The following is a 72,089-nucleotide window of genomic DNA, read 5'->3' on the forward strand; positions in this document are numbered from 1 at the left end:
AAGAGGTCCTTGGTTTTAATAAAGACTTAATAGATGCTTCAGTGTAGGGGAATCTAGGGTGAGGAGGTGTGAGTGGGTGGGTGGGTGGGTTGAGGAACACCCTCATATAAGCAGGGAGACAGAGGATGGGATTGGAGATTTCAAAGAGAGGGCAAAACCAGGAAAGTGGATAACATTTGAAATGTACATAAAGAAAATATCCATTTAAAAAAAGAGGCAATTTAAGTAATAATAATGGAACATGAACTTTCATATGTTGAAGAACAAAAGATAAATTTGTAATGACACACTGTAATAATCTGACTCAACTTTCCTCATGTTTCTGCTTCACAAATTTGATCTCCAGAAATAGCATAAAGAACACCTAAGGAGGTCACTGTGGCTGTCAGTGAGAACATTATAATATACAAGTAGAATTCAAATCCATCAGGGATAGCTGGCACATGTATATGTAAAACAAAGCCAATATAAAGCAAAACTGCTTTACCTGTAAAACACAGTTAATAAGGCAATGGCGTCCTATGAGTACCCCCGTTTCCGTATTCTTAGTGTAACTCACGGTCAACTCTCTGAGGAGCCCAGCACACAGTGATTCTGATATGCTTCAGAACAAACCTTCTAAGTGGACAAGACAAAATTCCCTTTCTTCTTTGACTGCTAAAAAATTACTAAAGTTGAGTGTGTCTAAAATTTCTGTCTGTCTTACATATTTTAGAGTCAACCTTTTGCCAGCTATTCAATGAGAGAAGATAATTCTTCCATATGAGAAAATTGACTTCTTAGTCACAGGGCAATCAGGTACTTCTAGGATGCTGTAGATAACTATACTCTGCATTAAAAACTGTTTCCACAGTAAAAAGAATTGGAACTCTAAGAATAATTCTTGTTCTGTTAGAATTAATTAGAGAAATCATCTTGATAGTACTTCAGATATCTCTAATTGCTTTACTTCTGTTGCTGCCTCACAAAGCTATCTCACAATGTTTTCCCAAATTAGAAGTTGTATATTTTACAATGTCACTCACCCTGCTGAATTCAACAAGTAGAATATCCATCATACTTTTCCATCTTAGACACATTTTACATGTTTATGACCCAAACATTCAATGCACTGACAGTCTGAAATTGATCAAAACATTAGACACTGACTATGAAAGAAATCCAAGTTTTATAGAAATTATTTTTGTTTTATTCCAAAATAGTAATGAGCTGAGCATAAAAGTACTTGCCTATATCCACAAAAAAATGCAAAAGGAAAAAAAAGGAAGATTACTGGAGATTTGATTCTCGTGTGTTCTGTACCAGGATTTCCTGTTTCAAAAACAAACAGACAACAGATGAATAGGGAGATAATAACAGAGATTACAGAGGATACATTAAATAGCAAAGCAGAAAAAAAAACAGCTACTCAAATAGCTAACATGTGTCTAAAACTAAGATTCATTAAGTACAGAAAAATATTAGGTTAATAGTTTAAAAAATAGAACACTGATGCCTGTTTTGAAAACCTTTGAAGTCTCTTGTACTTGATGCACACCACTACATAATAAAGGATGTCTTCAGAAATCATGTTCTGAGGTAAAATACCCAGGATCCAAAGGAACTTAAAGTTTCAATCTTCTTACCTAAAAAGAAAATATTGTTATCATTTGATATTCTAGCTCAAACAACAGGTTTTAGAGACTATTTAGATGACTTGAATGAAGTATAAAGCAAACCTTAAAATCTATCAATTATTAACCATAATGCAATCAAATGGTAACTTCAAGGAATAATCGTAATGGCATTAAAAGAATAAAATAAAACTCAGTGTTGTATCCAAACATATAAATTCTAGACTACACCAAAAGTTTTTTTGTTATTGTCATAGAACTGTCACTCAATTCAATTTAGTAATTATATTTTCTTCACAAATTCTATGTTGTTGAACATATGAAAAATATTGATGGTTGAACTTTTGACTGGAAAACACCTGTCTTCATCAAGACATTTTCAAGAACACTAACAGAATTAGTTTAGAAGAAACCTTAGTTAGACATAAGTAACAAGATGTAAACATTCTGTTTTATACCATCTGTGTTGCTTTCTTCACTGGATGTAGCAGTATATGCACATGAATCTCTTCTCATAGTCAATTTTATAGCACTTTATTTAATCTAAAATTGTAAAATTCTCTACTATAAACTATTTAATAATTTTGCCCTTTTGTTGATAGCAGTGGAGTTAATAAATTAGTAAAAAAGCAGTTTTCTCATTTTAATCAAAAATAATCAAAATTATAAATATGTCTTTTCCTTAAATTTCATAAGGTACATCTTGCTATATAACTATTTTATGAAATACAATGATCTTATGGTGAATATTGATTATTGATTATGTATATACAGTGTTGCTGTAATGTTATATTTGGACAACCCAGTTCTAATACCTGGAAACCACCCACCATATCATCAGGAGTCAGAGACCTGACCACTAGATTTAACTCTGTACAGAGTATTAAAAAAAGTGCAAAGCAAAAAATAAAAATATTGCTGTCAAAAAATGAATGATTTTTTATCATTGAGTACATATCATCTGTAGTGCCTGAACCATAGTCAATTTAATATTACCAAAATTCTGTGTTCTTCTTTCTCTTTTACAATAAAGCCACTCACTCTTTAAGGTAACATCCAGTCAGACCAAGTATTAATTTACCCTGGAAGGTAGTGAAAAATGGACAGCAGTCCTCAGTCAGAATAACCTAAACATATTAAGAATCACCACGTCTACAAGAATCTGTCGTTTCTTCGCCTCGCTTTACTCTGTTCTGACATCTAGCAATGAAAGGAGCTATGATTTGGAACGCATTAAGCTCTTTGTATTCCAGTAGCATAATATAAGAGAAAGCCTCTGTGTCTATGCAAAGGCCTTGAAACGCTATGCATATGATTGATGAAAGTTCTCATTGTTGAACCGTTGGAGCTAAGCAGTTTACAGGAGCAGGATTGACAGTGACTAACACAATATGGAAAACTCATTTGCTACCATATCATGAGACATTTACAGAGTACCCTATTCAATTCTTGTAGACAAATACACTTTGAATCCTAAGACTTTTTGATTTAAGAGAATAATATTAGTTTATAAGCATAATAGCTGAATCAGTGGAAGGACATGCAAGTAAATTATACTTTTTTTTCTTGTGAAGCATTTGAGTTTTTCATATGAAATTGAACAAATATAGTTTGCTTAACATTTGTAGTTAGCACAAAATAAGGTATGTTATTATTACATTTTCATATGTATCTATCAATGTACTTTCCCATCTCTACCCCTCCACTTACCTTTCCCTCATCCTACCCAATAGCTTTTGTTCTCTTCCCCAAATTTTCAATTTAAGCTATGTTTAAATTTCTTACAGAATCTGTTTTGGCTGAAAACACTCAATATACTAGATTTGGAAATAATAATCATAATATAGACTGATGACAATAATTTCAATATTCAATACCAATAAATATTTTATTATACTGTAAACATTTTGTTTCTCTTGTGTTTGTGATGTATGGGGCAAAGAGAGCATACACAACATGGTATACATGTGGAATTTAGCAGACAAATTCTCCCAGCTTTTCATGGGTTCTGTGACTTCGATTTATGTCATCACGTTGTGTGGCAAGTGCTTTACCCATTTAACCATCTTACCATCAAATAATTATGTTACTGTTATGTCTAAAATATCAGCTATGTGGATTAAAATGGTTAGGATAACTAGTGACTCTGAAGAATACATATTTTTGAGGCTGACTGAAAATGTTGAGATTTATAGGAAAAGAAATTCCACAACATGAAAAAATCATAAGTATAGAAAATGTAAAATTTAGACATCAGGTCAAGAAGGATAACTAGTCCCAAAGAAGCAAAAACAATCTTATCTTCTTAAAAACATGAGATATTTCTCATCATATGTCATTTGATGGTGGTGAAATATATATGTTGATGCCTTAATTAGGTTTTTACTGCTGTGATCAGACACCATGACCAACTCAAGTCTTATGAAGGACATTTAATTGGGGCTGACTTACAGATTGAGAGGTTCAGTCCATTATCTTCATGGTGGGAGCATGGCAGCTTCTAGGCAGGCATAGTACAGGCAGAGCTAAGAGTTCTATATCTTCTTCTTAAGTCGGTAGTAGAAGACTGACTTCCAGGCAGCTAGGAAGAAAGTCTTAAAGCCTACATCCACAGTAACACATCTACTCCAACAAGGCCACACCTACTCCATCAGGGCCACATCTTTTAATAGTGCCAATCCCTGGGCCAAACATATACAAAACATAACAATTGACATTTACTTTTCTCTACAACCACCATTACCTTAATCTCATTACATAAAGAAATGAATAATGTGAAGCAAGATGGCAAAGACTTAACTATAAAAATTATGTTCCCCATCCAAGATACAATTTTCAAAACACAAGAAAATCAAGGAAAGGGAAGACCAATGGGTGGATACTTCATTCCTCCTTAGAATAGGGAACAAAATACACATGAAAGGAGTTACAGAGACAAAGTTTGGAGCTAAGATGAAAGGATGGACTATCCAGAGACTACCCACCCAGGGATCCATCCCATAATCAGCCACCAAACCCAGACACTATTGCATATGCCAGAAAGATTTTGCTGAAGGGACCCTGTTATAGCTGTCTCGTATGAGGCAATGCCAGTGCCTGGTAAATACGGATGCTCACAGTCATCTATTGTATGGAACGCAGGGCCCCCAATGGAGAAGCTAGAGAAAGCACACAAGGAGCTGAAGGGGTCTGCAACCCTATAGGTGGAACAACATTATGAACTAACCAGTACCCCGGAGCTCTTGTCTCTAGCTGCATATGTAGCAGAAGATGGCCTAGTTGGCCATCACAGGGAAGGGAGGCCATTTGGTGTTGCAAACTTTATATGCCCCAGTACAGGGGATGCCAGGGCCAAGAAGTGGGAGTAGGGGGTTAGGGGATCAGGGTATGGGGAGGGTATAGGGAACTTTTGGGATAGCATTTGAAATGTATATAAAGAAAAAAATGGGGCTCAGAACTGAACAAGGAATTCTCACCTGAGGAATACCGAATGGCAGAGAAGCACCTGAAAAAATGTTCAACATCCTTAATCATCAGGGAAATGCAAATCAAAACAACCCTGAGATTCCACCTCACACCAGTCAGAATGGCTAAGATCAAAAATTCAGGTGACAGCAGATGCTGGCGTGGATGTGGAGAAAGAGGAACACTCCTCCATTGTTGGTGGGATTGCAGGCTTGTACAACCACTCTGGAAATCAGTCTGGCGGTTCCTCAGGAAATTGGACATAGTACTACCGGAGGATCCAGCAATACCTCTCCTGGGCATATATCCAGAAGATGCCCCAACTGGTAAGAAGGACACATGCTCCACTATGTTCATAGCAGCCTTATTTATAATAGCCAGACGCTGGAAAGAACCCAGATGCCCCTCAACAGAGGAATGGATACAGAAAATGTGGTACATCTACACAATGGAGTACTACTCAGCTATTAAAAAGAATGAATTTATGAAATTCCTAGCCAAATGGATGGACCTGGAGGGCATCATCCTGAGTGAGGTAACACATTCACAAAGGAACTCACACAATATGTACTCACTGATAAGTGGATATTAGCCCAAAACCTAGGATACCCAAGATATAAGATACAATTTCCTAAACACATGAAACTCAAGAAAAATGAAGACTGAAGTGTGGACACTATGCCCCTCCTTAGAAGTGGGAACAAAACACCCTTGGAAGGAGTTACAGAGACAAAGTTTGGAGCTGAGATGAAAGGATGGTCCATGTAGAGACTTCCATATCCAGGGATCCACCCCATAATCAGCATCCAAACGCTGACACCATTGCATATACTAGCAAGATTTTATCGAAAGGACCCAGATGTAGCTGTCTCTTGTGAGACTATGCCGGGGCCTAGCAAACACAGAAGTGGATGCTCACAGTCAGCTAATGGATGGATCACAGGGCTCCCAATGGAGGAGCTAGAGAAAGTACCCAAGGAGCTAAAGGGATCTGCAACCCTATAGGCGGAACAACATTATGAACTAACCAGTACCCCGGAGCTCTTGACTCTAGCTGCATATATATCAAAAGATGGCATAGTTGGCCATCACTGGAAAGAGAGGCCCATTGGACTTGCAAACTTTATATGCTCCAGTACAGGGGAACGCCAGGGCCAAAAAGGGGGAGTGGGTGGGTAGGGGATTGGAGGTGGGTGGGTATGGGGGACTTTTGGGATAGCATTGGAAATGTAAATGAGCTAAATACCTAATAAAAATGCAAAAAAAAGAAAATATCTACTAAAAAATAAATTTAAAAAATTGTTCCTGTAATTAGCATTTGACTGAAGAATGAGTAAATTTTTATCAAAAACGTGCTAAAAATCTATCTTATTGAAATGTAAGCTAAGTAGATAGCAGGGAGGCATCCGCTGAATGACCTCGTGAAAGTGGAAACAGTGCTAAAATATTTACAGTGCTTGAGAATGTAATACTTCTACTAGTTTTTAAGACTGTAAAATATGCAATTCCTAATTTAAACTTTACTTAGATTTTAATACATGTATATGACTCATCAGAAGCAACAATGTGCATGTGTAGCACTGCCCTCTTATAAACTTGAACAGTAGAGATTTTGATGATAGCATGAATTTCTAACTGTTCTATTTAGAATTTCTATATGGTATAACCAAATGTGTAAGCCTAGGTTTTTCTGAATGTGTCCAATTCTGAAAATAACAGCTCTGAGCCTTAATTTTTTATGAATAAAACCTAGGTAATAGTCTTTGGCTTGTTCCCACTAGCTCATAAATCAATTATCACCTTTAAACTAGTCTAATTTTTCCCAAGTGTCTGGTTATCTTCTCCTCAGAGTTTAGGGTGAATCTCCTGTGATATTAAGTATGTGCTTCCTCTAGCTGTGTCAAGATGTTCTAGACATCATCTGTGGTAACTTTGTCTGAATCCACCTGCTGTTCTGTATCCTCTGCTTCCACTCACTCAGGGGATTTGGATGCTGTTACACACTGGCATGGAAGAATGAAGCAGAGTCTGGATGGCTATTGTCTGGAGGTGGTGTTCAGGAGGAGGCCTTCTCTGAGGCTCTGAGTATCACAAGTTGTTTAAACAAAAGCCTGCTCTGATGATCTCCAGTGAAACAGGTTTCTTAGATGATCTTAGCATGTATGTATACATTTATTCAGGGAGAGCATATATTCATACACTTTATACAGGACGGCCTGAGGCAAGCCCTGCTGGTAGAGGCTACCATTTTGCAACCAGTTCAGAAGAGTTATCTAGTCACAGTAGATTGTGACCATAATTAGCATGGTCTCCCTTAAATTCTCCACCTCCGACTTTCACCCAGACTCCAAATCTCTCTACTGGAACTCCCTTCTTTTAATTTCTGCCTTTTTCTAATAAGCCATAAGCTTTTTATTGACAGGTGATGCTTCTACATAGTATACAAGAATTCTTTCTACAGTTTCTCTTTTTAATCCAATAAAAGCTTCTTTCTCTAACATCACTACACCATTTACTATAATAACAACTATAAAATTATCAGGTTAGGTTTACCTTCCCACTATCTAGTCCATACAAATTTGGCAACCTTGGAGTAAGTGTTCTACTATTTATCTTAGCCAAACTAAAATCCTGACTGGAACAATCTGAGAGGTTTGACCAGTTTGTTTTGAAGCTGTTCTGGAATCAAAGCTTTATTAAGCAGCTATTGAGGTAGTCTCAAGTTGGGTGAAGCAGGACACTGAAATAAATATGTCTCAGAATCTCAGTATCTTTCTCAGCATCCTCAAGGTGAATCTTTTTATAGTTATTTTATTCACTTGTAACTATAATATAAACTTTCACAGGAATTATAGATTTCTGCATTAATAGATGTATGGAATGATCTATGTACAAAATAAGCTAAAGAGGATTCATTCTGTCTATTTGAGCAGGTAAGGCATCTAACTTTCTTTGTAAGTTAGTTTGGATTATATAACCAAACTCTCATATTAGTTGCTATCCATGTCATTTAGAAGGTTAGCGTGCCAAGTGATGATGATTATGTAACCAACAAGATGCATTGGCTATGTCTAGTGTCTTGGCCAGTTTCAGAACTTTTCCCATGTAGAGGGTTCAGCAATTAATTGTGCCTGTTTTGTTCTTGGTATTATCCTTCATGGGCACAGCCTAGGACTTCAGGGTGTCTCTTTGGCAAATCTGACTTTTATTAATTTGAATGAAATCCACTGCTTTTTCTCAGCTGTGAAAACAAATACAAAACCTCTTTTACAAAGAAACACATTGCCTTTCACCATTATGAAGTGAGGGCATCCTTAATATAAACAGGCTAATTTAATTCAGTTGATTTTTTTCATAATCCAATGTCTCTCAACAACTGTATTTTTTTATACATTAGCATTCAAAAATTTAAAGTTAAAATAAGCACTATGTAATCTGTCTCTGGGGGTCTTTGTTAACCATTTTTGTTTGTTAACCATCTCTTTTAAAGAACAATTAGATCTCTCTACTACTGCTTGTCCTGAAGGATTGTGTGATATACCTGTAATATATTTTATACTATAATATACAAATTTTTCCTCATTTTACTATAGTCATATGCTGGAACGTTGCCTGTCTTAATTTGTACAGATACTCCTGTAACTGTCACAACTTCTAATAAATTTGTAATTACACAGCCAGCCTTTTCCAAAGTTAAAGCATTAGTCCATTGAAATCTTCAATATATATCGATGGTATTGTATACATATTTTAATTATACAAATTCTGCAAAATGAAGCATCCATTTGTCAACTTCCATGTCTTTGGATATATTTCGGGTTACTCCCTACAGGTAATAGTTTTGCTTATACAAGGTACAGGTAGGACCATTCCTTATAACCTTTTTGTCTTCTTGACAACTGATAAAAAACACTTCAAACTGTTGCTGTCAACATGGTATTTTTTAAGAGATCCTGAAGCTTTTAGCACATTTCCTATTAATAGTTGAACAACTTCAACATTATTTGGTGCTTTAAAGCATGGTAGATTCCATATGAGATCTGATATACATTATATATAATAGATGGTTTCTATTTATGATTACTTACTGTAGTTAAATAAAGCATGAAGTTAATTCTAAGTTGTTCTGAATCAGTTCAGTAGTTTTTGTATGCAAGGTAACACTTTCTTCATAAGAGAGTCTATAATCTATATTAAGAGATTCTGGAAAATTGAATAATATCAAAAGAATGGCATGTGTCTCTGATTTTTTTAACCGAATTATTAAAGCTCTCAGTCACCTTACTACATTTTCTGTCTTGTAACCAGTCTTTCCTGACTTATTCACATCAATTTAGCATATAGGGCTTCTGAATTTGGTAACCCTTTTAATATATCAGGGAGAATCCATAGAGTAAATTTTTATAAATTTAAGTCACTTACTTTTGGGTTATTTGTTGTTATGTTGTGCAAAAAAATGTACTGCAACCTTTTTGCCAATGCTCATTTTCTACCAATAATGTCATATTTTTTGCATTAGTAAAAGATACTATAATTTCCTCTGTTTCTACTCCTGATAATTAATAAAATTTCTTTCTTTTCCTTCTTCAAAATAAATTCAGAAAGTTTTTCTACATAGGTCTTCTTCTTTTTTTTTTTTCTTTGTTTGTGTGCTAAAAATGTTTATACTAAACTATAATCTTATCTCTTCCTGAGAATTCTTTTGGGAGAATAAATAAAATACATAAGAAGTAAATTACAAGCCAGTTTTGGATTCAAACATCCAAATGTGTATTTTGCAGTTTATTTTCTACTAGAGCCAATTCCTTTTCTTGGGTTGTTTTAACTTGGAAAATTTAGTTATTTACATTTTTTTGATTATTTTATTTGTTTATATTTCAGATGTTGTCCCCCTTCCTGATTTTCCCTCTGCAAGCCCCTCTATCACATCCCCAATCCCTCTGCCTTTGGAAGATTTATTAAAGGTCTTTGCTACCTTGTAGAATTTGAAATAAACTGCTTAGCTCTTCAGTAATTAATCCAATTATAGATCTTAGTCAATTAATATCTCCAACAATTTTTGAAAATCATTAATACTTCTTTATTGATTTTTCCTGATTTGTACCTTTTATATTTGAAATTTTTATAGGCCTATCATATATATTAGATAATTAATAGAATAGCCTCCTTGTATTTTTTCAAGAGCAAATTGTAATTGCCAGCAAGTCAAAATTCTATTTACTTCAACTGTTTTGTTTTATTGTTCTTGTTGTTTTTGTTTTCTTGCCTAACATATTTTTAACTGAATAAGTAAATAAGGTATCATTCATATAGTGGTTATTATGCACTGAGAAAACTGCTCACAAATTATTTCTTTTTTATGATTTTAGTAATTTTTTCCATTTTTTATTAGGTATTTAGCTCATTTACATTTCCAATGCTATACCAAAAGTCCCCCATACCCACGCCACCCCCACTCCCCTACCCACCCACTCCCCCTTTTTGGCCCTGGCATTCCCCTGTACTGGGGCATATAAAGTTTGCAAATCCAATGGGCCTCTCTTTCAAGTGATGGCCTATTAGGCCATCTTTTGATACATATGCAGCTAGAGACAAGAGCTCCAGGGTACTGGTTAGTTCATATTGTTGTTTCACCTATAGAGTTGCAGTTCCCTTTAGTTCCTTGGGTGCTTTCTCTAGTTCCTCCATTGGGGGCCCTGTGGTCCATTCAATAGCTGACTATGAGCATCCACTTCTGTGTTTGCTAGGCTCTGGCATAGTCTCACAAGAGACAGCTATATCTGGGTCCTTTCAGCAAAATCTTGCTAGTGTATGCAATGGTGTCAGCGTTTGGAAGCTGATAACGGGATGAACCTCTGGATATGGCAATCACTAGATGATCCATCCTTTCGTCACACTTCCAAATTTTGTCTCTGTAACTCCTTCCATGGATGTTTTGTTTCCTATTCTAAGAAGGGGCAAAGTGTCCACACTTTGGTCTTCGTTCTCTTGAGTTTAATGTGTTTAGCAAATTGTATCTTATATCTTATGTATCCTAAGTTTCTGGGCTAATATCCACTTATCAGTGAGTACATATTGTGAGAGTTCCTTTGTGATTGGGTTACCTCACTCAGGATGATGCCCTCCAGGTCCATCCATTTGCCTAGGAATTTCATAAATTCATTCTTTTTAATAGCTGAGTAGTACTCCATTGTGTAAATGTACCACATTTTCTGTATCCATTCCTCTGTTGAGGGGCATCTGGGTTCTTTCCAGATGCTGGCTATTATAAATAAGGCTGCTATGAACATAGTGGAGCATGTGTCCTTCTTACACATTGGACCGTGTTCTAGATATATGCCCAGGAGAGGTATTGCAGGATCCTCCAGTAGTACTATGTCCAGTTTTCTGAGGAAACGCCAGACTGATTTCCAGAGTGGTTGTACAAGCTTGCAATCCCACCAACAATAGAGGAGTGTTCCTCTTTCTCCACATTCTCGCCAGCATCTGCTGTCACCTGAATTTTTCATCTTAGCCATTCTGACTAGTGTGTGGTGGAATTTCAGGGTTGTTTTGATTTGCATTTCCCTGATGATTAAGGATGTTGAACATTTTTTCAGGTGCTTCTCTGCCATTTGGTATTCTTCGGGCGAGAAATCTTTGTTCAGGTCTGAGCCCCATTTTTAATGGGGTTATTTGATTTTATTTTTGATATTATGGAGTCTACCTTCTTGAGTTCTTTATATATACTGGATATTAGTCCCTTATCCGATTTGGGATAGGTAAAGATCCTTTCCCAATCTGTTGGTGGTCTTTTTGTCTTATTGACGGTGTCTTTTGCCTTGCAGAAGCTTTGCAATTTTATGAGGTCCCATTTATCGATTCTCGATCTTACAGCACAAGCCATTGCTGTTCTGATGCAAAAATCCTCAATAAAGTTCTTGCTAACCGAATCCAAGAACACATCAAAACAATCATCAATCCTGACCAAGTAGGTTTCATCCCAGGGATGCAGGGATGGTTCAATATATGGAAATCCATCAACGTAATCCAGTATATAAACAAACTCAAAGACAAAAACCACATGATCATCTTGCTAGATGCTGAGAAAGCATTTGACAAAATCCAACACCCATTCATGATAAAAATCTTGGAAAGATCAGGAATTCAAGGCCCATACCTAAACATGATAAAAGCAATCTACAGCAAACCAGTAGCCAGCATCAAAGTAAATGGTGAGAAGCTTGAAGCAATCCCACTAAAATCAGGGACTAGACAAGTCTGTCCACTCTCTCCCTACCTATTCAACATTGTACTTGAAGTCCTAGACAGAGCAATTAGACAACAAGAGATCAAGGGGATACAAATTGGAAAGGAAGAAGTCAAAATATCACTTTTTGCAGATGATATGATAGTATATATATGTGACCCTAAAAATTCCACCAGAGAACTCCTAAGTCTGATAAACAGCTTCAGTGAAGTAGCTGGATATAAAATTAACTCAAACAAGTCAATGGCCTTTCTCTACACAAAGGACAAACAGGCTGAGAAAAAAATTAGGGAAACAACACCCTTCTCAATAGCCACAAATAATATAAAGTACCTAGGCATGACTCTAACTAAGGAAGTGAAAGATCTATATGACAAGAACTTCATGTCTCTGAAAAAAGAAATTAAAGAAGCTCTCAGAAGATGGAAAGATCTTCCATGCTCATGGATTGGCAGGATCAACATTGTAAAAATGGCTATCTTGCCAAAAGCAATCTATAGATTCAATGCAATCCCCATTAGAATTCCAACTCAATTCTTCAACGAATTAGAAAGGGCAATCGGCAAATTCATCTGGAATAACAAAAAACCTAGGATAGCAAAAACTCTTCTCAAGGATAAAAGAACCCCTGGTGGAATCACCATGCCCGACCTAAAGCTGTACTACAGAGCAATTGTGATAAAAACTGCATGGTACTGGTATAGCGACAGACAAGTAGACCAATGTAACAGAATTGAAGACCCAGAGATGAACCCACACACCTATGGTCACTTGATCTTCTACAAGGGAGCTAAAACCATCCAGTGGAAAAAAGACAGCATTTTCAACAACTGGGTGTTATCATGTAGAAGATTGTGAATTGATCCATTACTATCTCCTTGTACTAAGGTCAAATCTATGTGGATTAAGGAACTTCACATAAAACCAGAGACACTAAAACTTATAGAGGAGGAAGTAGGGAAAAGCCTCGAAGATATGGGTACAGGGGAAAAATTACAAATTATTTCTAATGGCTATTGTACAAAATACTGGCATAAGTTACAGCTGTGCATTGCGGCAAGACCCTCCAATGGCATCTCTTTGTTGTACTATTTTATTGTATCTCTGTATTGTATTATATTAAAAGAGTGTATTGAGAAAGCAAGCCTTTTCCTATCAAGCTCATGTAACAGGGTTGTGAAAAAGTAATATTTTAAATCAGTCACTTGTTAACAAAGATAGCAAAGAAGACAATGGTATTCCAAGCTGTTTGAAGTCCATTGGCTGAATCACTTGATTAATTATTCTCAAACTGTTAATTTCCTGTATTTGCCATCTTTCTTTTTAATGAAAAATACAGGAGAATTCCAAAGACTGGTGGACTCTTCTATATGTTGAGCTTCCAAATGCTCTGGGACTAGCTGCAGTGCCTGTAACTTTTCTTTTGACATTGGTCATTGTTCTACCTAAACAGGTAAAACAGGTTGCCCTACTTTACTAGTAGGACAGGTGGTAATCTACCAGCTGTGGGCCTACCATATAAAGTTGAAGAGTCAGCCTTTACTATATCCTGCTTATGGAAGCTTAATCAGAGAAGATCTAATCTGTAATTGGGTCTAATAACATTTTTCTCTATATTAGGAACATTCCATCTTCTATAACCTGTCTTTAAAACTGGAGGAATGCTAATCTTTTCCACTCTTGCAACAAACCTCTTCCACACAGAACCTTGGCTGTATTAGGCTCAGATGGCATTAATTTTCCTGTATGGCCTTCCTGTCCCAGACATTTAATCTATTTAAACATTTGTTTTTTACCTGAGACAATATCCTAAATCCTAGAAATTTTTTTGTAAAGACACTCTGCCTGGCCTGAGCATGATAATGAGGCTTTGGGACTATAACCAATCAGATGTGAGACATGCAAATGAGGTATGATAATGAGGCTCTGTGAGGTACAGAGAGAGAGAGAGAGAGAGAGAGAGAGAGAGAGAGAGAGAAAGAGAGTAGCCAATCAGATGAGGAACATGCAAATGAGGCTTAGTGCATAACCAATCCGGGTGTGAGACACGACTCTCCTAGGCCTATATAAGCAGCACCAGTTCTAGGCTCAGGGTCTCTTCGCCTCTGCAATCAAGCTCTCCAAATAAACGTGTGCAGAAGGATCCTGTTGCAGCATCGTTACTGCTGGCCAGTCCGGCGCGCACAAGATGAATTCTAATGATTAATATCACTGCATGGTAATACATTTTAACAGAGAAATTATTTTCCTTTAAATTTGTAACTCCTTAAGAAATTCACTTTTTAATTTTCAAATTAAATATTTCTTTCTATGAGTTTTATGCCCAGTTTCATTTCTCTTTTATTGTTTTCAAAATTAATACCTTACTTTTGCAGATATTTGGGGGCTTTTCAGTTCCACTGCAGCACTGGAAAATGTTTTTTCTTCCCTTCTGAGTGTTTGCAGACTCCACAGGCTAGCCCATGTTTATGGCTGCTAGCTCTGCCCCCTTGGTATGGACAAGCAAGCTGCCTTGGCCAGTTTTTAGGCTGGTGATCCTATCACCTTTTCACAGGGTAACATGACCCACAAGGATGGGTCTGAAATGGTACTGGCTATTTCTTGGTCATTCCCTCAGCCTCTACTCCATCTTTGTACATGCATTTCTTGTAGACATGACAAATTTTGGGTGGAAAGATTTGTGGGTGGGTTAGTGTCCTTATCCCTCCACTAGGGGTCCTGACTGAGTACAGTAGGTGGCCATTTCAGGTTCAATATCTGCACTGCTTTGAGTGCCAGCTAAAGCCAAGCCCATATACTCCTGGAAGACCCTGTCCCCACCAGCTATTCATTATCCTGGCCTTTCGGACCTCTCTTCTGTATCCACCCACACCTGAACCTGAACCCTGCCCACCATTCCCCTCTTCATCCCCCCCCTTTCAGTTCCCTCCATGTATCTGCCTCCTATAACTATTTGAAGTAGACAGATTCTAGACAAATCTAGACATACCTCTACTGAGTATGAATACAGAAAGTATAGTTCATTTACACAATGGAATATTATTTAGCCATTAAAATCAAGGACTGGACATCATGATTCTTGTAGCCTAGTGGATGGAACTAGAAAATATCATCCTGAATAAGGTAACCCAGACCCCAAAGGACATGAATGGTATGTACTCACTAATAAGTGGATATTAGCCATGAAGTACAGGATAGCCACACTACACTCCACAGACCCAACGAAGCTAAACAAAAAGGAAGGTCCAAGCAAAGAAGCTTGAATCTCAGAAGTGGGAATGAAATAATCTGAGGGAACTGAACCTGGGAAGTGCACTAAAGCACCAGCTGAAGAGACACTGCTGTGTATCTCCCCAAGCTGAGTTATTCCATAGGCCACCATTTTATCTCTTAAGCGGTTTAGCCTCCTGCTTGGCTAGAAAACTATATCTCTATCTTGGAAATGCTTGCCTGTGGTGTCATGCCTTGGGCCTCTGGTCCCTAATCTACCAGTACAACAGGCTGCTCACAGGCCTCCTCCACTCTTCCCAGCAGCCTGCCATCCTTAGCTCCTTCGAGTAGGTGTGTAACAGGCCTCTGATTTGCAGTAGCCCTCTCCATGATTTCTTGCTCCCACCCTCTACTGACTCTTGTGGCTAGCCAGAGTTTAGCTGCTCTGTGCACAGAGCAGTCTGTCCTTACCACAGGGCAGATTGCTAAACAATTCTTCCCTGTGGTCTCTCAGGCTCTAAGCCTGGATTCTCAGAGCTAGTTTGTTGAGCATTAAGTATAGTCTCAGAGTTTTCAACTTATGGCAGCTAGTTACCTAAATAATTACTGCAACTTAGTTATTTATGAATGGGTAGGCCATAAGCTTTGCCTCTTTCCCTCTAGCTTGTACTCAATTATCAAGTTTAAACTAATTAAAGTTCTGCTGATTATCCCTCCTCAGTTTTATAAGTTTGTTGCCTAAGAGTCTGGTGTGAATCTCCTGACTATGACTGTCTCCTCAAGTTTCAGTCTCTCTATTGGAATTCCCACCTATTACTTCCTATATTTTTCCATCAGCTTTTCATTGATGCATGATTTTTCTACACAATACACAAGATTCTCTCTCTGAAAAATAGCATTAGTTGAACATTTATGTTGACCAATTATAAGTATTATCTTTTTTTCCACATTTTCTCACATACTCTGTCCCTATAGCTCATTATGTTGCCATAGATGTTTGTTTATATTGTGTGGCTCTTGATTTCACTTTGGAGCATATTGTCTTTCTAGAAAAATAACCCGTTTCATCTAGATTTTTCAGTTTTGCTGAGTATAAGTTTTGTAGTAGGCTCTGATGAATTGTGATTTTCTTCAGTTGCTGCTGTTATATCACCCTTTTCATCTCTGATTTTGTTGATTTGGATACTGTCTATGTGCCTTTTAATTAGTTTGGCTAAGGGGTTGTCTATCTTGTTGATTTTTGTCAAAGAACCAGCTCTTGGTTGACTCCTTGTCTTGTTCTCTTTCTTTCTTATTGGTCTATTTCAGCCTTGAGTTTGACTATTGCCTGCCGTCTACTATTTGTGTGTGTGTTTCTTTTTTGTTGTTGTTCTAGAGCTTTCAGGTATGTTATTAATTAACTAGTAGAAGATCTTTTCTAGTTTCTTTGTGAAGGCAGTTAGTGGATGAATTTTCCTCTTACCACTGCTTTCATTGTGTCCCATAAGCTTTGGTACACCATACCTTCATTTTCATTGAATTCTAGAAAGTTGTTAATTTCTTTCTTTCTTTCCTCTCTGACCATGTTATTATTTAGTAGAGACTTGTACAGTTTTCATGAGTATGTGGTCTTCTGTGTGGCATCCTACCATAGCACCAGACATCAATCTTGTTAGGTCTAGAGGATTCAGGAACCTGGGCAATTCTCAAAACTGAGAAATGTAGGCATTTAAATCTACTCTGACCAACCTCCTGTCCTGGAGCACATGGCAATGACACACCTTTGAAAGAACAGTGACAATCAGTCACATAGGTATACCACATGACGTTGTTCTACATACAGTGGAGACATCCTCAATATCTCAGAAAGAGCCAATAGAAAGAACGTGCCTCTAGATCCTACCCTACTTCCAAATGATTATAAGGCCCTACCCAAAGGAATCAAGTTGCATGAGTTACTTCACCAAAGATCATCTGAGGGCATCTGTCATTGACTTGTAACACTCCAGCAAAGAGTTTTCTCTCCATAAGCTTTCATAGGCGAACCTCTGCTCAGCGCAGCACACTATGCAGCTCCCTTCTCTGCAGCTCCTGCTCTAGCTCCTTGTTGCCTGCTGAGACTCTCCCCATCTTACGAACTCTAGGTCCTGCAGCCTGGTTTGCTCTAGTTTACCCTTGAATAGCTATAAGTCTTTGTTCCTTCTAGCCATGACTGAGCCATGTGAGACCACTGTCTCCTTCCAGCAGAGCTAAGAGTTCCTGCCCTGTATGCAGACCTATGAGGACCTCCAGGTTTTTTGTTGTTTTTGTTGTGATTGAAATCTAGCCTTAGTCTGTGGTCATAGGACAGAATGCATGGGATTATTTCAATCTTCTTTTATCTGTTGAGGATTGGTTTGTGTATGATTATTTGGTCAATTTTGGAGAAGGATCCATGAGGTGCTAAGAAGAAGGTATTTTGTTTTGTTTTGTTTTAGTGTTAAATGTTCTATAAGTATCTGTTAAATCAATTTGATTCATTCGTTTCAGTGTCTCTATTTAGTTTCTGTTTTAATAGAGTGTCCACTGGTGGGAATTGGGTGTGGAGGTCTCCCACTATTGCTCTTTGAGGTTCAATGTGATTTTCGAATTTTAGTAGAGTTTCTTTTATGAATGTGGGTGCCCTTGCATTTGGGGCATAGATGTTCAAAAGTTAGACTTCATCTTGGTGGGCTTTTCCTTTGATTTTGTCATAGAATATCTTTGTTTCTCCATTTATAGTGATTGAGTATTTTGTGGGGTATAGTCTGGGCTGGTATCTGTGATCTCTTAGCTCTGTATGTCATCTTTCTAATATCATCTGGCTTTTAGAATTTCTGTGAAGAAGGCAGGTATAATTTTGATAGGTCTGTTTTTACATGTTACTTGGACTTTTCCCTTACAGCTTTTACTATCCTTTCTTTGTTCTTTATATCTAGGGTTTTGATTACTATGTGGCAAGAGGATTTTTTTTTCTAGTCATACCTATTTGGTTTTCTGTAGGCTTTTTGTCCATTTATGGTCATCTCTATCTTGGGTTAGGGAAGTTTTCTTCTATGATTTTGTTTCTGGCCCTTTGAACTAGAAAAATCTTCACCTTCTTCCATTCCTATTATTCTTAGGTTTGTTATTTCCATCGTGTCCCCAAATTCCTGGATGTCTTGGTTTAGGAACTTTTTACATTTTGCACATTCTTCGAATGTTGTGTCAATATTTTCTATCCTCTCTTCTATACCTGATATTCTTCTCCCTTCTGTCTATTGTATTTTATTGGTGAGGGTTGCAGCTGTAGCTTCTATTCTCTTACCTAGGTTTTCCATTTTCAAGGTTGCAGTCATTTGTGATTTTTTTTATCATTTCTATTTCAAATTTTAGATCTTTGCCTGTTTTTTTTTTTTTCATTTCCTTTACCTGTTTAATCGTATTTCCTGTACCGCTAGCATTTAAGGGATTTATTTGTTTCTACTTTAAGAGCCTGCTTACCTGTTTCCCTGTATTTGTTTAAGAGAGTTATTTATATCATCCTTAAATGCCTCTATCATCTTCATGAGATTGGATTTTAATTCAAAATCTTCTTCAGGTGTGCTATGGTATCTAGGGTTTGATGTGTTAGGAGAACTAGGTTCTTATGGTATGAAACTACATTAGATTTTACTGCTTATGTTCTTGCACTTGCCCTTGCTTCCTGGCTATATCTTGTGTTTACAGGTCTGGGTGTCTCACATTTGAGCTGATCTCCTTGGAGCTGGGTAGAGATGTGTGGCCTGAGCCAATGCAGCCCTCCTGGGAGGCAGGCAGTGTGGTTTCTGCTTAGAGACGCTCCCTCTCTCTCTAGTAGAAGAGGTTTTCTGTGGCTCTGGTTATGTCAGATGTCATGGGAGACGAGGACGGGGGTATGAAGTCTGAGGGCAGAATACTCTGCCAGGGCTGCAGATGGAGGTGCAGATTGGAAGGGTGTTGGGCTACAGCACACCAAGAGAGATTCTGTGTCTATTGGGCTGTGTGTGGGGGGGCGTCCAGGCTGGCATGGATAGTGAGATGGGGGTCTCAATTGTGTCACTGGTGTCAGCAGACCTCCTGGGAGTCAGGCAGGCTGTAGAGTATGGGGCATGCTCACAGATCTGCCATGGTTACAGATGGAGTTGCAGAATAGAAGGCCTAATTATATATCTTATGCCACTGATTAAAATCTCCTACACCAGACATGAGTTGTAATTTGTTGGGTTCTTGTCACAGAGGTCTCAAATACTCTTTCAAATACTCAAATAGACAAATGCTCAAAAAAAAAAAAAAAACCTCACATACTATTGTCAAGGCTACTTGTCACCTTATACAACTTAAGAGTGAGTCTCCATTGGTGAAGAAACAAAGCACTTGAGAAAATAGAGCTGGTACCCAAAATGGAAGTTTGACCTCTATAGACTAGCATGACTTCAGGGGGAAAAAAGTAGTCATTGATATCACTCTGAAAACTGCCACAGTATCCTATCTTCATGATATACAGGTACAATAGCCACAAACATGTTAAAGAAATAAACGACTACATTTTTGCCCCACTCACATGAGAAGAAACTCATAGCCAATACTACTCACATGGTCTGTAATGTGAGAAAAGGAAGGTCAAAGATCCTTGGGGTAAACATGTTCCTGTAATTCTATGAAAGGAATAGAACAATAGACTAAACCCAAATGGCATATTGCTATACACATAGAGCAGAACATAGTTCAACACTCCTAAGTAAAGCTTCTTCTTGATGTACATAATGATTAGCACAGAAGCTAAAACCTAGAAAAAAAGCAAAGAGTCAGAAACGTTAGCTCAGTGAGCCCTACTTGGGATGTTCAGGGCAGAGTTCATCTATAATAGTAGATTGTTATCAGAAAATAGACTCTATGGTTTTTTGCTTGCTTTAAGCATTTTCTTTGGTTTTGTTTTTATTGGGTTTGTTTAATTATTTTTGTGATGGTTGCTTTTGTAGTGCAACTGAGAGGATAGGAGAGATTTAATGTGAAGTCTGGTAAGTAGGGATTTGGTTGGGGTCTAAGGAATGTGAACCAACATATATTGTATAAAAGTTTTAAATAAATGCCAAATTAAAATACTACTTATCAACACAGTAGAAGTTTGTCATTTTAGTTCCCTATCATTTCATAATATTGTGATTACTCTACCTAATGCCCTGTAGTTATGTTTTATCTATGATCTACCTATCAATTTCTGTGTCTGTGTCTGTATCTGTGCCTGTGCCTGTGCCTGTGCCTGTGCCTGTGTCTGTGTCTGTGTCTTTCTCTGTATCTCTCTATGTATGTGTGTGTGTGTGTGTGTGTGTGTGTGTGTGTGTGTGTATGTGTTTATTTATTCAAATCTTCCTGAACCTAGTATGACAACATCAACCATCCTATTCTCAGCATTTTATTCCATCTGTATGCACAAGTCACTGGTTATGCTTTAGCTTCTAACTGTTCTTCTGGACTTATGGGCTGACAAAAAATAAATGGGTTCACCATGGTATGTATATATATATATATATATATATATATATATATATATATATATATATATATAATTTTAGTGTAACACCATTCATGTATAGTTGATTCTCAACAACATAGTATTAGTTGTGTCTTTTTTTTCTTTTAGCAAAGGCTTGAAATTTTACAAATAACCTGAATGAAATGCACCTAGTCCAGTGTTTTAGATGTAGAAACAGCTTTTATTCAAAACTTTGTATATAAAAAATGTGTAATATTTGAAAATGATTTCTAAATCCTTTGGCTATGAACTAATAGAGCCCATCTAATTAAGGTTTTAGTTAAATGTATAATGATTATAAAATATTAATTTAAAATTAATCCTCTTCTCAAGGTTAATAGTGCAAATTTATTTTTAAATGGAAATGTTCAAAGAAATTGCTCAGAGCAACAATATTCATAATCATAATGCAGGCTAGTTATTTTACAGAATGTGGTTAAGCTACATTTTTTTATTTTATATCCTTCTCAAAATGTCTTAGATTTCAGAGACTATATCTTGTTAATCCTTCTGGCCTTTTAATTAAATTAAAATAACAGAGATTTAAACAAATCAAAACTACTGGTCTTGTTATAATTACAAAATGCACAGTATTTTGCAACACTATTTTCCTCTTGACAACTTTTTAATCCTACAATATTCTCTACTAACGTCCAAAATAAAGAAAAAAGAAAAAAAGAAAAAGAAAAGAAGCAAGAAAGGAAAGAAATGAGTAAAGAGATGGATATCTATACAAACAAAATAACCCAGTAGAATGCTGTTTATTGCTTCTTTGCCTGCTCCTTGCAGCTTTCATAGCTGGCTTCTTATAGAAACCAGGACCAACAGCCCAGAGCTGATAACATCCATAATAGTTTGGACCCTCCCCCTTCAAGTACTAAGTTTTTAAAAAATGCCCTACAAGCTTACCTACAGACTAATCCCATGGAGACATTATTTTTTAATTGTAGTTACATGCTCTCAGATGATCTTAGCTTCTGTAAAGTAGACAGAAAACTATCCAACATACTTACTCTCATCATCAGCTCTATAGATTTCTGCCTGTTGTGGTGTCTAGTTGTTCTCTGTCAACCATCTCAGGGGATTGAGTAGATACTGATTGAAAACCCTGAGACATTCCTTTCTGTGGATCACTGGAACTCCCACTCCAACCGTTCCAGCCCATACTCATTCTTAAGTGTCAGTTCCTAATATCTAGAAACACATTCTACCAGGACACTTGGTGGCCACAATTTTCAGAATTCCACAAAATTTTCTGACCTTCTTATAAATAGAAAACATCCCTCTAATAAACAAAGTGTGAAGTTGAAATCAAAGAACAAAATTCCTATCTAAAAAAGACAGGACCTGATGATACCACCTAGAATTTCAATAATCCCAAATGCAGATGTCTATATATCAGCATAAAATCATAATCAATGAGACATTAGACATTATATTAACTGGATCCCAGCAGCCCTACTATTATAGCCCCCCCCCAAAAAAAAAAAAACATGGCTGAAGAAAATACAAGAACCATACTATGAATTAATAAACACCTTTATGAATAAAGTAAATGCCCTTATAAGAAAAAAAGCTCTTAAAGAAATCTGAGATAAGAAACATTTCATTAAAATGAATAAAGCAATTCATTAACTGAAAGTGGAAATTAAATCAATAAAGAAATCCCAAACTGATAAAAATCTGGAAATGAAAAATGTAGAAACTTAAACAGGAACCAAACAGGAAACTTTTCCCAACAGAATACAAGAGATAAAAGGCATACTCTCAGGCAAGAAGGCACCATAAGGGGGAAAAATGGGTCTTTGGTCAAAGAAATGTTACATCTAAAATCCTCCGTTCATAAAACATCAAGAAAATATGAGAAATTGTGAAAAGACCAATTTTAAGAATAATCAGGATAGAAAACAGAAAAAAGACCCAAGTAAAAGGCTAATATATATTTTTTTTTAAATCATATCCTCTGGTCAACATTTGCACTCAGGAGCTGAGGCTGTTCCACAGCCCTCTGTGCACAGGTCCTGCCAGGAAAGAGCTGTTTTCCCAAGAGTGTTCTCACTCCCTGGCTCAGAGGTGAGATAGCCACTTTCTCGACAATAACTGTTCAGGGCAGGACCAGCAAGGACACAGGGCACAGGAACAGTGGAGCGTCCAGGATGGGATCCTTCTAGTCAACATCTAACCCAGAGTGCTGTTCCACAGCACTTTGAACACAACTTTCACCAAGAGAGAGAATTCCCAGGAGTGCTGACATAGGCTTACATACCCACAGGAGGGACAAGCTCCAGCCAGAGAAAGGCCATCTAACACCAGAGATAACCAGATGGCGAAAGGCAAGTGCAAAACACTTACCAACAGAAACAAGGCTACTTGGCATCATCAGAACCCAGTTCTCCCCATCATAGCAAGTCCCAGATACCCCAACAAACCAGAAAAACAACATTTGGATCATGATGCTGATAAAGGACTTTAAGAAGAACATAAATAGCTTCCTTAAAGAAATATAGGAAAACATAGGTAAACAGGTAGAAGAGCTTATAGAGGAAATAGAAAAATTCCTTAAAGAATTAGAGGAAAACTCAAACAAATAGGTGAAGGAATTGAACAAAATCATCCAGGATCTAAAAATGAAAGTAGAAACAATGAAGAAATCTCAGAATGAGACAACTCTGGAGAGAGAAAACCTAAGAAAGAGATCAAGAGTCATAGATGCTACATTATCAACAGAGTGCAAGAAATAAAATAGAGAAACTTAGGTGCAGAAGACCATAGAAAACATTGACACAACAGTCAAAGAAAATGCAAAATGCAAAAAGATCCTAACACAAAGCATCCAAGAAATCCAGGAAAAAAAGAGAAGACCAAATGTAAGGATAATAGGTATAAAAGAGAGTGAAGATTACCACCTTACAGGGCCAGTAAATATCTTCAAAAAAATTATAGAAGAAAACTTCCCTAACCTAAAGAAAGAGATGCCCATGAACATATAAGAAGCCCACAGAACAACAAATAGATTGGATCAGAAAAGAAATTCATCCCATCATATAATAATCAAAACACCAAATGCACAAAACAAAGAAAGGATATTAAAAGTAGTAAGGGAAAAAGGTCAACTAACATATAAAGGCAGACCTATGAGAATTCCACCAGACTTTTCTCCAGAAACTATGAAAGCCAGAAGATCCTGGGCAGACGTCATACAGACTCTAAGAGAACACAAATGCCAGCCCAGGCTAGTATACCAAGGAAAACCCTCAATAACTATAGATGGAGAAAGAAAGATATTCCATTAAAAAAAAAAAATACACAATATCTCTTCGTAAGTCCAGCCCATCAAAGGATACTAAATGGAAAACTTTAACACAAGGATGGAAACTACACCCTAGAAAAGAAAGAAAATAATCTTCCTTAATCCAACCAAAAAGAAGATAGCCATCTACACATAATTCCACCTCTAATGAAAAACAAAACAAAACAAAACAGGTGGCAACTGTCATTTTTCCTTAATACTTCTTAATATCAATGTGCTCATTTCCCCAATAAAAAGACATAGACTAACAGGCTGGATATGTAAGCAGGACCCAGCATTTTACTGCATACAGGAAGCCTACCTCAGTGACAAAGACAGACACTACCTCAGAGCAAAAGGCTAGAAAGCAATTCTCCAAGCAAATGATAACAACAAACAAGCTGGAGTAGCCATTCTAATAGTGAATAAAATCCACTTTCAACTTAAAGTTATCAAAAAAGATAGGGAAGGACACTTCATACTAGTCAAAGGAAAAATCAACCAAGAACTTCCAATTCTGAACATCTATGTGCCTAATTCAAGGTCACCTACATTCATAGAAGAAACTTTACTAAAATTCAAAGCACACATTGAACCTCACACAATAATAATGGGAGACTTCAACACCTCACTCTCATCAAAGGACAGAACCTGGAAACAGAAACTAAACAGAGACACAGTGAAACTAACAGAAGTTAAGAAACAAATGAATTTAACAGATATCTATATAACATTTTATCCTAAAACAAAAGAACATACCTTCTTCTCGGCACCTCATTGTACCTTCTCCAAAAATGACCATATGAATGGTCACAAAACAGGCCTCAACAGATACAAGAAGATTGGAATAATCACATGCATCCTATTAGATCACCACATTCTAAAGCTGATCTTCAATAACATTATCAATAGAAAGTCCACATACACATGGAAGCTGAGTAACACTCTACTCAATAACTGGTCAAGGAAGAAGCAAAGAAAGAAATTAAAGACATTTTAGAGTTTAATAAAAATGAAGCCACAACATACCCAAATTGATGGGACACAATGAAAATAGTCCAAGAGGAAAACGCATACCTCTGAGTGCCTCGAAAAAGAAACTAGAAATGAAGAAATATAGTTCTTTAGCTTGGCTAATGTGTGTATCAAAGATGTTTGCAGAGCTTCTCCATCCCCCCAACCCCTGATGCTTGAAGAATGTTTCCTTTCCCTGCCAATGTAAGCAAGTCCAAGACCATCCAGCCCCTTCCCCATCTAGCAGTCATGATGACCACAGCTGCTAGGACAAGATTTGCTGTCCTCAGAAATTAGCATAACAAAAATAACAGTCCTTGGGAACCCTGCCTAGGTTTGAAATCTGAGATAAACCACAAACTGCCTCAACCTTTCTGACAGAGTTTTCTGGCACATCAATAGCTGACCACTAAAATTAAACATATACTGTTGCTTTGCTAGCAAATAATAATATAGCTGTGTAACTCCCCTTCAAAAGAGTATAAAAAAGCTGTGCTTTTGACAATCAGGGTTGACTCTCCCTGCAAGGCTGAGCAACTCCACATGCATCGGAACAATAAACCACTTGTCATTGCAGTGATCTGTCACCAAGTTGTGTTTTTGGGGGTCACACTCTGGATACTAGAGCCCCTAGGGTCCACCACAGAGAGTATATACTAGCAGATTGACCACACACCTGAAAGCTCTAGAACAAAGAGAAGCAAATAAAGGAAATAATCAAACTCAGGACTGAAATCAACAAAGTAGAAACCAAAAGAACTATAGAAAGAATCAACCAAATCAGGATCTGGTTTTTTGAGAAAGTCAACAGGGTTGATAAACCCTTAGCCAGACTAACCAGAGGGCACAGAGACAGTATCCAAAGTAACAAAATCAGAAATAAAAATGGAGACATAACAACAGAAACTGGGGAAATAAAAACAAAAACAAAAACAAAAACAAAACTAAAAAACAACAACAACAACAACAACAAAAACCCAAAAATCAAAAACAGATCCTACTACAAAAACCTATATTCAACAAAACTGAAAAATCTAGAGGAAATGGAAAATTATCTAGACACAGAACAGGTATCAAAGTAAAATCATGATAAGATAAACCATCTAAACAGAGCCCTATCCCCTAATGAATTAGAAACAGTCATTAATAGTCTCCCAACCAAAAAAAAAAAAAAAAAAAAAAAAGCCCAGGACCAGATGGGTTTAGTGCAGAGTTCTATCAGACCTACAAAGATGACCTGGTATCAATACTCCTCAAGCAATTCCACAAAATAGAAACAGAAGTAGCCCAATTTGTTCTATGAAGCCACAATTTCTCTGATACCTAAACCACACAAAGACCCAAAAAAGATAGAGAACTTCAGACCAATTTCCTTTATGAATATCATTGCAAAAATATTCAATAAAATTCTCCCAAATGTAGTATAAGAACACAACAAATAATCATCCATCATGATCAAGTAGACTTAATCGCAAGGATGGTTCAATATATGGAAATTAATCAATATAATCCACTACATAAACAAACTCAAAGAAAAAAAAAACCTACATGATCATTCCACTAGATGCTGAGAAGGCATTTGACAAAATCCAAAACCACTTCATCATAAAAGTCTTGGAAAGTTCAGGAGTACAAGGCCCATACCTAAACAGTAAAAGCAATATAGAGCAAACCAGTAGCCAGCATCACACTAAATTGAGTGAAACTGAAAGCAATCTCACTAAAACCAGGGACTAGACAAAGCTGCTCACTCTCTCCCTATTTCTGTAATATATAATTTGAAGTCCTAGCCAGAGCAATTAGAAAACAAAAGGAGGTCAAAGGGATACAAATTAGAAAGTAGTCAAAATATCACTATTTGCAAATATGATTGTATACTTAAGTGACAGCAAAAATTCAAAGACAGAATTCCCAAGCCTGATAAAAAAAAACTTCAGCAAAGTGGCTGGATATAAATTTAACTAAAACAAATAAGTGTCCTACCTCTACTCCAAGGATAAATAGGCTGAGAAAGAAATTAGGGAAACATCACCCTTCCCAATAGTCACTAATAATATAAAATACCTTGATGTGACTCTGACTAATCAAGTGAAATATTTGTTTGACAAGAACTTCACGTCTCTGAAGAAAGATATTGAAGATCTCAGAAGATGGAAAGGTCTCCATGCTCATGGATTGGCAGGATTAATATAGTAAAAATGGCCAAAAATGGCCATCTTGCCATAAGCAATCTACAGATTCAATGCAATCCCTATCAAATTCCAACTCAATTCTTTATGTAGTTAGAAAGAGGAATTTGCAAATACATCTGGAATAACAAAAAAAAAAAAAAACCTAGGATAGCGAAAATTATTATCAACAATAAAAGAACTCCAGGCAGAATTACCACCCTGTCCGATTTGGGATAGGTAAAGATCCTTTCCCAATCTGTTGGTGGCCCTTTTGTCTTATTGACAGTGTCTTTTGCTTTGCAGAAGCTTTGCAATTTTATGAGGTCCCATTTATCGATTCTTGATCTTACAGCACAAGCCATTGCTGTTTTTTCAGGAATTTTTCCCCTGTACCCATATCTTCGAGGCTTTTCCCTTCTTTCTCCTCTATAAGTTTCAGTGTCTCTGGTTTTATGTGGAGTTCCTTAATCCACTTAGATTTGACCTTAGTACAAGGAGATAGAAATGGATCGATTCGCATTCTTCTACATGATAACCACCAGTTGTGCCAGCACCATCCAATATATATAAAGAACTCAAGAAGGTGGACTCCAGAAAATCAAATAACCCCATTAAAAAATGGGGCTCAGAACTGAACAAAGAATTCTCACCTGAGGAATACCGAATGGCAGAGAAACACCTGAAAAAATGTTCAACATCCTTAATCATCAGGGAAATGCAAATCAAAACAACACTGAGATTCCACTTCACTCCAGTCAGAATGGCTAAGATCAAAAACTCAGGTGACAGCAGATGTTGGCGAGGATGTGGAGAAAGGGGAACACTCCTCCATTGTTGGTGGGATTGCAAGCTTGTACAACCACTCTGGAAATCAGTCTGGCGGTTCCTCAGAAAATTGGACATGGTACTACTGGAGGATCAAGCAATACCTCTCCTGGGCATATATCCAGAAGATGTCCCAACCGGTAAGAAGAACACATGCTCCACTATGTTCATAACAGCCTTGTTTATAATAGCCAGAAGCTGGAAAGAACCCAGATGCCCCTCAACAGAGGAATGGATACAGAAAATGTGGTACATTTACACAATGGAATACTACTCAGCTATTAAAAAGAATGAATTTATGAAATTCCTAGGCAAATGGATGGACCTGGAGGGTATCATCCTGAGTGAAGTAACCCAATCACAAAGGAACTCGCACAATATGTACTCATTGATAAGTGGATAATAGCCCAGAAACTTAGGATACCCAAGATATAAGATACAACTTGCCAAACGCATGAAATTCAAGAAGAACGAAGACCAAAGTGTGGACACTTTACCCTTTCTTAGAAATGGAAACAAAACACCCATAGAAGGAGTTACAGAGACAAAATTTGGAGCTGTGACGAAAGGATGGACCATCTAGTGACTGCCATATGCAGGGATCCATCCCATAATCAGCTTCCAAATACTGACACCATTGCATACACTAGCAAGATTTCGCTGAAAGGACCCAGTTATAGCTCTCTCTTGTGAGACTATGCCGGGGCCTAGCAAACACAGAAGTGGATGATCACAGTCAGCTATTGGATGGGTCACACGGCCCCTAATGGAGGAGCTAGAGAAATTACCCAAGGAGCTATAGGGAACTGCAACCCTATAGGTGGAACAACATTATGAACTAACCAGTACCCGGGAGCTCTTGTCTTTAGCTACATATGTATCAAAAGATGGCCTAGTCGGCCATCACTGCAAAGAGAGGCCCATTGGACTTGTAAACTTTATATGCCCCAGTACAGGGGAACGCCAGGGCCAAAAAGGGGGAGTGGGTGGGTAGGGGATTGGGGGGGTGGGTATGGGGGACCTTTGGGATAGCATTGAAAATGTAAATGAGGAAAATACCTAATTAAAAAAAAAAGAATTACCACCCTGACGTCAAGCCCTACTACAAAGCAATTGTGATAAAACTGCATGGTACTGGTACAGGGATAGGAAGGCAGATCAGTGGAATAGAATTGAAGACCCAGAAATGAACACACAGACTCTGGTCACTTGATCTTTGATAAAGTAGCTAAAACTACCCAGTGGAAAAAGGACAGCATTTTCAACCAATTGTATAGGTTCAACTGGCAGTTAGCATGTAGAAGAATGCAAATCAGTCCATTCATATATCCTTGTACAAAGCTGAAATCTAAGTGGATCAAGGACCTCCACATAAAATCAGACACACAGAAACTAATAGAAAATAAAGTGTGGAAGACTCTCAAGCACATGGGCACAGAGGAATATTCCTGAACAGACCATCAATAGTTCATGCTCTAATATCATGAAGTGACAAATATGACCTTACAATATTGCAAAGGTTCTGTAAGGCGAAGGACACTGTCAATAGGACAAAACGGCAACCAAGAGATTGGGAAGAGATATTTACCAATGCTACATCCGATAGAGGGGTAATATCCAATATATATATAACCTAAGAAGTTAGAATTCAGTAAAACAAATAACCCTATTAAAATGGGATACAGAGCCAAAGGATTCTCAACTGAAGACTACTGAATGGCTGAGTAGCACCTAAAAACTGTTCAACAACCATAATCATCAGGGAAAGCCAAATCAAAACCTGAGATTCCACCTCATACCAGTCAGAATGGCTAAGATCAAAAACTCAGGTGACAGCAGATGCTGGTGACTATGTGGAAAAAGAGGAACACTCCTCCATTGTTGGTGGGATTGCAAGCTGATACAACCACTCTGGAAATCAGTTTGGCGGTTCCTCAGAAAATTAGACATAGTGCTACTGGAGGATCCAGCGATACCACTCCTGGGCATTAACCCAGTGATGCTCTAACTTGTAATAAGGACACATGCTCCACTATGTTCATAGCAGCCTTGTTTATAATAGCAAGAAACTGGAAAGAACCCAGATATCCTTCAACAGAAGAATGAATTTTTAAAAATGTGCTACATTTACACACTGGAGTACTACTCAGCTATTATAAAAATGAGTTTATGAAATTTTTAGGCAAATAGAAGGAAGTAGGAAATATCCTGAATGAGGTGACCCAATCACAAAAGAACACACATGGTATGCACTCACTGATAAGTGTATATTAGCCCAGAAGCTCAGAATACCCAAGATACCATTCACAGATCACATGAAGCTCAAGAAGAAGGAAGACCAAAATGTGGATACATTATTCCTTCTTAGAAGGAGTAAAAATACCCATTGGAGGAGTTACAGAGAGAAAGTGTGGAACAGAGAGTGAAGAAAAGGCCATTCAGAGACTGCCCCTGTGGATTCACCCCACATACAGTTCCCAAACCCAGGCAATGTTGTGAATGCCAAAAAGTGTTTGCTCACAGGATCCTGATATGGCTGTCTCCTGGGAGGCTCTACCAGTGCCTAACAAATACAGAGGTTGATGCTCTCAGCCAAGCATTGGACTGAGTACAGGGTCACCAATGGAGGAGTTAGAGAATGGAACCCAGGAGCTGAAGGGGTTTACAGTTCCATAGGTGGAACAATATGAATCAACCAGTAGCCTCAGAGCTCCCAGGGACTAAATCACCAAAAAAAAAAAAGAGTACACATGGGGGGACCCATGACTCCAGTCACATATGTAGCAGAGAATTTCCTTCTTGGACATTAATAGGAGGAGAGGCCCTTGGTCCTGAGAACTCTTGATGCCCCGGTGTAGTGGAATGCCAGGACAGGAAAGTGGGAGTTGGTAGGTTGGTAAGCAGGGTGAGGGTGAGGGGATAAAGAGTTTGTGGAGGGGAAACCAGGAAAGAGAATAGCATTTGAAATGTAAATAAAGAAAATATCTAATAAAAAGATAATAAATGTTTAATTATAAGAAATAAATATATAAATTAATTAATTAATTTTAAAAAATCAAAGAAGATAATCTCCCTAACCTAAAGAGGGAGATACCTTACCAGCTATAAGATGCTGTACTACAAAAGGATTTGCCTCAGAAAATAATGATCACAACACCAAAAGAAGAAAGAAAGAATATTCAGGCTCAAAAATAAAATAGCAAATTATATAAAGAGAACCATATTATAATAACAGCTAACTTTTCAATGGAAACTCTAAAGTCACAAGGACATGATCAAATGTTCCATAAAATTTAAGAAACCATATATGTCACCCTAGACAACTCTATCCAGGAAATAATTTCATCACAATAAACAGGCAGTTGGAGTGGAGACATTTAACCATGATTAGGCAGTATCCATCTACAAATTCAACTCTACAGAAAGGGGTAGAAGGATAATTACAACATAACGAGGTTAACGAAGCTCAAGAAAACATGAAGGAAACATAGTCCCAGACCACCCAATGAAAAGAGGGAAAAACAAACACAAACATAAAATTGAGCAACAAAATAACAAAAATCAAGAAATAATACTTATTAATAACTCTCAATGCCAATGATCAAAGTCACTAATGAAAAGACACAGACTAACTAAAGAGATGCAATATCAGGATTCATCTTTTTGCCACATCCAAAAAACACAGTTTACTATCAAAGATAGACTTCTCATTAGATGAATAAAAACCCTTTGAAATAGTAAAACAGCCCATCATGATACCATCCAGTTATAACATATAGGTATATGATTTATATATTTTAAGTAAAGAAACCAGAAATACACATTGGAAAAAAGAAAGCATTTTCAACAAATGGTGATGCTCAAACTGAATGTCAGAATGTAAAAAGACTTCAAATAGATCCATACCTATTGTCCTATACATAACTTGACTTCAAATGGTACAAAAACTTAAATATGAACAAGATACAGTAAACCTGACAGAAGGGAAAGTGGGAAATAATCTTGAACTCACTGGCCCAGAAGACAACTTCCTGAACAGAAGCCACATTTATGCAGTGGAAAAAGAGAACATCTTCAACAAACGGTGCTGGTCTAACAGGATGTCAACATGTAGAAGCAAGCAAATAGATCCTTATCTATCATCTAGAAAAAACTCAAGTTGATGAAAGATGTCAACATAAAACTAAACACAATGAAATTAATAGAAAAGTAAATGGGGAATAAACTTGGACACTTTGTCACGGGAGACAACTTTCTGAATATAACATCAATCATGTGGGGAATAGGTTCAACAATTAATAAATGTAACCTCATAAAAAGGAAACTTCTATAATAAATAGTACACTGCCAAAAGGAAAAAAAAAAACAGAAGCCTAGAGAATGGGAAAAGTTCTTTCCCAATCCTACATCTAACAGAGAACTAATTTCCAATATATATATATATATATATATATATAAAACTCAAGAAACTAGACATCACCAAACCAAATAATCCAATTAGTAAATGTGGTACAGCTCTAAACAGAATTCTCAACAGAGGAAATTCAAATGATAGAGAAGCACTTAACAAAATGTTCAACATCCTTAGCCATTAGGGAAATACAGATCAAGTGATTCTGAGATTCCATCTTACATGGGTCATAACGGATAATTTAAAAATCAAAAGAAAAAAAGAAAAAGAAAAAGAAAAAAAGAAAACCACTAGTGATAGCTCATTGTGTTAAAGATGTGGAGCAAGGGGAACACTCCACCATTGCTGTTGGGAGTGTCAACATAATTTCTAATGATATTATATTATACTCATAGATTCTTGTCTAGCCTAATTTTGGTTGAAGAGCCTTCACCTAGTAATATCTGCAGAGACCCACAGCCAAATATTAGGCAGAACTTGGAAATCTTGCTGAAGATGAGGGAAAGAATTTTAAGAGCCAAAGGGGTCAATAAGTTCACAGGAAAACCCTCAAATTCAACTCACCCGGGTTCATGGAGTCTCACAGAGACTATACTGATAACCAGAGAGCCTGCCTGGGACTGTTCTTCTATGTTAGAGTTGTGTAGCTTGTTCTTCACATAGACACATAACAATGCGAGCAAGGCCTGTCGTTGATGATATATCCTACTTTTGTGACGTTTTCATCTTATTGGCTTGCCTAATCCAGCCTAATAGTAGTGGTCGTTCCTAGTCTTATTGCAACATGATATCGATTGGCTGATTGTTATCAATTAGAGGCCTACCCTTTCCTGAAGAAAAGTGAAGGAGGAATGGATGAGCCAGAGGAAGAGAGGACATATTAGGAGGGATTAGCAGGAGAAGAAAAACTAAAGTGGAAGTGTAAAAAAGAATGAATTAATAAACAAACAAATAAATATAAAAATTAAAGAAAACCACACTGGACGTACACATGAAAATAAATTGCTGGCATCAGGCAAAATTGCTTATTAGTCTTTGTCTCAATAGCTTACATGCTAAGTTGACTGGTGTGCAGTGTCACGGTCTGCCCAACATTGCTAGTGTATGTAGAGTGTAAATAAAATAAATAATTTGTTTCAATAAGAATTTGTAAAATGTACTGTGATAAATTAACTCTTTTCCCCTTGTCCCTGAAGTGAAAATTTTAAAGTCTAACATATAGTTTGCCTCTTCAAAACTTTGTTATAAATTATTAGTAACAAGGAATTCCCTTTTACATGTATTATCTGTCTAGAATAACCCCTGTGTTATTTGAATTTCTATACTCCAGTTGTTGATAGTCAAAATATCAAATGAAATTTTAAAGGAAAATGTAGAATAACTTATCTAGAAATGAAATTTCTTTTCACATGCAGTCAATTTTGGGAATGATTGACAGTGGATTCACTCCTTTTATGAACCTGATATGTATATGTTCAGTTAAATAATCCAGTCTAAGAGTGATTAGTAGTTCATGGTCCTCTATTTTATGAATTTAAAGCAAACAAGGCAAAATATATTAGGTCTGATGTCAAGCAGAAAGTAGAATATGTAAGTACAAAACATTTGGGGAATGAGAGACAGTATTTAAAGGATGCTGTTTCTTTCTCTTAAAATATAAGTATATTTGGTTCACTTATTATGAACTTAAATATGAATAATGTATAGTCCATAGCTTACAGTATAGTTTATCTTATATGTTCATGCCACAAACAAACAGTAACTAGGAGACATAATGTATATGCTACCTCTTTTCCACACTACGTCTAAATAAAGTTAGTGTACCAAAATACCATATACTTATTAAGTGCATACGATTTTATTTTTTGAGAGCAGCACCAGGAAGTTTCTTGTAATGCCATTCTTGTAAATATTCTCAAATAATTTGACTTGGATGTTTGAAAACGTATTTATTAAGTACGAGAGTATACAGTTATAATAAATAGAGGAGAAAATCAAACTCTCCAAAGTATAAGTCTTTGTAGATTAGCATGACCAGTGAAGGAACAATGTATTCACAACTCATGTTTGCAAGAAGTGAAACTAATATTTTACTGGCAATAAGGTATAATTAAAATAAACATTATAAAAAAATTTAAAGCTGTAAAATTATAAATGTTTTGAAGTTTGATACATGTACATAGAGAAATGTTTTATGAATATCTTTCTCATATCTATATATAAAACTGACAAAAAAAAAGTCTTCCATTTGTTGTGCACTTGCCTTCACTTAATGAGTACTATTCTACCACAGACTTCCAGGACATTAGTTTTTTCATGTCTACAAGAGAGTGAAAATGGGATCGCAGGATACTTAGATTCTTCTTGTCTCTTCTCCATGTTCATTATAATCTCTGTTTTCATTTTGCTTTGATTGAGAAATGCCTAGGTGATGAGAAAAGTATCTGAGAAGGTTTTTCCACAGAGGAGTAGCACACTGACTAAAAGGTACATATCTAATTGTCTGAACACATAAAAAATTTACAGAGTTGTAAAAAAAAAAAAAAAAAAAAACAGCTTATTAACCCCTCCCACACACACTCTCTCTGCAGCGGCCTATGTGCCAGGGTGGGTTGAAATCTCTTATTTTATATCTATAAATATGACTATGTTTCCTTAACCTTATTAGTTGCAAACTTAATTCTGATAGCAGCCATTTTAAAAAGTGGAAACAAGGAGGTTGTGATGGTCAGGAGTGCTCTGAATTTATGAATAGATTAAACATGCCTATGATTAAAAAGACTTTTTATGATGGACTTACTCCTTTCCCTATTATGCCATGTGAGTAATTGTGCCATATATAAAAGCAGAGTCCATCTTCTGAGCAAATATGAATTCTTTAATGAAGTTATCAATAAATTTATAAATAGTACATATCATAAGAAAAAGACGGAAGTAAAGTTAAAATTTGTGAATGAACAATGGCAGATTCCGTAGCTTTCTTTTAACTCTGTCTATTGGTATTATGACACTCTAGCTGTGGAAATGTTTGTTACTGGTATCTGAAACTTTATCTCAATTATGAATCAATACTATGTCATTGCAAGCCAGGTATGTATCAAATTTACAGAGGAATATGAGCAGGTATCAAATAATAAAAAGAAACCTTAATCCCCCACTCTCAGTGAAAATAAATAAATGAAACATCTTAGAGTACAAATATATCCAGTCTTAAACTTAATTAAATTGATTGATTTTATTAAGCTATTTCAGTTTCAGGTAGTTTTTTATGTGCTTTATAGTTAATTATATTGATATTTCATATTGTTTTAGTTTTCACCATAATGATTGTAAAGCACATTCAGCAACAGTGTGAATTAATATATTCAAGTATGAGTTTCACTTTAGAAAATCTTCATAAAGCATTTTAATTAAAGCCAATTCTAAGATGACTATAGTTTAGAAAGCACCGGCTTGACTACAATAAAAGGATAATGATGGCCCTTCTCTATGATGCTGTCTGAATTGCTAATTTCTAATTGTAAATTAGAATCATTATTTTCTCAGTTGTTTCATGTGAGGATTCATATTGGAGTTGCATTAACTCTTATTAAAATATTATCTATTACAAATTAATAGGTTTGTTATCTACATTTTTACATTATATAATATCATTAATATAACACCATTCCATACAAAATATAATCAAGAGTATTCAACAGATATGAATTAGAGCCATGGATGAATCTACACACTTGTTACAGTTTCTGAGGCGTTAGGTAGTGTGCAGTGTAAGGAGAATGGCTCAGTAACTGCCATTGTAGGTGTGGACACCAGATGGTATACCTATAGCTGAGAACAGCAATTGTGAACAATGCATACATTAAGAATTTTGCATAGCTCAACTTGTTGCAATATGTTGCTTATGCTTGTATCTCTCCAGCCCTTTTATGTCCATATAGAAAAACTGAAGATTGTTTTACTGTTGTGATCATATCTTCAACATATTTTAAATCAACTCACTTTTGTTTAATTTACATGAATTCCAGACATTAGAGGTACAAAAACTGTTTAGTATTCATTAACTGATAAATATTTGTCATTCTTAATGCTGCCAATAACTTTTCTATTTGCTCTGATCTATGACCTCAACCATACTATTTCAGACAGATATGTATTGTTATGTGCATATACAACCTGATAAGGTTCTGTGGAGTGTTGCACCTAGGGGCCATTCTATCAGAGGTTACTAGATTAGATACCGGGTAGGTTACAATCATAGCCCAGAAGTTAAGATGACTAGCTACATTTACAGATGTCTTATATTTGTTTCTTAGTATCCACTCTTAGCAGTTCACACTGCCTATAATTCCAGATTAGGAAGATCCAAATTATCTTATGACATTCATGTGTTCCAGCACCTATATGAACATGAACACACACACACTATATATATATATATATATATATATATATATATATATATATATATATATATATATATATATGTATATATATATGTATATATATCTAGAGAGAGAGAGAGAGCAATTACTACAACAAGAAAGAAATACACATTAAAACTAATTATTCTTTTGACCACAAGATCTTAAATCTAAATCCAGAGCATGCTACCTTAAACACAGAAGAATAATTCCAGTGTCTTGGCCATATATATATATGTATATATATAGAGAGAATATATATAGATAGATAGATAGATAGAGAGAGAGAGAGAGAGAGAGAGAGAGAGAGAATATAGGAGAATGGCTCAATAACTGCCATTGAGAGAGAGAGACAGAAAGACAGAGACAGAGAGACAGAGAAAGAAATATATAGAGAGAAATAGATATAAATAGATACATGATAGATAGATAGATAGATAGATAGATAGATAGATAGATAGATAGATAGATGATAGAGATGGAGATAGATACACACATATGTACTTATTTATATGGTGCTTAGTAATATAAATATATATTCCACTTAAAAGGCTTAAGTCAAATGAGAGGAATATATATATATATATATATATATATATATATATATATATATATATATATATATATATATAATCTGCTAGTATGGCACTAAGGGTAGTTATGGTAAGGTAATAAATTCAGTGAAAGCCTTATGAATTAAAACACAAAATACCTTGTAGACACTTAATGAAGTAATTATTCCTGCACTTAAGTAACACTAATTCGTCATTAATAAAATTATACAATCAAGTAATTATATAGTATTTTATAATTATGATTGTGACAGATAAAAATTTATTATTGAAATAGGTCATTGGATTTAAGTAGTATATTTATGGATATATATTCATATATATTCACATATGGTCAAGTGACTATAGATAGAAACAACATGTATGGTTTATTAATTCATAAAATAAACAGTATTAAAGCTAAAATCACACAGAGAAACCCACAATTTACTAGAGTGAGAGACTTCAAAACTCCACTCTCACCAATAGAGAGGTAAGTCATCAAAACACAAACTAAATAGATAAGTAAAGAAACTAACAGAGTTATGAATCAAATGGCCTTAAGAGATACCTTCAGAATATTTCACAAAAACACAAAATATTCTTTCTTCACAGCACCTCATAGAACCTTCTCCAAAATTGATTAAGTATTTGGTCACAAAGCAAGCCTCAACAGATACAAGAGGTGGGAATAACCCTTTCTTCTTATCATATCCTCATGGATTAAAACTGACTAACACAAGCAACAGAAACTGAAAAACTCCCACTCAGTGACCACTGGGTCAAAGAAGAAATAAAGAAAGAAATAGAAGAATTCTAGAATTCAATAAAAATGAAGGTATCACATACTCAATTTATGTGTCTCTTTTTTGAAATTTACTGGATTATATGATCACATCCACATATCTAATGAGAAAATAAAGGGAACTACCACAGTGGACTGCAGCAATTTTGGCAGAGATATACATTGAATTTCTTTCCTTTAAGGTATAAGAATCTGACTACTTTTAGAAATGTACTTTTTAAATTTTTTTCATTAAAAATTTGTCATTCTTCTCAAGTACATTACAACAAATTTCCTTTAAGTATAAAGCTATTTAAAAAGCCCTGCTGGGTATATCTGGTTAGCATTAGCCTAGCTTGAAGATCTGTAGAGAAATTAATATCCCTTGAAGCTTCTATTAGTTTGTATTGTATCATTAACTTACAGATTATGGTATTTTAATAAAATGTTCTGTTATTAAACCTACTCAGGTAATCATCATTCTCCTAGTTACCAAGTCAAAGTCTATAAAGAGGTCAAATACTCTTTCATGGTGGGGGCATTGAACTTGTAGGTGCTAAGCAGAAGATGGAAGATTGAGAACAAAAAGAGATTTATAGCTGTATGAAAGACAGATGAAGAGTTTTGTGCGTTGTAGTCTTCTTCAAGGACATTCATGGGTTGAAGGCTTAGAGCCTCTGATAACTGAAAAATTAAACACAATCATAATCAATAGGTATATGATTAATAGTGCAGTGGTGTTTATGAGAAGTGAGATTACTATAATAAAGAAGTGACTGAACCCCTGACAAAGGAAAGTTCCTCAGCCCAATCTGAATTCACCTTCCCCCTGTTTCTTAGATATATTTATATGAGAAATTTTCTCTACTGCCCACTTCTGTCACCATGATTCTCCTCACCAGAGAACCATAGATGAACAAACATATACAGGAGCAAACCCATTTCTCCAGCATTTATTACAGCTCTTTGGTCACAGCTCTGAAATAGTTGATAATATAGGTAGGTTAGATAAAACATATAGACAGATAAATATAATAATGTGTTGATAAATACTCTAGATAGGTATATTTGGTAACCATATTATAAACTCCAAATTCAATTTTACAATAGTCTTAGTTTAAAGGATCACATATCTCACAGAAACATTTTAAATACAGACATTATGAGAATTACTATCTCTTTGAAAAGAAAAATTTACAACAGTACATTACAGTTTTCCTAAATAATGTTAGAAATCATGATATGACAGGAAATAAGCTTACTTTCTTGTAGACTGATTATAGGTGAATCATAAAGTGTATTCTATTACTAAAATGTTTCAAATATTTCATATATAATTGTGAGAAAGAAAGTAAGAGACACAGAGAAAGGGGTTAGGAAGAAAGAGAGAGGGGGAGGGAGAGAGAGCAAGAGTGAGCTTAGAAGTGCAAAATTGACTGTTTTGCTATTTGTTCTCTTTCCTCCTTATTTTTTGACATAAGGAATTTCTTTATTTGGTTAGATTGTCTGGTCAGGAATTGTAAGGGATTTTCTTCTTTCTGTCCACACACGACTGTGATTATAGTTTTATAATGCCATGCCTGGCTTTCTTTGTGTCGGTAAGAAATTTAAACTTCAGTAATCATTCTTCTGTAATAAACAAATTACTCACTAATATGTGTTGCCATCTCAGTGAGAGTTCTTATTTATAAATACTATAAATACCAGCACTGGATAGTGGAAGGTGAATCACTATTGTCATATATAGAGAATCATACTTCAAACCATGTGTCTATGTCATAAGTTTCTCCACAAAGCTAGCTTAAATGTGGAAACTACAGATAACTTTTAATTCACAGCCCATACGACTGTCACTGTCCTGCAGACTCAATTAGCCCTCTACACTGAGAGCTATGACTAGCAATTTTTATATTATTGCTTAAAATGATTAAATTTAATAGAGCAACTACTGCAAAATAAAGAAATACACAACTAATTATTCTTTTGACCACAACATCATAAATCTAAATCCAGAGCATGCTACCTTAAACACAGAAGAATCATTCCGGTGTCTAGGCCACATGATTTCTTTCCCACTGATAGTTTCACATGTAGACATTATCTCTACAACACATTTTTTAAAATGTAGACTAGGGCTCAGAAATCCCCATGTTTATGAATGTAAGCCTAAACACTATGTATGGTCACAAAGATATCTATCAGTTCCAAAAATTGTTTAAGATGGAATAAAATCATGGAGGTTCCATAAATAGTATCCATCACATTGTCTGAAGGTTCTATATCAAGGGAAATTAAAAGTGATATATGCCATTTGGAAAAAATGTAATATAAACCTCACTATTTGATTAACATTTTTATGAATTAAAATGAGGCATAAAACCCTCTATATAATCAGTTCATGATGTGAATTAAATATATTATTTTTTTCGTTTTATATATGATGAAAAGCACAAAGTGCTATTTGTGGTTTTTTGCAGGATTTTCCATCTAACTTCATTAGTGCAGAGAAGGCCTGTGATTGGACAGGAAAAAGGGAGGCAGTGTTAAGAATGTAGGACAGAGAGCATCTCAGGGCAGAGAGGAAGAAGAATGTAAGCTAGCAGGAACCAGCTTGGCTTGAACCAGCACAGTTATGATATCATAATATTAGGATAATTGGGATAAAATATTTATCATTATCAATTAGATCTGAAATTATTGTATTGACATCTTGTAAATTGTGATTTTATTGAATCAGATTGGTTAACTATAAGCTTTAACAATTTTGATTCTACCATATTACTGGGTATTGTGTTACCTAACCATAAAGTTGGCAGTTCATTTTGGTTAATGGAATGTGGGACAGAACCGGGGACCACGCTGAGACATAATATTGTGGCCTGCCAGTAGTGGAGAGGGAAATAGTGGCTCAGACAGATGCTGTAGGGCTAGATGGAGAGAGAGTTACTGGCTGCAGGAGAGTGAGAGTGTATTTTGAGGCCACCGGGGAGTTGACCCATTCATCTTTTTAGTATTTCCTGCAACAGTGGTTTTAACCATAATTTTATTATTATCTCAAGTGATGCCAGATGGATTGTGAACTGCTTCCTTTATCACTCTATAAATTACTTTAGATTTTTTAAAAGAGGCTTTAAAAAGGTGACTAGTGTCTATAGAGATGTGTCAGTGGCTAAGAATGCTTGCCAACCTTACAAAGGCTTTGAGTTTAATACCAAGCTCATGATTATGGTAGACATTTTGCAACTGACTGTAATTCTAGGCCCAGAATTTGTTGCCCCATTTTTAATCTTATTATTATAATTACAGATAAGTGTAGCTACCCCACCCAAATCAAAAGACTCTATTTCTAGTAAAGGGAGACTATCACATAAAAGTACAATTGGACACAATGTAGAATCAACAGATCATGGGAGGCTCTGCCCCAAGAAATGCATTTAAATAAAATGACACCCCATATTAATGAACTTAGAGAACATTTCAGACAAAGGGATAGAAACCAGAATACCAGGAAGGCCACTGTGAAATAGCCTTTTCTAGGAGTGAGTTCTTTAAAATGATCATAAAATATTAGTATTAAGGGACGTGTCATTGTGGGACTGGGAAAGTTACAGAATCCCATCCCTAGAAGAAGAATTATAAGCAAGTACTGAGTCCTACAAGAGAGATAATCGCTCTTTCTAAAGAATGAGTCCTACTACTACTTCTCCAATGCAGAGTGGTCAGCCTTGAAGCCAGATACAAACTGGCAGCAAAAGTGAACTCACCATAACATATACATATATGTATTTAAATATAATTCATATGTGTTTATCTCTGTCCCTCCCCCTCTCCCTCCCCCTCTCCCTCCCCATCTCCGTCTCCCTCTCGCTCTCTTTGTGTTTGTGAGTGTGAAAGAAAAGGAAGCCATAAACTTGAGAGTTGGGGAGTAAGGTAAATAATACAAAAGGTTTGAGGGAGGATAGATGGGAGGAGCTTGAGAAATCAAAGAGAGAAGGGCACATTGGATGGAGCACAGGGCCCCCAATGGAGGAGCTAGAGAAAGTATCAAAGGAGCTAAATAGATCTGCAACCCTGTAGGCACAACATTATGAATTAACCAGTACCCAGGAGCTCTTGACTCTAGCTGCATATGTATCAAAAGATGGCCTATTTGACCATCACTGGAAAGAGAGGCCCATTGGACACGCAAACTTTATATGCCCCAGTACAGGGGAACGCCAGGGCCAAAAAATGGGAATGGGTGGGTAGGGAAGTGGGGGGGAGGATATGGGGGACTTTTGGAATAGCATTCTAAATGTAATTGAGGAAAATACATAATAATAAAAATTATTAAAAAAAGAAAGAAAATGAATTTAAATGTACCAAGTCAACTGCCATTACAACCCTGGAAACGCAAAGTGACAGAAAAGAAGTGTATTACTATTAGGAAATATTTCTTTGGAGTAAATACTACACTGAAAGTGTTTTTGTCAAAATATCTTCAACCATATATTACATATACATTGATATGTTTCATTTGTTTTTATGTATTATGTACTCTAAAACATATTTACATTCACTTGTGTATCTTACATGTGTATCTTTTATGGGTCCAGTATCTGGTTGTTTTATACAAATAATTATATATATATAATTTTAGATTACTTTTAATTACTTATATATATTTATATATTATTACGTATCCTAAATAAGTAAGAAGTTATTATAAATATTGACCCCAATTGTTAAATTAAAATAATGTATGTACAGTAAATAATAGTATTTGTCAACTCAAATCCAAGTGAATAAATTAGCATTGCAGAATCAGAATTTTATTATGTCAATTTGATTTTAGAATATATTTTCTTTTTTATTTCTTTTTTAATATTTATATTACATATTTTCCTCAATTACATTTCCAATGCTATCCCAAAAGTCCCCCACACCTTCCCCCCCACTTCCCTACCCACCCATTCCCATTTTTTTCGCCCTGGCGTTCCCCTGTACTGGGGCATATACAGTTTGCATGTCCAATGGGCCTCTCTTTCCAGTGATGGCCGACTAGGCCATCTTTTGATACATATGCAGCTAGAGTCAAGAGCTCCGGGGTACTGGTTAGTTCATAATGTTGTTCCACCTATGGGGTTGCAGATCCCTTTAGCTCCTTGGGTACTTTCTCTAGCCCCTCCATTGGGAGCCCTGTGATCCATCCAATAGCTTACTGTGAGCATCCACTTCTGTGTTTGCTAGACCCCGGCATAGTCACACAAGAGACAGCTACTTCTGGGTCCTTTCAATAAAATCTTGCTAGTGTATGTAATGGTGTCAGCATTTGGAGGCTGATTATGGGATGCATCCCTGGATATGGCAGTCTCTAGATGGTCCATCCTTTTGTCTCAGCTCCAAACGTTGCCTCTGTAACTCCTTCCATGGGTGTTTTGTTCCGAATTCTAAGGAGGGGCATAGTGTCCGCACATCAGTCTTCATTCTTCTTGAGTCTCATGTGTTTAGCAAATTGTATCTTATATCTTGGGTATCCTAGGTTTTGGGCTAATATCCACTTATCAGTGAGTACATATTGTGTGACTTCCTTTGTGAATGTGTTACCTCACTCAGGATGATGCCCTCCAGGTCCATCCATTTGCCTAGGAATTTCATAAATTCATTCTTTTTAATAGCTGAGTAGTACTCCATTGGGTAAATGTACCACATTTTTTTTTTTTATCCATTTCTCTGTTGAGGGGCATCTGGGTTCTTTCCAGCTTCTGGCTAATATAAATAAGGCTGCTATAAACATAGTGGAGCATGTGTCCTTCTTACCGGTTGGGACATCTTCTGGATATATGCCCAGAAGAGGTATTGCTGGATCGTCCTGTAGTACTATGTCCAATTTTCTGAGGAACCGCTAGAATGATTTCCAGAATGATTGTACAAGCCTGCAATCCCACCAACAATGGAGGATTGTTCCTCTTTCTCCACATCCTCGCCAGCATCTGCTGTCACCTGAATTTTTGATCTTAGCCATTCTGACTGGTGTGAGGTGGAATCTCAGGGTTGTTTTGATTTGCATTTCCCTGATGATTAAGGATGTTGAACATTTTTTTCAGGTGCTTCACTGCCATTCGGTATTCCTCAAGTGAGAATTTTTGTTCACTTCTGAGACCCATATTTTAATGGGGTTATTTGATTTTCTGAAGTCCACCTTCATGAATTCTTTATATATGTTGGATATTAGTCCCCTATCTGATTTAGGATAGGTAAAGATCCTTTCCCAATCTGTTGGTGGTCTTTTTGTCTTATTGACGGTGTCTTTTGCCTTGCAGAAGCTTTGGAGTTTCATGAGGTCCTATTTGTCAATCCTCGATCTTACAGCACAAGCCATTGCTGTTCTATTCAGGAATTTTTCCCCTGTGCCCATATCTTCAAGGCTTTTCCCCAGTTTCTCCTCTATAAGTTTCAGTGTCTCTGGTTTTATGGGAAGTTCTTTGATCCACTTAGATTTGACCTTAGTACAAGGAGATAGGCATGGATCAATTCGCATTCTTCTACATGATAACAAACAGTTGTGCCAGCACCAATTGTTGAAAATGCTGTCTTTCTTCCACTGGATGGTTTTAGCTCCCTTGTCGAAAATCAAGTGAGCATAGGTGTGTGGCTTCATTTCTGGGTCTTCAATTCTATTCCATTGGTCTACTTGTCTGTCAGTATACCAGTACCATGCATTTTTTATCACAATTGCTCTGTAGTAAAGCTTTAGGTCAGGCATGGTGATTCCACCAGAGGTTCTTTTATCCTTGAGAAGAGTTTTTGCTATCCTAGGTTTTTGTTATTCCAGATGAATTTGCAGATTGCTCTTTCTAATTCGTTGAAGAATTGAGTTGGAATTTTAATGGGGATTGCATTGAATCTGTAGATTGCTTTTGGCAAGATAGCCATTTTTAAAATGTTATTCCTGCCAATCCATGAGCATGGGAGATCTTTCCATCTTCTGAGATCTTCTTTAATTTCTTTCTTTAGAGACTTGAAGTTTTTATCATACAGATCATTCACTTACTTAGTTAGAGTCATGCCAAGATATTTTATATTATTTGTGACTATTGAGAAGGGTGTTGTTTCCCTAATTTCTTTCTCACTCTGTTTATACTTTGTGTAGAGAAAGGCCATTGACTTGTTTGAGTTAATTTTATATCCAGCTACTTCACCAAAGCTGTTTTTCAGGTTTAGGAGTTCTCTGGTGGAATTTTTAGGGTCACTGATATATACTATCATATCATCTCCAAAAAGGGATATTTTGACTTCCTCTTTTCCTATTTGTATCCCCTTGATCTCCTTTTGTTGTCGAATTGCTCTGGCTAATACTTCAAGTATTATGTTGAAAAGGTAGGGAGAAAGTGGGCAGCCTTGTCTAGTTTCTGATTTTAGTGGGATTGCTTCCAGCTTCTCTCCATTTACTTTGATGTTGGCTACTGGTTTGCTGTAGATTGCTTTTATCATTTTTATGTATGGGCCTTGAATTCCTGATCTTTCCAAGACTTTTATCATGAATGGGTGTTGGATCTTGTCAAATGCTTTTTCTGCATCTAAGGAGATGATCATGTGGTTTTTGTCTTTGAATTTGTTTATATAATGGATTACATTGATGGATTTTCATATATTAAACCATCCCTGCATCCCTGAAATAAAACCTACTTGATCAGGATGGATGATTGCTTTAATGTGTTCTTGTAATTGGTTAGCAAGAATTTTATTGAGTATTTTTGCATCGATATTCATAAGAGAAATTGGTCTGAAGTTCTCTATCTTTGTTGGATCTTTCTGTGGTTTAGGTATCAGAGTAATTGTGGCTTCATAAAATGAGTTGGGTAGAGTACCTTCTACTTCTATTTTGTGAAATAGTTTGTGCAGAACTGGAATTAGAACTTCTTTGAAGGTCTGATAGAACTCTGCCCTAAACCCGTCTGGTCTTGGGCTTTTTTTGGCTGGGAGACTATTAATAACTGCTTCTATTTCTTTAGGGGATATGGGACTGTTTAGATCGTTAACTTGATCCTGATTTAACTTTGGTACCTGGTATCTGTCCAGAACTTTGTAAATTTTCCAGGTTTTCCAGTTTTGTTGAGTATAGCCTTTTGTAGAAGGATCTGATGGTGTTTTGGATTTCTTCAGGATCTGTTGTTATGTTTCCATTTTCATTTCTGATTTTGTTAATTAGGATTTTGTCCCTGTGCCCTCTAGTGAGTCTAGCTAAGGGTTTATCTATCTTGTTGATTTCTCAAAGAACCAACTCCTCGTTTGGTTAATTCTATGAATAAGTCTTCTTGTTTCCACTTGGTTGATTTCACCCCTGAGTTTGATTATTTCCTGCTGTCTACTCCTCTTGGGTGAATTTTCTTCCTTTTTTTCTAGAGCTTTTAGACGTGTTATCAAGTTGCTAGTTTGTGCTCTCTCCAGTTTCTTCTTGGAGGCACTCAGAGCTATGAGTTTCCCTCTTAGAAATGCTTTCATTGTGTCCCATAGGTTTGGGTACGTTGTGGCTTCATTTTCATTAAACTCTAAAAAGTCTTTAATTTCTTTCTTTATTCCATCCTTGACCAAGGTATGATTGAGAAGAGTGTTATTGAGTTTCCACATGAAAGTTGGCTTTCCATTATTTATGTTGTTATTGAAGATCAGCCTTAGTTCATGGTGGTCTCATAGGATGCATGGGACAGTTTCAATATTTTTGAATCTGTTGAGGCCTGTTTTATGACCAATTATATGGTCAATTTTGGAGAAGGTCCCGTGAGGTGCTGAGAAGAAGGTATATCCTTTTGTTTTAGGATAAAATGTTCTGTAGATATCTGTTAAGTCCATTTGTTTCATAACTTCTGTTAGTTTCACTGTGTCCCTGTTTAGTTTCAGTTTCCACGATCTGTCTATTGATGAAAGTGGTGTGTTGAAGTCTCCTACTATTATTGTGTGAGGTGCAATGTGTGCTTTGAGCTTTACTAAGTTGTCTTTAATGAATGTGGCTGCCCTTGCATTTGGAGCATAGATATTCAGAATTGAGAGTTCCTCTTGGAGGATTTTACCTTTGATGAGTATGAAGTGTCCCTCCTTGTCTTTTTTGATAACTTTGGGTTGGAAGTCGATTTTATTCGATATCAGAATGGCTACTCCAGCTTGTTTCTTCAGACCATTTGGTTGGAAAATTGTTTTCCAGCCTTTTACTCTGAGGTAGTGTCTGTCTTTTTCCCTGAGATGGGTTTCCTCTAAGTAGCAGAATGTGGGTCCTGTTTGTGTAGCAATTCTGTTAGTCTATGTCTTTTTATTGGGGAATTGAGTCCATTGATATTAAGAGATATTAAGGAAAAGTAATTGTTGCTTCCTTTTATTTTTGTTGTTAGAGTTGGCATTCTTTTCTTCTGGCAGTCTTTTTTTTTTTTTTTTTTTTTTTTTTGGTTCGTTGAGGGATTACTTTCTTGCTTTTACTAGAGCGTGATTTCTGTCCTTGTATTGTTTTTTTTTTTTTTTCTGTTATTATCCTTTGAAGGGCTGGATTCTTGGAAAGATCATGTGTGAATTTTGGTTTTGTCGTGGAATACTTTGGTTTCTCCATCTATGGTAATTGAAAGTTTGGCCGGGTATAGTAGCCTGGGCTGGAATTTGTGTTCTCTTGGTGTCTGTATAACATCTGTCCAGGCTCTTCTGGCTTTCCTAGTCTCTGGTGAAAAGTCTGGTGTAATTCTGATAGGCCTGCCTTTATATGTTACTTGACCTTTCTCCCTTACTGCTTTTAATATTCTATCTTTATTTAGTGCATTTGTTGTTCTGATTATTATGTGTCTGGAGGAATTTCTTTTCTGGCCCAGTCTATTTGGAGTTCTGTATGCTTCTTGTGATCATGGGCATCTCTTTCTTTATGTTTGGGAAGTTTTCTTTTATTATTTTGTTGAAGATATTTGCTGGCCCTTTAAGTTGAAAATCTTCATTCTCATCAACTCCTATTATCCGTAGTTTTGGTCTTCTCATTGTGTCCTGGATTTCCTGGATGTTTTGAGTTAGGATCCTTTTGCATTTTGTATTTTCTTTGATTGTTGTGCCGATGTTCTCTATGGAATCTTCTGCACCTGAGATTCTCTCTTCCCTTTCTTGTATTCTGTTGCTGATGCTCGCATCTATGGTTCCAGATCTCTTTCCTAGGATTTCTATCTCCAGCATTACCTCGCTTTGGGTTTTCTTTATTGTTTCTACTTCCCTATTTAGTTCTAGTATGGTTTTGTTCATTTCCATCACCTGTTTGGATGTGTTTTCTTGTTTTGCTTTAAGGACTTCTAAATGTTTGGTTGTGTTTTCCTGTTTTTCTTTAAAGACCTGTAACTCTTTAGCAGTGCTCTCCTGTATTTCTTTAAGTGAGTTATGAAAGTCCTTCTTGACATCCTCTACTATCATCATTGAGAAATGTTTTTAAATCTGGGTCTAGATTTTCGGTTGTGTTGGGCTGCCCAGGACTAGGTGGGGTGGGAGTGCTGCGTCCTGATGATGGTGAGTGGTCTTGATTTCTGTTAGTAGGATTCTTACGTTTGCCTTTTGCAATCTGGTAATCTCTGAAGCTAGCTGTTTTAGCTGTCTCTGGTTTGAGCTTGTTCCTCAGGTGACTCTGTTAGCCACTATAAGCAGACCTGGGAGGCTAGCTCTCTCCTTAGTTTCAGTGGTCAGAGTATTCTCTGCAGGCAAGCTCTCTTCTTTCAGGGAAGGTGCCCAGATATCTGGTGTTAGAACTTGCCTCCTGGCAGAAGTTGTGTTCCACTTACCAGAGGTCTTAGGATCCCGTGGGGAATGTGTGGGCCCTTGCGGGTATCGGGAGACTCCGCTGGCAAGGCACCCCGGTGCTCGAGTGGACTGGAAGGGACTTGTGCCCCAGGTCAGGCCCGGGTCATCTACTTCCCTAGTTAATGCAGTCTCAGGTTCCGTGCGATTGGATTGGGGCAGACACTGTGTTCCACTCACCAGAGGTCTTAGGATCCCATGGAGAATCCTGTGTGGGCCCTTGCGGGTGTCGGGAGACTCTGCTGGTAAGGCACCCCAGTGCTCAAGTGGACCAGAAGGGCTAGAATATACTTTCTAAGGCATGCCTTAGTATGTGTCTTTCTGGATGCAAACTATTGGCAACATCATTTACAAAAACCTACACATTTACTGAGTATATGGCTTTCTCGCAGTATGAAGACAAAGTGTCTTAGAACAAATACTTAACTAAGTAGTATGCTTAGGAAAGAACAAACATTTCTACTAAAATTAATGCCACATGGGAAGTGGTTGAATAAAATGAGATTCTTGTTCCAGAAATAGTTAAAATATTTTGTCATAGCTCAGTCGTATTTTTCAATACTACAAAATACAGTAGCTTTTGCAAATAATTGTTGAAACAAAATGAGTATAATAGCATCCACAGTTGTATGCATGTATTTTATCGACAGCTGTTAGCACTTACATTTGATATGTTAAAAAATAATGCACCCTTTAATTAAAGGAATACACTATTGTGTTGGAAGTGTCTTTATAAGTAATAAAATCGAGATCAAAGCAACATCTTAATGAGTTATGATGAAATTGAATTACCGATGAAACATTTCTGTATTTCAGTCAAAGTGATGGAATACTTTATTGCTGTGTTTAGCTACGGGCCAGACTGGACTCCTTCTGTCACTCAAACAGAGTACCCTTTTTTCTATCCTTCACATATTGCAAGAGTCACAAGGAGGACTGGGTAAAGTGTTTGGCAGCAGTGAGGAAAAAAAAGTGTGGCTTAGAGATATTTTAGTACAGCAAGATATTCCCTGCAGCTTTTAGATGCACAGATGTGAACTTTGAAAGATCAGGTTCCATTCTGAGTAGAACCTTTTACTAACTAGGTTATATCTTGGGAATCTCATTATTTAATTTTGTGTAGGAGGTTTGAGCCTGGCTGCTGAGTGGATATATGTACGCTTGCCCAAGGAGCTCATAAAAATCTGACAGCTTCTGCAGTTTATCACAGTGTGTGGGTGAGGGTTACAATAATGGCAGGAAAGCTGAAATGAAATAAAATGATCATTTCCTTCAATTAAATTCGTGAGGTAATGTTCACATGCTACCGAGGAATCATTAATTTATAAAGTCAATAAAAAGCAAGTTTTAGTACTACATTCTGTTATCTTCGCCAAACACTGCAACTATAAAAATGGCTAAAATTTCTTTGTCTAAGTTGGGCGTTTGCAAGAGTTAACAGAAATTTTTCACTTCATATTACAAATTACTTTTGAAAGTAATATCCATAGTGAGCCATGGAAAAGGGCCTTGCCGTAAACTTTAACGGCTGCCTGAGTTAGCAATCATTTCCAAGAGACAAGACACTGCACATGAAATTGCTCTATAAATAAGATCCCTTACAGAAAGAAATTAAAATGGAATTCATATTATTGATGTTCACTTGCAGCTTTAAGAAACACAAGGGGACCAAGAGATGGCAGTTGTTTCAAATCACTATCTGAGGCATCTGAAGGACATCTTGAATGTCAGCTGTGATCAATGGCAGTAACTGGTCCGTCCTGCATTTGAAGTGGCCTGTGATGTGTTAAGAAAGAAGCCTTGAGAAATTTACTTACTGAATAGAAATAATGCTGATATTGGAAACACGCACACGCACCCCCTTTTATTTTCCTTGTCTGTACTGCTAATTCATGACAACCTCAATTTACCATAGAATTAAATTGCTTGATTTTGCCTTCTGATGCTCTCTACCTCCTGCCGGCCCTTCTTACTTGGTAATCTTTGCATTAACATTCACCATTTATCCTCACATTTGTTTACAAAGTTCTGAACACTAGACTAGAGAAAAGGAGACCTATGTTTTACTGCTACATTTTTTTCCTGCAAAATATATAAATGTTTATGCCATAAATCTAAGAAAAATATCATTAATTGAATGAGGCAATCAAAATATGGGAGATAACAGAGAAATGACATAAAGACATACACAATGAAGTAGTAAAAAGTAACAATTATATCAGAAAGACAAAACAACTGGTAATGAAAAGGCATCTAAAAATGTTCAGTGAAGCTATGATTTCTCAAAAACAGTACCTGGGCATGGTAGAAAAATGAAAGTTATTATAAAATGCAACGTTAATATCACATGCATTGCCAGAATGTAACTTTAATCACATCAGAGGCTCTGTCAAAATTTTTCTCCTCCACAATAAGTAGAAAATGAATTATAACAAAATCAAAAATAATGTGAAATATGGTGCTTATTACAAACCTCAGAATTCAATCCACTTTTCCCTCCTATAAGCTGTTCCTATCTGAAAAAAAAAAAAGCACACCAGTGTGAAAGACTCTTGTGTAAAGAGTCCGTGCCTACTTAACCTATACAATGACTGATTGATTAAAAGTCCATTGATTAAGAAGAGGGTGAATATTGTAAGAAGATTGAGAGCAGAATTATCTTGAACCATTTTAACATCTTTAAGCATCTATGAATACTCACCTCCATAAGTGACCTAACACTTCTGTGCGAAGAGGCTAGGTTTTTGGACTACATAATAAGTCTGATTCATTTCCACCCATCTGAAACTTCACATACTGGGTAAGATGGCATGCGTATTCTGTAGCAGAAACTTCTCCCTATCGCTATACCCTGTCCACCTGAGGATTCTACCAATGTATTTGAAAAACAGAATGATTTATACCTTTGTCTGTTCTGTTACTGTAAAATCATCAAAAAACTGTCTCTACTCTGGCACACGCAATTTGGAATAATATATATTACTGTGTTCCTGGGCAAAGGCTGTTCCCATTTGGCTGTAAAAACTAGAGCCTACCCTCTCTGTGGTGAGGGTCATGTTTGTTATTTTGTTGTTGTTCATTGTTTCCATCTCCTTTAGTCCCATGGGATATATTTAAATCTCAGAAACTGCATGTCAACTACACAATGCAATCTTTTTAAAAGTGGTAATTACCATTATTAATTTTTATCAGTATTAATGGTATAATTTAAATTTTAGTAGACTTTAATGTAGGATTCATGTCTCTTATAAAGGTTAAAAGACATAAAGTTCAAAAAGGACTGAATTCATAACAGAAATATGACCCAGTAGAGAATTCAGTTATAAAAATCATGTAATATATGATTTCTGAAGACAGTACATAATCTCTTTGGTACTCATATATTTCATCTTCAAATTGAAACTACTCTCAGTGTATGCTGAAATGAATAACAGAATGTAAAATATAGAAAGTTATAAGGGACTTATGTTTATCTTCCCAAATATCACAAATGAGTATAATTTCATTTCATCGATACAGTGGATAATGTTCTGAGACTTTCACACGCCAAGCAAGTACTTTACAACTACCTTACAGCCTCAACTCTATAAATCAGATTTTCTTTCAAGACTCATAAAGTTTACCACCTCGGGACTGTAAATGTATGTGAAGTATAAAGCAGGAATCACATTCAATGAACAAGACATCTTCATAGCCTAATTCTAGGGTTCTTTTGGCATCTATTTAAGGAACAAGTTTTGTTTGTAACACAAGTCTTCTTGTTTACCTGTTCAAGAATGTTTGTGTATATTTGTGTGTGTATGTGTTTCCTGTGACAGGGTTTCTCTGTATAGCCCTGGCTGTCCTGTAACTCACTCTGTAGACCAGGCTGGCCTTGAACTCAGAAATCCACCTGCCTCTGCCTCTGCCTCTGCCTCTGCCTCTGCCTCTGCCTCTGCCTCTGCCTCTGCCTCTGCCTCTGCCTCTGCCTCTGCCTCTGCCTCTGCCTCTGCCTCTGCCTCTGCCTCTGCCTCTGCCTCTGCCTCTGCCTCTGCCTCTGCCTCTGCCTCTGCCTCTGCCTCTGCCTCTGCCTCTGCCAAGTACTGGGATTAAGGTATGTGTCACCACTGCTCAGCTGTTTATGTGTTTTTATACATGTTTATGTGTGGGTATATTTATCAGTTGGAACTCATTCACAGTCATCTCAGAGTCACCAGTAATGTGTTGATATTGCATTAAAGAAAGAAATCAAAGCAACTCCTCTGTGTCATGTCACTGAGGGAGCCCAGATTTCAATTCTCCCCTTTACTTTCCCTGTGTCTTCCATCATCCTTATGTATCTGTATATAATTTTGAATCTGTATGTACCTGAAGATTGTCTTTTGACTCTATCTCTGTCTCTTTGTCTGTCCTTAATAATGATTCTGCTCTCCTTTATTGACTTGCACAGAAAAAGTCACATAGAGAAGAGACAAGGGAGGTTTTACAAATATCTTTGGCAGAGTTTTACAAGATATTACATCACTGATTCCAACTTAGTCAGGTAACAAATAGTACTATAAACACTACTGTAACAAGCAATATCTATGTGTTACATTCACCATTTATGATAATTATTCATTTGTATATAAGTTTATTTTATATATATAATACCTGCTGCCAAGCAGTGATGGCATAGTGCCTTTAATTCCATCATTGACAGACATTGATCTCTGAGTTTGAGGCCAGTCTGGTCTTCAGAGCTAGGTTAATGACAGCCAAGTCTGCACAGAGAATCCCTGACTCAAAATAACAGATATACAAAACAAAAAATAACAAACAAACAAACAAACAAACAAATAACTACAATAAACTTGTTCTGTTCTGTAAATGATTGTCATAACATACATAAAAACATGCATGCATTGCTTACTCCTGGATTCTGGACATGACATAGTAAATCTTTTCTATTACAGCTATATAGTATCTTAGATTGTACATGTTTATTATATGCAAAATCCAAGGCAAGTATGGTAGATTTTTGCACTGTTCTCTTAAAGGCAGTGTAAGTAAACAAGCTGAGTGCCCAGTAGGATTGCAGTTTTAAATCATCGGTGACATCACCACATACTATTAATTCTGGCTGTGAGGTTCAGAAAAAGTTCCACTTTTTTTTTAATTAGGTATTTTCCTCATTTACATCTCCAATGCTATCCCAAAAGTCCCCCATACCCTCCCCCCCTACCCACTCATTCCCCCTTTTTGGCCCTGGCGTTCCCCTGTACTGGGGCATATAAAGTTTGCAAGTCCAATGGGCCTCTCTTTCCAGTGATGGCCAACTAGGCCATCTTTTGATACATATGCAGCTAGAGTCAAGAGCTCCGGGGTACTGGTTAGTTCATATTGTTGTTCCACCTATAGGGTTGCAGATCCCTTTAGCTCCTTGGGTACTTTCTCTAGCTCCTCCATTGGGGGCCCTGTAATCCGTCCAATAGCTGACTGTGAGCATCCACTTATGTGTTTGCTAGGCCCCCGCGTAGTCTCACTAGAGACTGCTATATCAGGGTCCTATCAGCACAGTCTTGCTAGTGTATGCAATGGTGTCAGCATTTGGAGGCTGATTATGGGATGGATCCCTGGATATGGCAGTCTCTAGATGGTCCATCCTTTTGTCTCAGCTCCAAACTTTGTCTCTGTAACTCCTTCCATGGGTGTTTTGTTCCCAATTCTAAGAAGGGGCAAAGTGTCCACACTGTGGTCTTCGTTCTTCTTGAGTTTCATGTGTTTTGCAAATTGTAACTTATATCTTGGTTATTCTAAGTTTCTGAGCTAATATTCACTTATCAGTGAGTACATATCATTTGAGTTCTTTTGTGATTGGGTTACCTCACTCAGGATAATGCCCTCCAGGTCCAACCATTTGCCTAGGAATTTCATAAATTCATTCTTTTTAATAGCTGAGTAGTACTCTATTGTGTAAATGAACCACATTTTTTGTATCCAAAAGTTGCACTTTCTTACAAGATAATAGGTACTTTTATTGCAATTCATTGCTACAAATCTATCTGTGTCTCTGTGTCTGTCCCTGTCTCTCTGTCTCTCTCTCTTTTTCCATGTGCATATGTGCATGTGTGTCTGTGTCTGTCTGTCTTTCTATCACTCTGAATTTTCAGAATATATATTTTCAATAATTATACCAGACACTATTTCTTTAACTCAAGAACCATGGAAGAAAGTTTTTCCTTTTCTTTTAGTCAACTCAGCATTCTAGCAAAGCTAATGTTTGGTCTTTGAAAGACATAAGTTCTAACATATTTATTGATTTCTTATTGGGAAAATGTCTACATTTACTGTTCTATAATTATAAGATTTATCTTACTAATTGGACTTATGTATAGGTATAATGTAGCATGAAGTGTAAAAAATATACCTTTATTTATTTACTGTATTTCAGTAACAAGTATTCTCTTAATATTATATAGCACTGCCTGGGCTCAGTGATATATATATATTCATCTACATATGAAAATTAATAATATGAATTTGGTAGGAAAATGTTGTAGGGGTTAGGCAGAGTTGAATATGGAAATTTGGTGTTGATATTATCAACTCATATTAAAAATGCATAAAATGTTTAATGAATACATAAGATACTAATTCAAAGGAAAAAAGTTAGAGGTATTATTTATAAATAGATCTGACTCTTATGTATGAAAATAAAAGAGGAAGAACAACTTATGTTTTTAGATAACATAAAAAAAGAAATATAATTTTGCTTGTATAAAACACAGAATAATTATCTTAAACTAGTCCGTATAGCCTAAATTTGAATTTATATGGTCCTTCTGGCTCAATGCTAGATATGTGTAACCTATGCCTATAATGATAATTTTGCCTATTGAATTGGGTATCAATGCATTCAGGAAGTAAGGAATTAAACAAAATTTCTGCTATATAAAATTATAAATATGGGTACATTTGTCTTCCATAGTATAAAGTAAGTATAATGATTTATATAAAAATATATCCATTGCTTTAATCTTGTATGGTTTAAAAAATTTGAATTCCAGAGTTTCCCATTATAGAAACAACTATAAAATCACTTGTACATATGAATCTGTTCTTCTGGCCAGTCTCAGTCAACATATTTGGAAACTAGGCTTACAGAACACCAACATATTTTGTTTAATTTTTTTAAAGTAAAGTACATAAATGCTTCTGCAGGGTCAACCTGTCATTGCTGGCTGTATATATTAGGATCAAAACAAAAAAGTTAACTCTCTTATAAGTGGAGGGATGGGGTTGCCATCCCACAGTTAAAAACTCTGACCCATAATTGTTCCTGTCTAAAACAACTGCAAGGACAAAAATGGTGCATAGCCTGAGAGAAAAGAGGTCCAGAGACCAGCCTAAATTGCGATACTGCTCAAGGGGAGTCTCCAAAGCCTGATTCTATTACTGATGCTATGATGTGCTTTCAGATAGGAGCTTAGCATGGCTGCTCTCTGAGAGGCTCAACAAGCAGCTGAAAGAGTCAGATGCAAATACGTACACCCAAGAAATGGACAGAAGACAGGGTCCCCAGTGGTTGAATTAGGGAAAGGCTGGAAGCTGAGGAGAAGGGAGACTCCTTAGGAAAAGTAGCAGTCTCATCTACCTTGGATCCTAGAGATCTCTCAGATACTGAGCCACCAACCAGGCAGCATACACCAGCTGATATGAGGTCCCTTAACACATATACAACAGAAAACTGCCTGGTCTGGTCTCAGTGAGAGAAGATGTACTTAACTTATGTTGACATGAGGCCCCAGTACATGGAGAAGTCTGTTGGGGTGTGGAAGTGAGGACATCTTCTTGGAGACAGGGTAGAAGGAAGGGAATGAAGAACTGTTTTAGGGCAGACCAGGAAGAGGATAAAGACTGGACTGTAAAAAAATACTAAAGATAATTTTAAAAATAAAATAAAGATAAAAATGGAGGTTAAGACTCTATATCTTGCTGAGGTGAAACTACCTCATCAATGTCCATTGCTGCTCTCCAAACAATGAGAAGGTAGTGGAACCAGCCTAGATGTCAACTGATTTAGTAACAAATAATGAGTCAATATGTAAAATTTAGTACATTTACATGATGGTATGTCACTCAACTGCTAAGGAGATAAACCATGAAATTTGCAGATAAGTAGAAGGAACTGGGAAAAAATCCTCTTGAGTTAGTTAAACAAAATCCAGACCCAAATCATCTGCATTCTTTCATATGTGGAAGTATAGCTGCATTTTTCCTTAGTTATTATTGTGTGTGTATGTGTGAGAAGAAAATATTATATCCAATAAGACAGGAGTTACAGACTGTTATGAATCCGCCATGTGGAAACTGAGAAACAAAGTCCAGTGTTTTTGGAAGCACAGTGAGTACTCATAACTGATAAACCATCTCTCCATCCTTCAGACGTTAGCTTTTTCTACCTGTGCTTCATTTATTAGACCTACAGAGGTTGGGTACCAAGTTAGCTGAAGAGCCATAGAGAAAATGACACTCTTCAAAAGAAATAGAGGTAGGATATATGATTATAAAGGGAGAAAGAGGAAAAATTGAAGGAAAAATTAAATGGGATTCAGAATGCAAAGAGAAGGAAGATGATGGGTTACTAATTTTAAAGACTTTTTGAAAAATCAATATTGGGATTTACTAATATTACTAAATATTTACTAAATATTTCCCATACAATGGAGGACAATATATCATGAAATCCCAAATGAAATCTCCAGTAGCATCTTTTCAGATCATTGGACAAGATGAGTTCAATGATTGCTGAATATTACAATTGAATATCAATTGAAAATATTATTTGTTACCTCCCAGGACTTGACTGTAAAACTCAAGAGAAACAAATCCCAAATACCTTGTATATAGAGAGTAGAGAAGTCTAGTTGCCTACAAACTGGAAGTCTCATCCTTATTATCTCTTGTAATACCAGAAGGTTCTAAGAATGCTACCAGAGGAGAAAAGTAAGCATTATTCTACTAATCTCTTAACCCTGAGAACTGCAACAATGACTTCTCTGTCAAGATGTACTCAATGGTATACTAGTAGCACTAATATTATTGGAGTGTATTGACTAGTTTTGTTAACTTGATACAGCTATGGCCATCTTGGAAGAAGAAATGTCAGGTGATGAACTACTGGTACCATATTGTCTTATAGACAAGTTGGTGGGTCATTTTCTTGGTTTGCAGTTCATATAGGAGTGCCTAGCCCTCTGTGGGCAGTACCACCCCTGGGAAGGTTGTCCTGAGCTATATATAACATGTAACTGAGTAAACTGGAGTCAACAATCCACTAAGCAAAATGCATCTTTAGCTTTACTTCACTTGGTTCTTCCATGTGTCTGTTTAAATATAGGTCCTGCTTTCTTCAAGGATGCAGTAGGATGAGAAATACAAGCCAAATAAAACCCTCTCTTCCCAAAGTAGTTTTGGATTTTGTATTGGATTTGTTACCAGAGTATTAAGTAGCAAACTAGGAAAGGGTGGAAGCAAAAATTTTCTGATGAGATTCATAACCCACTTCTCCAGATGTACCCCATACCTAATACCATCAATAAGACCAAGAATATGGATTTTGATAGTCTTGGTCTCCAGAGGAGAAACTACTACCATTATGCTGATATATGCACATAGAATAAATGACTAATGGTTTATCACTATTTTCATACATTAGTGGACAGAGATGATTCTTTGCAGAAGATGTACTTAATGCACAGCACTGTAAGTGGTCAACATGCAGAAAATAACTTGGGGTGTTCATTTCTCAATGTGCACTCTATAGCATACCAAGTCTCTCAAAGTTCAGGAACCTTCATAAAAGAGGAAGCAGAAAGATTATGACAGACCCAGTTGCTGGAGGGTTTCCAGGAAATATTATTTTTAGGGAATAACAAGGAGGAAGCACATAGGAACTCAATAGTTGGGAAAGCATGCAAAAGGCCTCCCAAGCTCAAGTCAGAAAAAATCCACATGGGTAAGGGGAAGTAGGAACAAAGGAGATGAGAAGCAGTAGATAGCTTTGGGCCAGGATATTAAGAGTCAGTTCTCTTTAAGGGTGTGATATCTAGTAGATCACAACAACCACAATCCAGGTTAGACCTCATACCCAGTAGCTAGGCAAACAAACTGAATTTGATGGATTTAAACGGGGAGGGGAAGTTTGGTAGGGAAATGAGGTGGGGAGGGTTTCAGGGGGATTTAAGGGTGAATGAAACTCTCAAGGATTACATTGTTTTGAAAAAGTAGAAAATAGGGAAAAATATGTCGCATTGACTTGTGGCCTGCATATACATATACATGCAAGTTCACATATATAAACAAACACATATACATGTACAATACATTAAAATACAAAGATACAAATGTCTATTTTAACTAAAATGTAAATAATGTTGTTGCACACTAGAATTTGTATATGTATTCACATCTTTTCTTTCTTTTTTCTTAGAGGTAACATTATTTTTTTTAAATAATTTTATTTGATCATTGATCATTTTACTGTCCTCAAGAAATCAAAACACCCTAGAAATCTTGATTTGAGGAGAGTTGCCAGTGGATGGCAAATTCCACAAGTACATGAAAATATAGAAGAAATTGAGGCTAACCCAATAATCTTGCCACAGTAGGGTTGGCTTCACTATTTTCTAGAGATGTAGAGAATGTGTCTCAGTAAAATTTCAAGTACATCATGTTTTACCTCACTCCTCTAAATCTTCCCCTATCCTCATAATCCCCTCAAATTCTTCACCTATATTTTATTAATTAATATTGTAATATATATAATATATAAATACAGCCTGCTGAATCAGTGTAATGTTTTTAAGATTCAGGGTATCTTGGTATCAGATAAGGAATTAAGGGACTCATGACTCAGAAAATTTAATTTTCCCTGTTTGTGTATTTGCCTGCAGCATTTCATCCAGGAATGCAACCCCTTGTTTCCTCCACTTTAACAAGTCAATTTATCTTCCTATCTTTCAGATTTTGTTCAGGAACCTGCTAATCACCAGTTTAGTACAAGCCCAGTGATCACAAAAAGAGTGGCTTTCATGGGTGATCAAATAATGGAGCTTGTGTCTTTATTTAGGGTATCAAGGTGTTTATGAAAAAGATTCAAAGAAATATATTTACTGATGAAAGGAAGCAGTAAGCAGTTGCCATCTATTGGTTACTACACAGTCCCTCATGACATTTCAGACTTGTGACTTAATCTAGGATTCCTTGACTGCTTATATTCAAGAAAACAGTTTTAATTTATATAATTTATAACATGATAATTTATACTATTTTGTAATGAGTTATATATTTTAGATATTTATACAACACATGGTTATGTTTGTATGCAGAATATACCTTATTATAATCATTGAAGCTGATGAGACATAAATTTACAAGATTTCATTTTTTTCTTCATTATCAGATGTTTTATCCTCTTCTCAAGTAGACACTTGGAAAATATGGATCTATGGCCTACACCTAACTAGATTTTTCCATTTTTAAAATGAGACTTGATACTCAAGAATAAGAGAATATCGATCAAATCTTATCTGAGTTTAAAAATACTTATTCTTATAAAATGTATTTTTGTTCTAGTGTTCCAATAGTATACTTTTTTAAAAGTGACGGTTGTTTACCAAGTCATCAATTTTTGATGAAATTAGATTCCCTTTTCCTCCCTATAGAATTTTGATCCTGCATTCTCCATCATTCTGTACATTAATCCAATCTGATTTTCCTCAGAGAAAGTCATCAAACCTAAATTAGCCATGGATTTTTGAATTACTGCTAAGTTTATAAGGTTTTCTTCTATTTTCTTTCTCTGTTTCTTAAAGCTAGACTGTAACTTACATTTTGTAACTGGAAGTAATTAAAATAAGGTAAATGACATTTCTAGAGTATGCAGAAAATATGCCAATATGTCTCATTTATGAAAATTGCTGCTTCTCTAGCAACGATAGCATAGTAAATAAACTGACCTTTTCTGGTAGTTATAATTGTTTAAGTACTAAGTAATTTTGTGTTTCAGGAAGGGGAGATCATTCCAGAATATTGTGACAATCTTGATTTTTTAAATGAATAAATAAATATATACAAAAAACACTAATTAATTTATTTCTATTATTTTTAAATACTTTTGCCTGTTCTTATCATGAACCCAATCTCTAATATTTGAAGTACAGTTTATGAGCATTATGTAGTTCTCTATATAAAATCAAGTCATGTTAATATCTCATCACTTTTAGTAATTAATTTGAGTTAATGCTTTTCAATTTGTTTAATTAAATGTTATCCTTTTATTTTCACAAAGTCTGAGCTTCCTGGTTACCTAAAATATAACAGGTGGCCATTTGATGAAGGCTGACTACATTATTGGGTTTCTCCTTTATTTACCAAGGCTTTAATATACAGTCAATAACATTTAATTGTAGCATAGGTATTTAAGGGAAAATAAGAATAAATATCACATGCTAAGAAAACAATCCATGGGGGTGGTAGATTCACAATCTAAGAAGTTTAAGCAACTATAATACTATTGAAATGTCAGTCAAAATGTATTACAAATACATTGATGTATTTCATATTAAGAAATGTATTTTATATAGAATTGAATAACTCTAAAGTTGAATAGATTTCCTAAATTATTAAATATATAAGTGACTTATATTGATAATCCTTAGATTTTAGATATTATATAAAGTTATTTGTGCTTTATATAACTGGCCAATGTTAACTAGATATACTATGTATTTACTTATTTAGCCTTAATTACATATTTTCATTAATGCATAATTTACTTAATTAATTATGAGGAGTTAAATGAAGCATGAATTTGCAGCATAAATGATAAATACAATAATTCTGTTGAGTAGAATCTCTGTATTTAAATTACTAAGATGAAATATTATTATTACTATTTAATGTTAATGAAACTTAAAATTGTATTTGCCTGACTTTATCAATGTGAAATAATGTTAGTGCTCTGATTTTAAGAAGGTCACTTATTCTCAGTGTGTTTGAATAGGATTTTTTTCTATCCTTATGATCAAGCTGTGACAGGGCAACACAGTGCACAGGTTCCTGTATCTTGTATTCTTCCTGAGACCATCTTTAGTTGAAATAGAACTTGCTCTTATTGGAACATCTTTCAGAAAAATCACTCAATTCTATTCTAGGAAATATAACTCAGGAACTGAGCTAGCTTATTTTAGCCACAGTTAAACTGTCTACTTGTGCAAAACTTCTCTTCCAGTTAAGTGATTACCTTAGCTTATATTAAACTGCTTGCAATAATTGACATTTTTGTCTTCCTATGGGGTTGCCATCCCCTTCAGTTCCTTAAATCATTTCCCTAACTCTTCCAGAAGGGTCCCTGATCTCAGTATAATGGTTGGCAATAAGCATCTCCATCTGTCTCAGGCATCTCCTGGTAGAGCTTCTTAAAAGATTGCCATACTGGGTTTCTATCTGCAAGCACAACATAGCATCAGTGATAGTGTCAGAGTTTGGTGCCCTGCCATGGAATGAATCACAAGTTAGGCTGGTCACTACTCAGCCATTCCTTCTGTCTTTGTTCAACTTTTGCCCTTATATTTTGTTTTTGTTTTTGTTTTTGTTTTTTTGGACAGGAACAATTCTGGGTCACAAATGTTGAAGGTGGGTTGGTGTTCCAATCTCTTCACTGGAGGCCCAGTCTAATTCATAGGTGGGCTTTTTAGGTCCCATCTACCACCTGTTGGGCATTTTAGCTCAGATAACCCCCACTGACTACTGGAGCCTCTCACATCCCAGGTCCCTGGGACTTTCTACATATTCCCAGGTCTCCTGCACCCTTATCCTTGGCAGCTGCATATATCCGTTCCTTCTCCTGGCCCTCTTGGCTTCTCTCATGTCTCTCCCCACATTTGATTTTGCCTCCCTTTCTCCCTCTTCTTCCACCCAGGTCTCTTCCTCTTTCTGCCTCCAATGATTATTTTGTTCCCCCTTCTATGTCAGATTGGAGCATCCTCACTTGGCCCCTCCCTCTTGTTTAGCTTCTTAGTGCCTGTGGGTTATATCATGGCTATTCTGTACTTTTTGGCTAATATTAACTTATCAGTGAACACATGCCATACAAGTACTTTTTAGTCTGAGTTATCTCACTCAGAATGATATTTTCTAGTTCCAACCATTTGCCTGCAAAATTCATGATGCTCTCATTTTTAATAGCCAAATATTACTCCATTACGTAAATGAACCACATTATCTGTATCAATTCTTTGGGTGAGGGACATCTGCATTTCTTCCAGTTTATGCCTATTATGAATAAGGCTGCTATGAACATAGTGGAGCAAGTGTCTTTGTGGTAATGGTAGATCATCTTTTGGGTATATTCCCAGAGGCAGTATAGCAGAGATTTTAGGTAGAACTATTTCCAATTTTCTGAGGAACTACTAGTTTCTGGAGTGGTTGGAGTCTGGAGAGGTACCAGAGAGACTAAGCCAACTACCAAAAAGTATATTCAGGCTGGTCTGAGGCCCCCAACACATATGTAGCAGAGGAATGACTGACTTGTCAAGTCTCAGAGAGAGAGGATGTACTTAATCCTGAAGAGACTTGATGACCAAGAGAAGAGAAATACTGGGGGGAGGGGAACCCTCCTGGCAGGGAAGGGGATGGGTTAAGAACTCTTGGAGGGGGAACTGGAGGTTTGAGGTTTAAATAAAAATAATTAATAAAAAATAAACCCTTGAAAAAATAAAAGCAAAAATAAAAACAGTTTGCTTGCAATAATACTCCCCTGTAGCTGCCAAGTGAGACAGCAGGCTATGGATTTCCCTTAAATCCCCTGCCCATAAACACTTAGTGCTGTGCTCCATCCAGAATGCCTGAGTATCATCCTAGTCAGTTGGAATAAAGACCTTAAGTTGGGTCTAAATTGTTTCTGTGTGGTCATCTCTGGTGGGCTCCATGTATCACAGCAACATCAAATTTGTTCCTTTTATTCATATAAAACAAAGAGTAAAGTAAGTTTGTAGACTAAAAAATAAAATGTATCAAAATGACCTGAGGAAATATTCTATCTCTCATTTTAGTAGATATTTTATTTTTGCATCTGAATATTTTACTTCACTAATTCCCAATTATATAGTGCAGAAAAAAAGTAATGGAAATTATTTTTAACAGCAAGCACTTTATTTATTTATTTTTATTAGATATTCTCTTCATTTACATTTAAAATGTTATCCCATTCCCTAGTTTCCTCTCAGCAAATCCCTGATACCCTCCCCCTGCCCTGCTCCCCAACCCACCCACTGCTGCTTCCTGGCCCTGTCATTCCCCTATACTGGGGCATATAATCTTCACAAGACCAAGGGACTCTCCTCCCATTGATGACCAACTAGGCCATCATCTGCTACATATGCAACTAGAAACACAAAGAAGGAAGACCAAAGTGTGGATACTTCGCTCCTTCTTACAATGGGGAACAAAATACCCATGAAATGAGTTATAGAGACAAAGTTCAGAGCTGAGACAGAAGGAAGGACCATCCAGAGACTGCCCCACCCAGGGATTCATCCCATATACAACCACCAAACCCAGACATATTGCATATGCCAGCAAGAATTTGCTGACAGGACCCTGATATAGCTATCTCTTGTGAGGCTATGTCAGTGCCCTCTGGGAAATTGCAGGCTGATATCCAGTGAAGCTGAGGTCTGAACCCCTATGGTGATAATTCACCTACATGACACGGTAGGCATTCCCTCATGCTCCTGGAACTCTAAGCCCTGTCTAAGTTATCACCCACCACAGCCCCAAGAGAAGCATGGTCAGTAGTCACATAAGCAATGGCCCAAGCTTCTGACCTTCAGGCTAAACTCCTCCCCAGTTACCTAGCAACAGTGAAGACCATAAAAAGGGGTGCTCAGCCCCCTACCATGCTCTCTTACTCTTCCATTCTTACCTATTACCCCTCACTCTCACCTACTCTCTCCCCTCTTTGTCTTCTCTCCTCTTTCTCTTTGTCTTCTTCTTTTCTTTTCTTTTCTTTTCTTTTCTTTTCTTTTCTTTTCTTTTCTTTTCTTTTCTCCTCTCCTCTCCTCTCCAGTCCTCTCCTCTCTCTCTCTCTCTCTCTCTCTCTCTCTCTCTCTCTCTCTCTCTCTCTCTCTCTCTTCTCTCTTTCCCCCTGCATTTCTATGATAAAGCTCTTAAACCATAGTCTCTGCTCCTTCTAGATCCACTGTGCCACTCTCGCCAGTGTTGGAAACTTCTTCCCTATTCCCTCTCTCCTGCAATCCTGGGGCGCTAACAAGGTAGCTCCGAGGGGTGGGGGTGGTTGGGGGCTGCCCCTTTTCCACCCCTGACGCGTGAGTCAGGCATGCTCACCCTGGGCCCTATGGAAAAGCATCCAGCAGTCTCGCTGAGTCCGCCTGTCCAGAGTACAGGAACTCTGGCTGGACATAGCATATTTTCCCTTTCCACTTTCCCCTGGGCCCCTGGGCCTTTTTTTTCCCAACAGTGCTGGCAAATACAGAAATGGATGCTCACAGTCATCTATTGGATGGAACACAGGGCCCCCAATGAAGGAGCTAGGGAAAGTACCCAAGGAGCTAAAGGGAATCTGCAACCATATAGGAGGAACAACAATATGAACTAACCAGTATTCCCCCCACCCCCAGCCCTGAGCTTGTGTCTCTAGTTGTATTGGAAATTTTAATGCATGGTATCTTCTACTGTTAAGCTGTCTTAACCTTATCTCCTGCAGGAGGTCACTCCAAGAACATGAAATAGAAAAAGCTGCACCAGCAATATATGTATCTCCTGTGACACAGTTCCTTCCTACTCTGTGTCTGTTACTTTTCAGAATAAAAAGTAGAATCAGACTTCCAAAATATGGAAAGGTGAAATTCCTGTTTAGTTTTATTCTCAAAATAACTTGGAAAAGCTCCACGCCAAATATACTTTGATTCCCTCCAAAGGAAGAAAAAGATGGATGCATTCCATTATACAATAGAGCTACCCAAAGAGTGTTTACCTTAGATTTAAGTGTGTTTGTATGCATGTGTTTTCGAAGATGTTCATCATTTCCACAAACTCTAGAAAACACATGCAAAGAAAACAAAGCATTGAGGACAACATAGTACAGACTAGCTTAATGCCCTCTCAACAGACTCTTAAAAGCACAGGTGTGTGAGCTGTGATTTAGCCACAAACTATATGAAGAACAGCAAATAATCTCAGAGGGAGATTTAGAGCTCTCATTTCTCCAAGACTTAGTGATTCAATTACCATTAGAGTCATGTGGAAAGGGACTTTCATTTAACTCTAGACGGTGTAATTTAAAATTGTTTATCACATTTGTAATACTCTATGTACTCTGTTTTTGTTTATAGACTCTCATAGGACAACATTTAGGAAAATATAAGTTTTCAAGCATAAAAATACTGTGTAACATAAACACTATAGCTGAAAAAAGAAATACCACATAAACACATACTCTATTAATTTGACTCTTTAATACATCCTAATTTCTTTGCAATTTCATTTATTCAAGTTAAACCAACAGTTTCCACTAAACTAAATACATAGTACAGGGGGAAGGGGGTTAATTTTACCTCTTGTTTCCAACATGACTTTTTTAGTTGTACATACTATATAATATCATAGGGTATTTAGATAGGAACTATATTAAGAAATTCTGATTTTTTTTTGTGCCTGTTTGTGTATGTGTGTACAGAGACAGGCAATCACCATACTGAAAGAATAAAGAGAGTTTAAAAGAGAGGTGAATATGTTCTCTTTTTTATTAGATATTTTCTTTATTTACATTTCAAATGCTATGTCCTTTCCTAGTTTCCCCTCCAAAAAACCCTATCGCATCACCCCTCCCCCTGCTTACGAACTCACCCATTCCTGCTTGCTGGTCCTGGCATTCTCCTATACTAGACCATTGAGACTTCAGACAACCAATGGCCTCTCCTCCCACTGATGACACACAAGGCCATCCTCTGCAACATATGTGGAATATGTTCTTTTTACTCTGATACACACATTACTGATACCTTGTATTCTCTTTATATGTGATAAATATTCTTCTTCACATATTTCTTTAGAAATTATTCTATAATATTCTTCATCACATATTTCTTCAGAAATTATTTTGTTTTATATTTTTTCTGTATGAATACTCTACTTCTTGTGTGCAATATTTTATAGTCACACAACACATATATGCACACTTATGTGCTCTCACACAGGTGCAGGAGAGGGTACATACAGCACAGATAGTTCTACATGATCCTATTCCTTTCACTTCTAAAACACAATATCCAGTTTAAAAGACCCTAGTACAAATAATTCCATATAAACAATTTTTGTACTTATTACTGATAATGTCAGGATTATCATAACATAAAGAAAATCATTCATGTTTTTAAAACTTCCTTTTAATTACATTTTAATCTATATTTAATAGTTTAAAAAATTTTTTTTATGTGTGCATGTTCTCCCACTAGATAAGAAATAGCCTGGAAATAAATAGGAGTAGTAGTATTATCATCTAAATGATTCTCTCATATCGTTAGTGGGGAAAAGTTATAAACATTGTAAATGAGTTCTTATTTTAAATCTTAGTAGTGTACACTGGTTTCTCATATAAATCAGAAGGGATGGCCACTCCCTTCAATATTATAATATACTATTAAATGATACACATCTCCAATCACTAAGAGAAATCAACTTAAATGAATCCATAAATGAATCTGCGTCTCTCCTTCATATGAAACCTTTCTTGCCTTGTAGGAATCCTCTTTCCTCTCATTCTAATTCTACAAAGAAACTCTGTAGCACACATGTCACATGTGTTCCTCAACATGCTCATGTCCCTTTACCATGGCACTGCTACTCTTTGGTAATTTCCATAGAGTTGCTTTCAGTGCTTTTTATACTGTACTGTATTAGTGGAAAACCTATGTACCATAAGAGCTTAATGAAACTTAATATACGTTATCACACATGCATTCATTTCTTAGGTTTGTCCATGCAATAAGACAATAATGTCATTTTGTTCCTATATTCTATAGCTCTTGGATACTTAATCTCAACCAGAATAGGATCAAATACAAAATGTGCTGGAGTAAAAGCTCTAATAAACACTTACTTTACTTGTGCTCTACTAATACCAATGGCCAAAATTAAAAACATAGTCATGCCTATTACCCAAGAGGCTAAAAATTACACTGTAACCATAGCAATAGGAAATTTCTAACACTGGTTAAGACCTGGTGGTATTCTCTCTCTCTCCCTCCCTCTCTCTCTCTCCCTCCCTCCCTCCCTCCCTCCCTCCCTCCCTCCCTCCCTCCCTCCCACCCTTTCCCCTCTTTCCCTCTCTCCCCCTCCCTCCCTCTCCCTCTCTCTCTCTCCCTCTCTTTTCCTCCCTCTCTTGCTCCCTCCCTCCCTTCCTTCCCTTTTCCCTCCCTCTCTTCTGTATGTGTGTGTGTGTGTGTGTGTGTGTGTGTGTGTGTGTGTGTGTGTCTGTGTGTGTTTAGTTTAAAAGAGTAAGTTGTCTGCCTTAAATTGAGTGTGTGAGTGTGACTCAATGGACAGGAATATGGAAAAATTCCATTAATAACCAAATCAGATCCTCAGATTCATTTCTCTAGCAAATAAAGCTGGCAATATGCCTCAGCATATTTCTTAAATATTATGAAATTAAGCCCTTGTTCTGAATTCAGTATGAGCTTTAAAATTGTCAATGGCTGATTTAATCAAGAATCGTCCTACTGACTTGTTTCTCATTGTTTGTGAAACTATTTTATACCTTTTGCTATTTTATGTGCAATCTAAAGCTGACACCACCATAGATGCAACTGTGCACATTTGCACACTTTGCTCTCTAAGATTTCTTCTACTCATTTTCCTCTAGTTCCTGCTTATATTACAATTATATCTCAGTTAAGGAGTCTCTATTTTTCTTTTAATATTCTGTATTAGAAGCACTGTGTAGTTTCTGAAAAAGTCTAATGCAGATGCTTTCTTCAGTCTTCATGGTATTTATAAATTACTTCTTGGACACATATAAAAATCACCACAGATGATTAGGAAAAAAGAAATGTATCCTCTTGTAGATCTGTAAAAGAAAATTCAATAGAAAGTTCTCATAATAACAACTGTTGCCTAGCAAACACTCTTTGTATTCTATTTCCTGATTCAAATGCTTTTAACAAATACTGTTGCATAGTACAATGATAACCAAACCTGTTCTATAACCCATAGCTTATACAAATTATTTTCATTTCCTTTGTGAAATTATTTGAACTGTAATTGAATTGAGAATACATGTTAACTGAGAAAACAAATATGCAATTTGTCAGCTCTATGTGACATTTTCATAATAGTAATATGTAATATACCGCCCTGCCACTTGACAAATACATGGGCCTGATATCTGGAAATGTGAGCACTGAGTTAGACATTCACTGTGTAAAAGTATTCTAAAGCTGCATTTCAGATGCTTTCTTTAATGAATGGAAGACAAAAGTTTGAAAAAAAATCACGCAGAACTAGACTTTGTAAAATTACTCCACAGTGTTTCTTTATTTCTTGATTTTGTTTGTTTGTGTTTATTGTTTTGTAGTCATTTGTTTGTTTGTTTGTTTGTTTGTTTTTCCAGACAGAATTTCATTACATAGCTCTGGCTGCTCTGGAACTCATAGTGCAACAAGGTTATCCTGGAACTCAAAGCGAACAGGCTGGTCTAAAACTAACAGGTATCCTGCTGTCTCTGTCCCCAAATGTTGGGATTAAAGGCATGATCACTATGTCAAGCTTCCCTCTAGTTTTTTTCTTTTCTTTTCTTTTCTTTTCTTTTCTTTTCTTTTCTTTTCTTTTTCTTTCTTTCCTTTTTTTTTTTTATGTCATTGGCCACCCTCAGAAAAAGCCAAACATTTTTCTCAGAAATTTTATTCAAGTCTATATATAATTCTAGTATTAACATTATTTTTTCTTTTCCCAAGATGCACCTTTATGTTGTACTTTTCTACTGAATGTTAAAACCTCAAATTCTAAAACACCGAGAGGAAAAAGCCCTAAAAAGATTTTCTGCCTTAGTAAGAACCAGGTTATTTCTTTTGACTAGGAACTGGTGAGACTGGTAGATAGACTAGACATATTTTGGTGTCTGAATTGAGCATATTTAAATTATATTCAGTGTAACAGAGGATCCCTTAAATACCATATAACTAATCTTCTATAATGTGTTTGAATGGTTTGGGGTTATAAATCAATTCATTTGCTATAATCAATACATTTTAAAGATGTTTATAACCCTGCTATTTGTGTTTTTTTTTCTCAAATCGAAAATTCCAACTGTACTGTCATTACAGAGATATTAAGAACAGTTGGTATTAAAGAATTATAAAAAAAAATTGAATGAATCCTTTGAGGAAGATAAACCTTGAAATATTTTTACATACCATGATCTATCAAAAGAAATTGCAGAAAAGAAAGGATAATTATTGTTTTCGAATAAACAGAATAAAAGTACTAGATTTTGCACAATAGCAAAATAAGTCATTCCAAATGTTCCACAAGTAATCAAAGGCTCACAATGAATAGAAGATGAAGTTGTTCACAGCACATGGCAGGCATTGTCCAAGGTGTCTCATGTGAGTAAATATGAAAAGGGTAAATATTGCTATGTCTGAGACAGATTAGCAGCACCTGTAGGGCAAGAACAAGCATGGTACATTCTCACAGAAAAAAAATGGGAAAAGACTTTTCAAAGAACACCAAAATTTATAAAAGACTACCCTGGCATTTGTATTGGAATGTAAAATAGAGATGGGAAGAATTTCTAAAAATAGGAACAATAAATTACAATGGTAGGAAGTCCATGCCATAATAAAATTTAAGAATAGTCTACTAAAGTATACTGAACTCATGTGAGGCAAGATAAGTTTCTACAGGAAAAAAAAATAAAAATGACATCAAGTGTTTAGAAAATAATATTATATCTGGTCTTTACAAGAGTGTCTGCAGTCCAAATTTGAACAGAAAATTGCTGAGCAGATAGGTTCCCAGTAAATGGAGTTTTCTATATAGAGCCCTTGCCCTGCTTCCATCTGCATACCTCTTGGTTTCATTCAGATCAAGTACTAAAATTATGGTAGACAGGAAACTTAGTTGATGGAGACAGGCATCTGCAAAGTTGCAAGAAATTTATTTTAAAAGTATCCTGAGCTGGGTGGTGCATGCCTTTAATCCCAGCACTTAGGAGGCAGAGGCAGGCAGATTTCTGAGTTCGAGGCCAGCCTGGTCTACAAAGTGAGTTCCAGTACAGCCAGGGCTACATAGAGAAACCCTGTCTCGAAAAATAAAAAAATAAAAAAAAATAAAGTATCCTGAAATAAGTTGTTGTTGTCTAGAAAAATCTAAGAAATGAAAACCAAATCCCAACCAAAAAACAACTACATATATGGATTTAATGAGTTTTAAGTAAGTGAAAGAGAAAACAAGTTAAAAGGAAATTGAGAATGAACAATCTGTTATAGCAATGGTGAATGCGAAAAGTGATGCCAAGAGAATAAGTACAAATTTTAAGAAAAATCTATTTATGAGAAACAAAATCATGATGACCAAACCTGAACAGAAATTTATGAATGGGATAAATATACATCCATGAGAGATTAGCAAGTATTAATTAACTCCTTCCATGGGTGTTTTGTTCCCACTTCTAAGGAGGGGCATAGTGTCCACACTTCAGTCTTCATTTTTCTTGAGT

Source organism: Mus musculus, chromosome 15 (genome assembly GCF_000001635.26).
Source record: "Mus musculus strain C57BL/6J chromosome 15, GRCm38.p6 C57BL/6J".
Taxonomy (NCBI): domain Eukaryota; kingdom Metazoa; phylum Chordata; class Mammalia; order Rodentia; family Muridae; genus Mus; species Mus musculus.